The following is a 72089-nucleotide window of genomic DNA, read 5'->3' as shown; positions in this document are numbered from 1 at the left end:
TCAGAACATCAGCAATTTGAGCATGCGAGGGGAGGTAACGGACAACCAGCAAGCGACGATAAACCAGATCACGTACAAAATGAAAATCTACTTCCACGTGTTTGGTTCGGGCTTTAAACACAGGATTAGCAGCCAATTAGAGAGCACCAACATTGTCACACCATACAATTGGGGCTAAAGGAGAGACAATCTTCAGTTCTATGAGTAACTGCTGAACCCAGATAACTTTAGTGACTACTAAGGCAAGAGCACGGAGCTCTGCTTCTGTACTGGAGAGGGCAATTGTGTGTTGTTTCTTGGCACTCCAGGAGAGTAGGTTCGGGCCCAGAAAGAGCGCAAACCCACTGGTAGAACACTTGTCATCGGGGCAGCCAGCCCAATCAGCATCTGAGAATGCTTGAAGTTGACAGGAAGGAGAACAATGAATTTGCAGACCATGAGTTAGGGTCCCTTTCAAATACCTTAGGATCCTCTTCACTACTGCCCAATGGGCTGTGGTGGGGGAGGAGAGAAACTGGCATGTCTTATTAACCGCAAAAGCAATATCGGGGCGGGTGAGCCTCAAGTATTGAAGGAAACCCACTAGACTGTGACACATAGTTGGGTCAAGGAGGAGGTCTCCATCAGTCCTAGATAAGGAGCTGCCGGCGACAAGTGGAGTCTTCATCGCCTTAGCATCGGCTAGTTCAGCCTTCTGTAGTAAATCAATGAGAGATTGTCGTTGAGAGTGGAACAAACACCTAGAAGAGCGAGTAACTTGAATGCCAAGGAAGAAATGCAAGTCACCAAGATCTTTCAACGCAAAGCACTGTGAGAGATTAAAGATAAGAGACTGAACTGCAGAGAGCTTGTTGCAGGTGACGATGATGTCACCTACGTAGACAAGAACATAGGTGACGGTATCCCCTGAATGGTAGAGGAATAAAGAAGGGTCACAAGTAGACCCCTGAAATCCCAGCTTCAAGAGGTGGGAATATAGTTGAAAGAACCAGGCCCGCGGGGCTTGTTTGAGCCCATATAAGTCTTTGCGCAATTTGCAGACAAAATTGGGCCGAGTAGAGTCCACAAACCTTCACAGGACTGAAGGTGTCGGTGTAGTCCAGCCCATACTGCTGAGTAAAGCCACAAGCAACCAAACAGGCCTTATACCGAGCCAGAGATCCATCAGAATTTCGTTTGAGCTTAAAAATCCACTCACACCCAACGATATTGGCAGTAGGAGGATAGGGACCACGTGTCGTTTCTGAGTAAAGCATCGTACTCAGACTTCATGGCAGCTCGCCACTTCGGAACTTGCAGCGGTATATGAAGTCGGCTCAATGGATGTGGTGGCAGTTAGGAGGGCACGAGGCAGAGCATGGCGGGAGCGATGGGACCGGTTAGGTTGAGCAACAATGGGAGTTTTGCGAAGCATATCCTCAAGAGGTAGAACCTTCCGTGGGAGTGTATCACAATGAACTTCAGGCCCATTAGCAGCAGCTGATTCGGCTGAAGGGGTAGGTGCAACAGTCAGTCGGGCCCATGGGTTGTGGCGGAGGTGGACTCAAGCTGAGGTAAGGTAGAGTCCAACGAATGTGGTAATGGGCCGAAGACTAATGGCAGCTGAGGTATTGGGCCAGAGGCTGACGTCGACAGAGGCAAAGGCCCTGTAGCGGATTGGGGCTGTGGTAATGGGCCTGAGGCTGTCGTCAGCTGGGGTGATGGGCCTGTGGCAGCTGGCGGCTGGAGCAAGAGGCCTGTGGCAGGAATCGGCTGAGATAATGGGCCTGAGACTGCTGGCGGCAGAAGCAATGGCCCTGAGGCTAGAGTTAGCTGGGGCAATGGGCCTGTAGCTGAAGTCGGCTGAAGCAGTGGGCCTGTGGGCCTAGGCGCAGGAGCTGTAGGAACTGAGATGAACACGCCTGTGGGAGAAGAGGAAGCAGGAGCTGGTGCAGACAATTCATTGAAAGGAAAACTCTTCTCATCAAAGGTGACATGGCGTGAAATGATAGTCTTGTCGGTGGAGAGAACATGGCAGCGATAGCCCTTGTGCCTGGAGCGGTAACCAATGAAAACACTGCGATCAGACCTATAATCAAATTTGTGTGAATTGTAGGGCCTCAATAGTGGGTAGCACGCACAGCCAAAAACGCGTAAGGTGCCATAGTCAGGTGGACGGTGAAAGAGTTTCTCAAATGGGGACATACCACCAAGGATGGGTGACGGAAGTCGGTTTATAAGAAAGAAAGAACAAGTAACGACATCATTCCAAAAGCGAAAAGGAGCGGCATGACTCAGCAGCCCTGTTTTGTTGATGGGAATGCGGGCAAGAAAGACTGTGTGAGATGCCACAGTCATTTAAATACGTGGAGAGACGTCTATACTCCCCTCCCCAGTCACTATGGAATTGCTTGATAGAACTGGAAAAGGTATTCTCAACATGTTGCTTAAAATGAACAAATATAGCAAAAACATCACTTTTGTGAGCAAGCCAAGTAAAGCGAGTGAAATGATCCATAAACAAAACATAATACCGGTACCCATTATTAGAAACAGAAGGGGAAGACCCCCAAACATCAGACATGATTAAATCCAAGGGTGCGTTGGATTTGAAATGAGAAGAAAAAGGTAACTGATGGGCTTTGGCTCGTTCACAAGCATTGCAAAGAGAGCCAAGATCATTATTAGGAGATAAACGTAAGGATGAAAGAACACGATGAACAATCTGAAGGGATGGATGACCCAACTGAGCATGCCATTGTGAAGTGCTAGCACGAGTGGTGAGAGTCTGAGAACTGCAGCAAGGGGTTGCGGCTTCCAGTACGTGCAAGATTAGCAGAAGGAGTAGTAGTGTCCAGAGGAGAGTGATGCTGTTGAAGCCAAATTTCGTGGCTGATGAGGAGCCCATGAAGATCCTCGAGAGTGAGGTAGTCAGCATCCATGCGAGTTGTGGGGAGAGTGATGCTATCTGCAAGTTGTTTAGCCTTCCGGAAATATTCATGGATGGATCTAGCCCCTTTCTTCATAGTCTGTAATGAAGACAAAGTTGCAGGATGCGGGCTCGTGAGGGAGAGCCATATGTGCGAGCAAGTGCTCGCCAAACTACAGCAGAAGTAGGGAGGCCAACTACCTGGGCAATGACTCCTTCAGTTAATGAGGAGATGATCCAGCTTAGAACTAGCTGATCAAATCTACGCCATGTCACGGCTAGAGGGTTTTCCACAAGTCATGAAGGGTTGTTCGGATCTGGGATCTTGGAGGGGGGGCAAGGTATTAAACCATCTACCAATCCTAGGAGGTCATGAGCATTGAAAATTGGAAAAAAATTGGGCTTTCCAGATATTGTAATTATCAGTCGAGAGTTTGATGGGTAGATAATGGGTTACGTTGGGCATGGCGGCAGTGGAGGTTGTGAGGAAGGCAGGAAGATCAAAGGTTGTAGAGCCCTCAGTGCTGGGTATAGTAGACTCAGAGTTGGAGGCGGAGTTTGCTTGGTCGGTTGAAGCTATTTGTGGCTCTGATACCATGAACGAACTAAAGAAAAGGATATGAAGTAAAGGGTTCCAATGCATTGCAGTTGGATACCCGTGGGGTCAATTATATATATTGGATGTACAGATTACAACAGAGAGATAAGCATGATACAGTGATAAGGATAACAGAGAGATAGGAAGGGTGGTTACACAGATTTAACCCTGATCTCCAGATGATGCTAATTTCTTGATCCCAAGCTTCGGATAACTACGTTATCCGTTACAATGAGAAATGAGAGGAAGATTCCAAAGAACCCGATTTAAGCCATCCATCTGCAGAGCCTAATCGTCGCAGTAGAAACACCAACAACACGAACGTATCCTGGAAGGAGGTCTCGGAGGAGGTAGTGATTGGATGGTTTCTTTAAAATGACATTTTTATTGTATTCATTTTCAATGCTCATTCTTTGCTACTTATTATGATTCCTTTTATTCTCACCTTGTTAGGGACAGCTTGTTGAATAGTGCTTCAAACTTAGTGGGTGATTTACTTCCTAATTGTTAGGCATTATTTTTGAGTTAGTGGATCATGTTTATCCATTTTCTAGTTTAATTGCTTATTTTTAGTCAATGTTGGTTTTCCTGTAAGTCTTGTTTTTAAAATATGAATAGGATTGGTTGTGGCTTTGTTCTTTCAACATAAAATTTCAATTTCCCAACAATTTCTTTGGTATCAAAGCTGTGTTAGGTCTATATCTAGGCAAAGAAAGAGAAAAAAAAGAATGAGAGAATCCCAATTGAGTGAAACACAGTAGGCAAACTGAGAAGAGAGAAATTCTGCCATGGCAAGCAACATAGCCAATTCATCAGCTCTGCCCCTAATTCTAGTCTTTAAAGGGGAAAATTATCACTTATGGAGCCTCAAAATGAAGACCATGTTTAAGTCTCAAGAGCTGTGAGACTTGGTGGAGAAGGGATTTGAAGACACAAATCCGGCCGGGCCCGATCAACAGTTGCGAGAAACCAATAAGAAGGATGCAAAGGCTCTGTTCCTCATTCAACAGGCCCTTGACGAAGAAAAAATTCCAAGAATTGTAGCAGCTAGAACCTCTATTCAAGCATGGGAGATTCTAAAGAAAGAATTTTTGGGTGACAAGAAGGTAATTACTGTAAAACTACAGACCCTTCGTCGTGAATTTGAAACGTTGGCCATGAAAAGAAAAATAATTTGTGCAAGTATTTTTATCTAAGGTGTCTGGGATTGTTAATCATATGAAGTCATATGGTGAAAGTGTTAGTAATGAAACTGATGTGAGTAAGGTTTTGAGGAGCTTAACTTCAAAATTCGATCATGTAGTTGCTGCAATTGAAGAGTCTAAGGACTTGTCTACTTATACTTTTGATGAATTAATGAGTTCTCTGTTAGCCCATGAAGCTAGGTTGAGCAGATCCTATGAAAATGTTGAGGAGAAGGCTTTTCGTGTTAAGGGGGAGTCTTCTTACAAGGGAAAGTCAAAAAATTCAAGAGGCCGATGACAAAGCAGAGGTGGTCGAGGTTGCGGTGGTAGTAGAAGAAGAGGCCAATTTGATGATCAACGCCAACATAAAAACACCATCCAATGCCGATATTGCAAGAAATTTGGTCACAATGAAGTAGATTGTTGGACCAAGCAGAAAGATGAGCAGAAACAAGCTAATTTTATAGGGAAAATTGAAGAGGAGAGCAAGCTATTCATGGCTCGTTCTCCTATTGATAATGCTTCCAATGGAGTGTGGTTTCTAGACAATGGATGCTCTAACCATAGAACAAAGTCTCTTTTTAAAGAACTTGACGAGTCACAGAAAAGCGAAGTTCGATTCCGAGACAACAAGCAAATGCAAGTTGAAGGAAAATGTACAATTGCCATCAAAACCTCACAAGGTAATGTAAAACTCCTCCATGATGTGCAATATATTCATAATTTAACTCATAATTTGTTGAGTGCTGGGCAATTGATAGATTATGAATGCTCTATTTTGTTTGATGATGGTTGTTGTTCTGTTCAAAATAAGAAAACATGACATAATAGTTAGCATTCCTATGGGGAACAATATGGTTGTTGGATTATCGAAAATTTATGGTCTCGATTTTTGTGAAGGCTGTGTCTGTGAGGAACAAAGTAGAAATTCATTTCCTTGCTGCAATTTAAAGAAGTGTTGTGGTAGAGCTTTTCATCACCACATGATCTAAGCAGCAAGGAACCTCCAAATGCACCAATGAACATGGTTTCTTATTACAAACCTAAATTCAACTGAGGGAATTGAGGAAAAAATAACATTAGGTTTGTAAGAAGAAGAAGAAAAAGGGCTTGAGAACAGACGTCGAATGATATCCCTCTTGCTGCCAGTGAATTCCATGTTCACGGACGCCGGTGGATGCTGTTGGGCTAGGGTTCGATGGAGGAGAATAAAAAAATGTGAGGGTGTTCGAAATGGAGAAGAGGATAGGCATACACATTTGGGTTTTTGTCCTATTGCCCGATTTAACGTTACCTTCTACTCGCCCCATCGATGTGGTCATTTCTGGTTGGCGGGTTCACGCATCCCATTAACCCATGGGTTCACAGAATGCAGACTCTCGAAGATGAAGTTTCATCCATGAGAATGAATATCGCAAAGACACTACACATACCGTTGACGTTGTTAATCTTACCGGTTCCTGCCTTTGCTGATGCACTGACCCGTCATCCTCTCTCTAGCTTTTTACTCTTTAACAACAGCTGAACTTTCTCAATCAAAGCTAAAACCTTCAATATCGCCATTAACCCAGACCTTGAAATTAAGTGTTGTAGCATAATACAAAGAGGAAGAGGGCTTTGGTCAAGACTGACCCTGAGAGAAGAGGAGACTCTTGAACTCTCCATCTTCTTTAAGAAACCCTCAATGGCTTCACCTCTTAGCCAGATTTAAAGCTGAACCTCAAGAACAAGAACTTATTGTATCTGCATACTTGAAGGAACTAGTGGCTTGGCTCTAGATGGAAAACCATTTTGGAGACGATTTCCCTTGTCGGAATCGAAGAAGTTGTGTCATCACAAGGTTTCTATTGGATTTGTATCTACTTCTAATCAAAAGTAGACCTGGTTAATAGCTCAAGTCATCGTATACAGAATTTAATCTAGAATGGAAGTCATCGTATACAGCAAAGAGCATTATGGAAAAAGATTCATCTGCGTTTTGGAGATGGAGATGTTAATAGCTTGTAAGGGTTTTTGTTGTCATTAAGGAAGCACCTAATAGCTGTGTGACACTTATTCCAGCTATTAGGTGCCTTACGTCCAAACCTTTTTGTTCCTTTATGTCTTTATCTATTATTTTATTATTTATGTAAAAAATTAAAAAGGAATACATATCCTATTTAATGCGCCTTTCCCTCCATCTCCAACCTTGTCGTTTAGGGTTCTCCCACTTTGGAACCTTCAGCCGTTGCAACTGGTTGGTTGGGACTGCAGTTCTTGAAATCATCATTTGTGATTTCATCTCAAGAAACCCATTCATCCAATCTCTACCCATCATATTCCTCATTCGTGGGTTCTGAACTTCTGCTACAGCATTGCTTTTTAGGGTGCAAAAGGGCAAGAGAACTATACAATTATCATAAATTTGTAAGTAGAAATAGAGGTGTAAAGTGGTCGGCATGGCCCGTGGCTATGCCATGCTGGCCCACGAGCCATCGTGGGCTGTGCCGCCTCCCCTGTGAAAATTTTGGGGGTTGGCTAGACACGGTCCACGGCTCGGGCCCGTGCCGTGCCATAAGCCGAGTTGACCCGTGGGTCGAGCCTTGGGCCAAGTCTGGCGGGCCGTGCATCGAGCCAAAGCTATTTATTTAAAAAAATTTGACAAAAAACTTAAAATTTTAATTTTATATGAATTTTGTGTATAAAATTGCTTATATATGCAATATGCCAATGATTAAATAAATTAATATAATAAAATTAAAGAAAAACATTGATTTTATTAATATATTATATACTATATATTATTATGTAATTATAATTTATACAATATATAACTATATATAAAATATATAAGCTGTGTCGGGCCGGGCTGGGTCGAGCTGTGGGTTGGGCTGTGCCGGCCTACGAGCCATGGGCGGCATGGCCCGCTTGGTTATGCCGTGCTAGGTCGGCCCGTGGACCTAAAACCCTAGGTCCATCACGACCCGCATGGTTGTGTTGGGCCTGGCATGACCCGCAGATCGTTGTGTCGGGTCGTGGGCAACAAGGCCCGATTTACACCTCTAAGTAGAAACACCTGTATTAACCCTATCAGTTCGTGAGAATTGTTTATGCATATTCCTAGAAAATTGATTAATATCTTTTTGTCAAAATTAATTGTCTTTTTTGGTCAAAACCATAATAGTTTATGTCTTTCTCAATAAACAAAACAAGACAAATACAATAAGCATTAAAAATTTACCTATGCTAGTATCATATAATAAACAATTTCTTCAAAAACTAGCAATTTACTTAAAAGCTTTTTATTTTTGGTGAATGCTCTAATTTTTTGTGAATGCTCTAAAATAAACAAATGCTGCCCCAACCAATCAATTGCAGCGGCTGAAGCTCCAAAGGTGGGAGAAATTCAAAACCCACGAATGAGGAATACGATGGCTAGAGATTGGATGAATGAGTTTCTTGAGATGAAACCACATGTGAGAGCTTCAAGAACTGCTGCCCCAACCAACCACCTGCAACGGCTAAAGGTCCAGAGGTGAGAGAACCCTAAATGGAAGAAGGTTGGAGTTGGAGAGAAAGGCGCATTAACTGGGACATGTTTTCCTTTCTTATTTTTTTATATAAATAATAAAATAACAGATAAGCACCTAACAGAACAAAAACGTTTGGACGTTAAGGCACCTAATAGCTGGGACAAGTGTCACACATCTATTAGGTGCTTACTTAATGTGCTTTCCTAACGTGCCTATTACATCTGGACCCCCAAAAAGGCCATTGCAGCTATACATGGGGAACATCTCCCATGAATGACAAGGGAGATGTTCCCAATGTGATGTTGCATATGGTTTGTTGGGATAGAGTTGGTAGTTTTTTGTTGGTAGCAGATCCCTACCCCTCCCAAGGTAGATATTCCTTATGAGGCTGTAGTGGCCTGTTGGGACAGAGTTGGTAGCATTTTTGTTGCTAGCATATCCTTACCTTAGGGGTTGTTTAGAGTAGGTAATTATATAATAAACGTTTTATACAATTTTTATCTTGAAAAACAAGAAAGTGGTTGATAAACATTTATTTGGTGTTGTTTGATAAACATTTATTGACTCCTACACAAATCAATAAAACTTTTATTTAATAAACAGTCATAAATAGCATTTTAGGATAAATGTAGTCTCATTCGTTTATTAATTTTTTTGTTATTTTTAATGTTTTTAGATTTCGGCTAAATTTTGGAAGTGCTTATCTCCTTTCTAGCTTGTTTTGACCCGCTGCATCATTTTAAAAACACCTTACTAACCCCTGTTTGAAATAAATGCTTTTTCACCAAACACTCCTGAGCACTTGTTAGAATAAACACTTGTCAATAAATACTTATTTTTCACACTTGCAAGCAATGTCCAACCAAGCAACTACTGACATGTCAAAATTTTAGTAGACTTGAAGAAAAAATCTCTTCAAGTCCAAATGCACTAAATTTGAATTGATCTTTTATACACCATTTAAGTCTACATCCATGCATAGTTAGGTGGCCCATCACCTTTGTTGCATTTCAAAATAGAGGACCCTTTATAGCCCTAATTATATCATGCCCAAGTTATTTAAGTTAAGGGGGTATACACATGTAGATACAAGTAATAAAATCTTGTTATTTATACCATTGTTTTGAAAATTGGACTGGACCCCAACCGTTTGACCTGAGAACCGGTCATATCTTTGTGTCCAGTTATAGACTGAGAAAAAAATGAGACGGAAAGATGGGGGAGGGACTGAGATTGAGATCTCATATTTGAGATCACTTTGAGAGAGAGATTGAGAGAACTGAGAGATATTTGAGATCTCAGATCCAAGATCGATGAGAGAGATCTAAAATCTATTATCGGCATTGTCGCTGTCTATCACCGCCGTCATCATTGTCGGTGAGTATTACCTCTTCCTCCTTCTTCTCCATTCTTTCATTCCTTCTCTTTTTTTTTCTTTCCTTGCCTTTCCTTTCTCAGCCAACAACCACCTCCCTTTCTTTTCTCACAAAAGACTAATGAAGTACATATACATATATAATATGTTTTACCCTAATATTCCAATCTAAGAGCTAAATTTACCAAACCATCTAAACCTTTCAACCCAAACGGTCAAACCACTGACCCGGAAACCAATAGCCAAAACGACTATATTTCTAGATCAGTTTTTAAAACCTTGATTTATATAAGAATATATAGAGAACAAAGGAAAAAAATAATGTCATCAGAATCCAACGATTGGCAATAAACAAGACCTCAACACATGGGTGCTCCACTGCCTAAACACAACTACACAAGCATCTACCTTGCCTACGTTGTGACTTCACCAACACCAAGTTCTACAACTACAACTACAACTTATAGCAACACCATCACTTTTGAAATTCCTCTTGCCATTATTGGACCCAAGGTGACACCCTTTGTAACATCCCCACCGGTGGTGGTAGCTATAAGAATGCTAAATGCTCTCACACCTCCTCTTCTTCCTCGTTCACTCTTGCACCCCATTCATGCCATCTATTTTGGTTTCCTTCGGTCCTTCTTTGTTGATCCTAAGCAATCCTTACCAACATATAGTGATCTAAGTATCAATGTTAACACCTTTAACACCTCTACTTCTTTGTTGAACACGTAGAGGGAGTAGAGGGTAGAAGCTCTCAGCTACTAGGTCATTAATGAAGAAGAGGGGTTATAGGGTAGGGCTTGAAAAGATGAGATATGAACATGTAGAGATTCACACATAGAAATGGGGGCTAAACGTGTAAAAGTTATGTGGTTGATAGTAATTGCTCTCATAGCCTGCTCAACAACATGGGCGTTTTGCTAATCTCTGAAGTCTTGTAATTGCTCCCATTCATTCAGAATTTGGATTTGGTCCTCACAGCCTTTTGCAGTTGTGCATTGGGAACATCTATGTACTTATATGTTTTTATTCATGAGGAAATATTCCCAATGTACAATTGCAAAAGGCTGTGAGGGTAGTTTTTTTGTGAGGACCAAATCCGATTTCATTCTTTCAACACTCCATCAACCTAAACCTCTCCGTTTCAACCTCTTCCTTCTCCCCTTAGAAATCACTCTTTTGCTTTTCTATTTATTTTACCTCTACTTACTGCAATTATCGGATCCACTCTATTCTTCATCAAAGAAATCAACTTATATTTTGGATTTTTTTTCTTTTATTTAGAATGCATGTTGGGTTATGTATCTTTCTTGAGATGTCTTTGGGTTGTTTGATATTGTGGTCTCACAAAATGTGGGGCATTTATATCCACTAAGCCCCACAATGGTGTGGTTGAAATCACAAGATTTAAATCAGACCACACTCTATACATGCTCTACATCGTTGGTGCGGATGCATTGTGAGCAAAATTGTCAATAAAATATCTTGATAATTTATTGCAATACTTTATAATAATGATTAAATCTATTATGGTGTAGACTAATCCATGAGATTTTGGTGTATAAGAGAAATTGACATTTTGTGTTTCAAAAGAATTAGGGTTTCTTGAACTCGGTTTGGTGCATGCAGGGGTGTACATCCAACCATATTGTTTCATGTCAGTTACATAGAGCACCCAAGTTTGTGTGTGTGGACCTTTCAAATGGAGATTATAAGAAATCGAGACAAGAACAATATTTTGTGTATTACAAGTTTGGCAAGTTATTCTTTTAGTTGTACAATAGAGGTAGGAACAATTTATGTCTACAATCATTTTTTCCTATTGCAAACCCAGTTTTTTCACTTGGTTTGGCGAAACAGGATCCGTCATTATTGGTGAGTTATTCTTTTAGTAGTACAAGAAGAGCAAAAAATAGGCAAAATTTAGTCTGCAATGGAATTCAAGATTAACCTTGTTGTAGCTTCAATTGGAATAAAGCAAGATTTTTCAAGTGAGTAGTAGTAATAGCATAAGAAGAAGAAGAAGAAGAAGGAGCAAAGAAAAAATGTTGCAAAGAACTCCTCTGCCCTTGGCTGAAGATTGAACAAGAAAGAGATTTCTTGTCAATGGTGTCCACCCCTAGCCGAGAAGAAAGGGCTCAGGTTTGTTTATTTTTTCAACCTCTTTATCTTTTTTTTTTATTTTGTAAAATGAAATGGAAGGAGTTTTGAAAGTTTCACATGTATGAACCTAGATGTCATGCATATCTAACATGGAGCAATGTGAATGGGAGTGCATCTCAGCGTATGCCCAACCGTGTAGGATATCCGGACTCGTTTCAAAACCATCCACACATGGTTTGAAAAGCTTCATAACCCTAAAAAATGCCTAATGGGTGTGGTACATTTCAAAACCAATAAATCCATTGAATATCCGATTACCGAACACCCTTTTGTACGTCATTGATCCGGACTAACTTGGTTTGACATTGACCCACTTGTCCAACCACCAATTAGCTCAATATCACCTATTAATGTTGTGACTATCAACTTGCATAAACTATCATGGCACATGGAATATCACATGGTTCACACACCAAATGTTGGCAAAGTTAAATGTTTGACTTGGGAAGAGCAATGTTGCATCTCTTTCTCATAGAATTGTCTCTCTTATAAAGTTAAAGAGCAAAGCTGCAAAAAATTGGTGCTCAAAATGCGAGATTACCAGGAACAAAGGATTACAATATTTATACTTGAAATTTTTAATTTTGCTTTTCATTAATTTTTTTATAAGTGTACTCATTTATTATTTCTCAAGATGTATTTTTTTGTATTATATATTATACACTATAGGAGATTAAGGGGTGGTGACATAACATGATACATGGGATTGATCTTGTGCCTTTATATTTAGAAGGAGGTCGATTAACCATCTTAACCAATGTTATAAAAACCAACCTTAAATTAGAATCACTTTGGTAACAGGTCTTCCAGTCAACAGTTTGATCATTTATTCTAAATGGATCAATTCATAACATTTAAAAAAATTAAAATAATTAAAATAAAAATTAGCCAAAAACCATTGTTTGGGCTGAACAAGCCAATGGCTCAATTGTCTAGGTTAGTGGTTTATTGACCAATTAAACGGTTTTTGGAAAAATAACGGTTCTGGGATGAAATAAAAATGATACATTGGCTGGTTTCTAGGTTGAACATTCTAAGTGTTTGGGAACGACCAATGACGCTTTTAAAACCTTGATCTTATCTATTGAGTCATTGGCAAGAGTTGGTTGAACCAAATAAAAAAGTCCATCTTTCTATCACCTGAAGCTATTGTGAATTTGTACATTATTCTCATTTGCAAATATATGTTGTGCTTTTAGCAATACTTAAACATAGCTCTATCTGATGCAAACATGGTCTCCATACTATTCCATAATGCCATCTTTCATGCTAAATTCCATCAGCCAAATAGGGAAATTCTTGGGCATGATTTCACTCAAATCTATATTATATATAAAAGTGTGGATACAGAGTGGAAGTTTTTTGGACTAAAATTATCCTCTATTTCTTTGTTTGAGAAATGTTATAAAAATCATTTTATTACAGCTTTAATGGCTACTAAAATGCCCATATTTGCCTATTTAGTCTATCTCTAATTATAAGGGTTGAAAATATAATTTTAAGTATTACTTTTCACCTCATTTAATCCTCTCTGATTAAGTCTTATACTTAAGTTATTAACTCCCATTTTATCTTATTAAATCCTATATTTAAGTTATTTTTCACTAATAAATGTTATTAATTAGATCTATGTCAATATTTTTAACAATATAAACCCATATAGTTTAAAACTAATTCAAAAACAAAATCATTATTTATCCAAGTGGTGGATAAGCAATTCAACAATATGAATCAAATTGATCAACATATGAAGTCGTAGTTAGGTAATAAAATTTTTAAAATATAAATAAATCTAGAAAATTACAAAAATGTAGAAAAAGTAATACACATTTATGATATTTTTATTAATCAAATTAAAAAATAAGTGTAATAAACAAGAATTATTTTCATTAATAATGAAATGAGGTACATAATTTAGAAGTAACAAAGTGAAATTATTTTATTATTTGGAAAAGATCAATAATTCTACTTTTTGAGTCAAATGTGTTAGTATTTAATGTCATAAATAAATAATAAAAATTAAAAAGGAAAATTTTGTTGCATAAGGTTTAGCTGAGTTCCACGTTGGTATTTAAATATATGGGGTTTGTATCTTTACAGTGAGGTTCATAAATTTATTACTGATGGGCTGTACCACATGGCCGATGTCATTCTTCAATTTGGTGAATTCAAATCCACACTGTGTATTTGAAACATCTCCCAATGATGACATTATCATTTTTAAGATCATCAGATGTTTTACGTTGGGAGGGACAATCTTGTGGGTGGCTGAATTTGTCCCCAATTTGGTTAGTATTAGAGAGAGAAAAGTAAACATCGTCAGTCGTCACGCTGTTAAAAAAAACTTCGACTGGGCGAAGGGAAAGTGGCGATGTTGTAGCTCATGTTCTGCTGCTGCACCACCTGCACCTCCATCATCCATCGACCATCGCATCTTGCAACTGTCGTCTTTATTTTTTTATTGGGTTATTATATTATATAGCTCTCGTTACCACTTACTTACCAACACGACAACACCAGTTCAAAGCCTCAAACGAAGATTCCTCCATCCAGTTTTCTACTACCACGTGTCACATTTTTGGCCTTGAAATATATCTGTGTCCACGTGGCGCAAAGTTGATGGGGCCTCCCTTGGAAAATATCCTCTACAGTTATCCCCAGCTTAACGAGCACGCGTCCATGAGGTGGGTCCAATGCCAAGCTCGGAAGGCGGGCGTATCACTCATCTCTATCATCCAGAGAAAATATCCAAACTGGTGACCCAGGGTGGGACACCTCAGCGTCTCAGCGTCAATCCTCAATCTCGCCCATCGCCAATCAAAACCAACTTTAAGATGTCATTACGCTCAGTAAAGAATGCTATAATTATTTTTGGACAAATTTATCCTCTCTCAATAAAAAGGCTGAAAAGATGATTGAATTTGAGAAGGAAAAAAAAAGAAAAAAAAAATAATAATAATAACAATAACCGACATATTTATAGCACATCATAAGAAAACTAATATTTGTATTGTGGCCGGTATATTTATAAATATAATAATTGTCCTCTGCGTTTTCTAAAGGAGAAAGAAAGGGGTAATTTTGGAATTATATTTAAAATAACCGACATTGTCAATTCATCCAGCCTTGCTTGTTCATTTATTTTGCGTAGGTCCCTTTGTTTTTTAATTTTTTATCTCAAGCCTGAAGGTTGACGCTTGACACAGAGGTATCAAGATATTTTTGCGGACTCCACGGCTCTGAATCAAAGTAATCGATCTTTGATTCTGAGGCGGTTTCTGCTGGAATCGGAACGAGCCATCGTTCTACCTTTTGATCTTGATCCTTAAATCTGTGCTAGTTCAGCGGTGTTTTTGATATTCTGCAAAGTGGTGGTGGTGAATTTTGCAGCACATGCAGCTCTAGGGGATGACGGCAGATTATTGTTTTGTTGTTATCCGGTTTGAGATTAGGGTTTAGGAAGAAATGGGTGAATTTACTGTAAGTAGTGAAGATGCAATGGAAGTGGTGTTGCAGGAGGAGGAAGGGGAGGGAGAGACACAGGAGGACAAGAAGAAGGACAGCTCTGCAACTATGGTTAAGTGGGAGGAAATTTTTCCTCGGATGTTTCTCAGAGTACTGTTGGTTGAAGCCGATGATTCGACTAGGCAGATTATCGCCGCACTTCTCCGAAAATGTAGTTACAGAGGTTAGTTTTCATTTGGTTTTACGTATTTTTCTTCTTTCCCTCCATACCTTTCAATTCTTATTTGGTTATTTCTTCTCCCCCTTTTGTTTGGCGATGGCTGGGTTCTAGTGGTTTGGAGACTAGAGCATGTGGTACAGGATTTCAGGCGGAAAGCTGAAATACTTTTTAATTATTCTTTATTTAATCCTTTTGGGGACTATATTTTTCGTTGAATTGCCCCTTTATTTTCCTTTTCATTTGGTTTCTAAAGCTTTGATCCATAGTTCTGGATGGAGGACCAAGAAGTGTATTCAATGGTCGTTGGATCTTTATATTTTCAAATCTATGTTCTTAGATATTATTTACAACACGGACGTGGTATGTAAACAAATTCATGGGAAGAGCCGTGCTTAGTGTGCAAGCTTGTAATACTTCTTCCATTTTCAACTCCTTTAACTTAATGGGCAAGTGGTCGTTTTTTTGAGATCGATGGTCTGTAGTGGTAAAGCTTTTCTCGTCCTATGCAGGGTTTAGCATTTGTGCTGAGTCACGTCTGACTTGGGTGAATCTGCTTGGTTTCGTGAGGTTCCAATATGAACTGCTTGTGTGAGCTACGTACCTTCATTGCAATCTTCATGTGTGGTAGCTACTCCGCTTAAAACTGGTAATGAAGTCGTCTTGGATATTGAGACTGGGCTTCACTCTTTGGTCCTAGTTGTTGATCTTAGACAATTAGATGTGGATGGGTTGTCGATACATTTTAGGTAGGAGTAGGTCGGATCATACCCACAAGCATTAAGGTTATAATCAATTTGTTAACCAGTTGACGTACAGGCTTTAACCCAGTGTACCTGTTCATCACCATTAATATGTCAAACGTTTTTCTGTTACTTAGGCGGAAGTAATAAGAAATGATTTAATCACACATAATTTAATGATGGGTTTATCACTCAAAATGGTGAAACAGGATCATGTAGCCAACCCCTTATAGTTGGGACAAGGCTTAGATGATTATGATAATGCCATTTGCAAGATTCTGTGATCTTCATTGTACAGGTCAATACCATGGTATTGACTGATGAAGAAAATTCCGTGGCAATAATGTTTTTGTTTTTGGTCTTGAGTCATACACTCATACATGCTACCTTTCTTTTTCTTTTTCCTCTTGAGATCTTGATGCTCCTTTCTGAGAGTTGTGATTAATATAGTTGGCTGTTAACTAGTCAATATGAGATTTGATCTCAGGAGCTGTTTGATAATGTCTGAAGTTGCTGAACTGAAAGACTCACTACTTTGTCTTTTAGCTGTTAAAATAATTAAGTAATAAATTTTTCAAGGAAATAGTGGTCTACCCAACTTCAGGTTCAGCCGTTAAGGAGTCCACAACCTCCTTAAAATCTAATTCACTGCAAGACAAAGTGATAAATTTTTCAGTTCAGCATATTCAGCTGTCATCAAACGGCCCTTCAGTCAATTAGAACCTGATAAGATAAAAGATCCCCTCAAAATAAACTCATTTCAATTCCAATGTTTGAATGAATGGGACTCAGGTCTGTCTGGACAAGTTGTTGGGTCTGCCTCCTCCATGCTTTCCTAGGTAGTTGGAAGACAGTTGCTTGTAGGTTGAACCTTGAAGCTGTTGAATTGATTCATTTAGGTGGCAGCCTATATAATGACAAGCCATCTAAAGATATAAGATTTGTGTTATTTTTCTTGGGGAACTACCAGGTACCAAGTCAACAACTATCTATGCAGTTAATTCTTTTTCCTTTTTTGTTAATCAACACTGCACTATTTTACCACAGGTTACTCAGGCATCAGTGAGGTTGATTGCAGACTGTTTTTTTTTTTTTTTCAGTAATTTGTCTTGATCCAATGGTCCTGTAATTTCTCCAGTTGCCAATTCAGGAGGTGAAGGTAGTAATTGGTCCAAGTCTGTCAAATCATGGGTGCATTGCAATGTTTTAAAAGGCATATGAAGCTTATGCCTTGAGGTTCACCTAGAGGTGAGGCTCAAGGTAAATGCCTCAAGGTTCAACCTTGAGGCTTGAAGCTTGAGCAGGTGTAAACAGCACAATTCCCAATCCCCATACAGTGGGATGCCCTATTAAGAAGATGCATTTCATAGTGTGTGTGTGTGTGTGTGTGTGTGTGTGTGTGTGTGACATTTAAAAAATTTTAATATTAATTCTAGGGTTTTTAGGAATGCATTTAGTTTCTTTAAAGCTCTTGATATTCTTACTGTCCTTGCCTATGTTATCATCCATTCTTTTACACTACTCTTCCTATATAAAGACGTACCCATCCTTACAATATTTATGTACTTTTAATCATATTAATTTCAGATTTTTTCTTAAAGAAATAGCAATTGTAGTAGTTTAAGTGTACAGATGCTTTATCAAGTGCTTCTTGTGGAACAATTTGACATTGCAATAACTGCAGGTTATAAAGCAGAGAAGTATTGATGTACCCATTCTTACAATACTTCTATACTTTTCATCATATTAATTTCATATTTTTTCTTAAAGAAATGGCAATTGTAGTAGTTTAAGTGTACAGATGCTTTATCATGTGCTTCTTGTGGAACAATTCGACATTGCAATAACTGTAGGTTATAGAGACAGAGAAGGATTGTTTCCTCATTCACTTTTGTCTTTTTATGTGGAAATTTCTGTCATAAATCTTATGGAGTTGTAACTTTTGTAACTTGATTCCTTTTCAGTATTGAATTTTCAAAGATGTGTTTATTTTTCCACATGTTACCTTCTCTGTCTCTCTTTCTCTCTTGATAATTCTGACTATCTGTTAAGATGCTTCTTAGTGTGTAAGATGGATCACACTCCTGGAACAGAAAATAATTCTTCTTCTTTATTATTGTGTTTTCACAGTTTCTGCAGTTCCAGATGGCTTAAAGGCATGGGAAGCACTGAAAGGGAGACCTCATAAGATAGATCTCATTTTGACAGAAGTTGAGCTGCCATTAATATCTGGATTTGCTCTTCTGACCTTAATAATGGAGCATGAGATCTGCAAAAATATTCCTGTTATAAGTATGATAAATTGAAGAGAAATCTTTTGGATAATATTCTTATTCAGTTTTAGTTTTGATCATTGTGAAACTCTTATTTAAATAACTTTGTATTTCTTTGTTGATTATGCAGTGATGTCCTCACATGATTCAATTAGCATGGTTTTTAAATGCATGTTGAGAGGTGCCGCTGACTTTCTCATCAAGCCTATCAGGAAGAACGAGCTAAGAAACTTGTGGCAGCATGTCTGGAGAAGACAGACTGTATGTCTTAAGCCTCGCATTTCTTGTTGGAAAATTTTCTGAAATTCCTGGTTGTTTCTAGGTTATTTTGGTGCCTAGAATTTCGGATTCAAACTGAATCTTGGCTTGTTTGTACTATCAGTCAACAGGTAGTGGACATGGTCATCAAGAAGGGAGACCTGTACAACAGAAAGTTGAAGCTATTTCTGAAAACAATGCTGCAAGTAATCATTCAAGCGATTATGTTGCTAGAACACAGAAAGATAAGCAGTGTAGTGAGAAAGAAAGTGATACTCAAGTAAGTGTTTTCCTGTATTCTAGTCATTGATAGTAAAGCATTTTTTCTGCTTCAATCAGTATCAGCCGACATCATATCTTTGGACGAAGGCATGTCTCTCTGCTCTGGCAGGGATGGGGAATAATTTGGATACCCAATTGAGTTCAGGGATGGGGGGTGAAATCCCCACCCAACCCAAACACGAATGTGTGTGTATTGAATTTTGAAAATAGTTCTGTATAATTATATTGCCACTCCATATATGTTCTTGACCCCACAAATTGGACCCTAGCCTCCTAAGTTCTGCCTCCCCCCATTTCCCACAACTGAAACTCTTCTTTCTGCTCCAGCTGTCCAGTGCACCCAAGTTGTAGTCTCCTTATCAGTTCAACCCAACTAGATGTTAGTTAAGTTCTAAACCAATTTAGATTTGTGATTTTTTTATTTCTTTTAAGTAAATTGGGGATTAAGGTTCATTTTTCTCCCAGATGGGGATTGCGAATGGGGATGGAGAGTATAGTCTCCACCCTGAACCTGCCCTGTTGCCATTCCTATGTAGTGGTGATTGTTCTGTAAACCTGTGGACACATCTGAGAGGTTATTTTAGGTTGTCCATCTGCTGTTGTAAATTGTAATTTGGTATTAATCATGAGAGGCACCAATTGATTGGGTATTTTGTTAGTAACAAGTATTATCTGAATTATTATGCTTGTGGATTGTTGGATTAATACCAAAGGATACAAGTGTTATAAAATAGTAAGTTCCAGGATATATGGTAATATGTTTGTTGTAAAAAAAGCTAAAGTATCCTTCCTTTTCAGTTATATCAGTTACATGAGGTTTTACATAGAGATTGCATGTTTTCCACGTGTTCTGCAGAGCTCTTGTACAAAGCCAGACAGACAAGCTGAGAATGCCTACATACAAAATATGCAGGATCGATTGCAGCCAAAACGTAGGAGTACTTCTCCTGTGAGTGACAGCCACATACAAAAACATGGAGGGTGCATTGATCAGAACTTGCTTGTTCATGAGAATAGAACAGAAGGTATGATGTGCTTTCTTGTTTTCATGGCCAAATATTGTTCTCCATTTGCTCAATCCTGTATCCTGTTGATTTTATTTGTAATTGGGCATTTGGGCATCTTGTAACTACTTATGTAGATAAATCAATTATATTGGGATCATGACTGCGACCTTAGAATGAAATTAATAAATTAAATATGTTATTTCCAGGAAAAGACCAGGATTATGTGAGAATGATTACCCATTCTGATGATGTTGCTCCAGAAACTCAAAATGAAGATGTTTATATCAATACCAAGACTCAGAGTGGCTACCATGAAAAGGTGCCTCTGAGAGAGGCAATTGACTTGATTGGAGCATTTGATAACCACCAAAGTTATGATAATACCTACAGGACAATTCAAGAAGTTGTTTCCTGTGATACAAAAATTAAATCTGGTTTAGATGATGATCAACTGGGCCCTACCCCACTATTGGAGCTTTCATTGAGAAGATCCTATACCATTGATCCTGAGAAACAAAGGACTGACATAAGGCATGCATTAAACCATTCAAATTTCTCAGCCTTTTCATGGTGAGTTTCTGTTTCATGTGTTTCATCCATTTTATTATGAAACATTACTTTTGAGCAATTGCAATGAAGCTAAATTGGCATTCTTCTTAGTGAATCATAGTTCTTCGTCAGTAGCCTTTTAGCCAAAGTTCTAAACTAAATTCTAATGCACGCACAGAGACAAGCTTTTTCTCCCAAAAGTCCAGATGGGCAAGTTTTTTTCCTATTATCTGTTATCCTGATAGACTTGTATTTTGTCTGTCATTTGCTTATGATGAATTACATACTTATTGGGAAATGCACATGGTAGTGCTGATTGCCTGATTGTGCCTGTTAGAAAAATGTGCAAACTGTAGTAGAATGCATTGGAGTAGGCGGCAAGGTAGTTCTGTCCACATACTCTAAAATTGCTTAAGGTGTAGTAGAATGCATTTAAGTTGTAACTCACTCTTAGTATAACTTTTTTTTTGGTAGTAAATATAAAAGAAAAATTATCAAGAGTAGAAAAAGATTATAATTAAAGGTGATAAGGAATCACCCATAAAAAAGAAAAAGAAAACCTGAACCTGATCTCCTCTTCTAAGCAACAGAGATAAGAATCCCAAGGCCCAAAAAGGAACAACAAAACACCCTATCCTGGCTACATCAGACCTCCAAAATACAGACGACAAAAGACTCAAACCCTTTAACTTCCAAAACCTTCTGCCTATCCACCTGACTCACCAAAACCAAACCTCCAAACCTGGATTAAGTACTAAACTCAAAGATCACGTCTTCAACTTAAAAATGTATCATTATCTCATACAATTACTGAACCTCTCCATGGGGCCTGTACAGAACATTCCAGTGTTCAGGTTTGGAGGTTTCCAATGTTCATTTCAGGCCTTATGAGTACATAACCAATCACAACTTAAAATTGTATCACTACAGTAGACAGGTCAAAATTGGTGGTATCTAGGGGAACTGGGTCAAGGATTTAAATTTCTCAATGTATCAGGGTATATTGGCCGATACGTATCGTATCGGGCCCCCTCCGATAGGCCCCTATACTTGGTGTTTTGGGGTCCCACCCATTTCAGGGGGTATACGGGTGGCCTTAAACCAATCCCCTGAACCAAGTTCGAAGAAAAAACTAAAAAAAAAAAAAAAAAGCTTCAATACAGTCTGATATGCCCCAGTCGGCGTATTGGACTGTAACGATATTTTGAACCTTGAACTGGGTAAATGTATGTGGTACTGGTTGTGGTGCTAAAGGAGGAACTGCTCCTTAAAATGTTGATTTTGGTGAGGTGGTGGTAGAGAAATAGGGGGAGGTCCACTATTGCTCAGACTCTCCTAAATGGACAATGTGTTGTGTTGAACATGCATCTGGGTCCAACAGTCCATGGCTTGAGGGCACTTAACATTTCCTTTCATCTCCTAGTTTATTTTACATAAATGAACAACTACTCTACAAGACGAATCCACATTTTGTATATAATGCTACTTATTAGTAACAAAAGAAACATTTTTTGGAGGTATATAATATTATAATTCTATAAAGAAATATTCGGGTAAAAGGAATATTCTATAAAACAGTTGTAAGGCCAACTATGTTGTATGGAGCAGATTGTTGGGCAGTTAAGAAACAACATCTCCAAAAAATGAGTGTCAGAAATGTGTATGCTTAGATGGATGAGTGATGAAGCTAGAAAGCATAGGGTAAAAAATAAAGTCATGTGAAGGAACCTAGAAGCGGCACCAATAGATAAAGTGAAAGGGAAAAAATGTGCAGAAGACCCTACAAAGCACCTGTTAGAAGAATGTGATCTGTTACAAGTTGACGGGCTTGGGTGGAAGTAGTAAAAAATGATTTGTGTGCACAGGGAAGGAAAATAGTATTCATCATTCGTAAAGAGTATGAAAATCCCTTTCATTGAGCCCCTCCATCTTGTAATAATGTGGCATTGGCGAAATCAGCTAAGAGAAATTTTGACCAGACTTGCATACCCTTCCACCTAAACAGTGAAACCAAAGTCCTGTTCTTGTAGAATATGATATTCAATATGAATAATATTTCTAAGGACATCTTGTCCTTTAACTTTTCTAATTGTAACTTAGATATTGGCCTAGATGAGAAACAGAAGCTGTTTTCTTGGAGTGCATGAATGCATGTGCATTCCTTCTCACATTTTCTTTTAATGTCTGTTAGCAATGCATACTTTAGAAGGAATAAATTTGAATTTCTGTTTAACTGCAAGCCTGACATCTACACAAGGCACATAGAACAATCCTCAAGGTGCATATTCAAAATTTGCTCAAGGAAAATAAAGCTAACGATGTTAATACTTAAACCTGGGTCATGCTAAATTTAGGGTTCTTTTCTGCAGGTATAATAACAGAGTTATGCAGCAATGTGTTCCATTATCGGCCAGTTGTGCTACTGAACAAAGTGAACGTTCAATTAACTCCGATAAACAGTTGTCAAGACAAGATAATGCAAAAACTTCTGATGCTTCTCAACAGAATGGTATCAGTTCGAATAATAATCATGAATCTATGACCTCTCTCGTTCGTCAGTCTGGCCCATCTGAAACAGTATTTCGATGCTCTCCACTAGGGGTTGTTCATATGCCAGTTTCAGTTAGGAGTATGACATTTGATGATTTACGTTCAAGCTATGGTGCTCTGATTCCACCTATATTTTATACACAATCAAGTCCAATTCCAGTATGGGGTCAAAGCAGCCCAGTCAACCAGCGGGAACTCACTGTGCCCCTGAACTCACCTCTGCATTCAAATCCTGAAACTTGCAATTCCAGACAAGGTTACCATCCACATAGTCAAAATGAAAATTATGCTAACAAACATAAAGTGCATGAGCTGGAGGAGCACAATATGGAATCTGCAGACCATCCAGGGGACGTTTCACCTGCAACTGGTAATGGTGCAAGTAGTAGTTTATGTAATGGTGCTGTTAGCCATCTTAACAGCAGTGGTTGTGGAAGCATTTGCAATGGAAGCAATGGGAATGTCACTCCAGCTGCTGCTGGTAGGACTACTACAGAGAGTGAGACTGATGAGTGCATCTTCATTCATGATGGGATTAGGGGAATAAATTCCCATCGCTCTACTGAAAGAGAAGCTGCTCTCACTAAGTTTCGGTTGAAGCGGAAAGAGAGATGCTATGAGAAAAAGGTATTCTGATCTATATTCTAATTATTGTTGCTGTTTATGTTATTCTTCCTATTTTTACTATTATTGCTGTTCCCTAATTAACTTACAAATGAGTCTAGTGCCATTAGTCTTTGTGTGTGAGACTGTGAGGCTAGAGCTTTAACACGTGGGAGGATAGCTTTTGATTACTGCTTGAATGCACTGCAAAGTATAGAATTGATCCAAACATATTGTTTTTGTTGTTGTCATCATCTTAGTAATAGTAATTGCAATAAGGAGATGAATCCTTAAACCTCCCCTTATTTTTACCTTAATCAATTCAACCATTAGCCTTGATGGAATGTGGGCAATGTTTGAAATACCCTTAAAACCAAGTTCAATTTAAGGAAGAATACCACCTCCCACATTCTGAACAGTAAAAACTGGTGAAGACTACACTATCTCCTTTGCTATTTTAGTAAGAGAATCTCCAGCAGAGTGTTCTCCTCTGGAAACTTTGTTTCTGGTAGTGGTATCACCACCTCCTCATGGAGTACATCTGTCTCTCTTTCTGCTCCTCAATTGGCTTATCGTAGTATTAAATGCCTTCCATGTTATGAGTTTGATTGTAGTTGGATAATTGGTCATTATAGAGAGTAATATCACATTGCTAACATTTTCTTTGCTGAAAATCAAAAGGAAAAGTCTTATCTAGAGAATTTTATATGTAGATTAAGATCATGGCTTTTCTTTTTAAAGTTACTTCTAGAAAGATTATGCCATTGTAGATGATTTGTAACAAGAGTCTTGTGCTGGATTTCCTGTTTTTGGAGAAAACAAGGATCTATTGGAGCTAGGGTTGAAAGTTGAATTGCAAGAGTTGAAGCTTCCAATCACATTTGGCTTGGGCCTATCCAAAATTTAACAAATGCTCAACCCAACCTAACCCAAGTTACACCCCTAATTAGAGTAGGCCCATCTAAGATGGTTTGTAATATTTAGGCCTATGGAAATAAAATTTATAGAATGTTAGATTCTTGTTTGTCATTCCTCCATCAAGAGGCCGAAAATCCAATGCAATTATATTTTGTTGGGAGGTGCTGTTATGGCTGTTCCAAAATGACATTTAGGTTACTGATTTGCTTCTTGGAAGTAATAACTTGTTAAGCCAATAGTCTGCGGTACACAAAGAAACATCATTGCCTGTACACCCACCAGATCAAGAATGTGGTTTTCTGGGACATTTCATCTTGTCATTTCCCACTTTCTTGAAATTGAAGTCAATATACATTCAGAGAGAGATTTCCCAGCATCTATGGCCTGTCTTTGAATAAAAACAAAACCATTTCTCAATGTTTAAAGCCTGAAACCTTGGGACTAGGATGAGATTTGGGTTATGAAGAGGGCTTAGGGATTATAAATCAAGCAAGGTTTTGCAACTCATCTCCCTCCTAGAAGGCATTTATTTGGATCTGTCCAAACCTGATGGTAGAATTTGGGTTACTTGGTCATCTGGTATATTCCTTTGTGCTTCTTTCTTCCATTCTTTGCTTCCTACAGCCTCTCTCCCTAGGGCTTTCTTGGTTAGAGCCATTTGGCTTGGTTCTACTCCACAAAAGTTCAGGATGTTCTGTTGGGAGGTTTACCATCAGAACATACATACATGTGATCCTACGGAAGAGAATACCAATTGATGTTTGTTTCCTGATATTTGTTTCTTATGCATGGCAAGTGGTAAAACTACTTTCGACCTACTGATCTCCTACCCTTTCACTTTTGGCATTTAGGAGGAATTTTTTTCTTGACCTTTTTGGACATAGGTGGTCTTCTCCAAGGGATACAGAGAGTCTGTTCAAACACAGTTTCTACTTTCTACGATCACAAGGTGGACTAGAGTGGCTGTACTATGGTCATTTTGGGAAGAAAAAGGAAATCTCAAATTCTCAAGGTGGAAAATCACTAAAAAAGAAGCATTGGTGGAAAACATAACGATTCAAGTGACAAAAAATAAATCGAAGTAACTACCCTGTTGAAGCATTTCTCTATGATGACATAACTAGAGGATGGAAACAGATTGCAGACTCATCTTCAAGCAACAGTGCACTATGTTGTTTGTCTCCACTGCCATTAGATTTAGATTGGTTAAAACTTAATTTTGATGGATATAGCATGGGTGATGCAGGGCAATCAGGTGTAGGGGAATTTTCAGGAATTATGAGGGGAGCACTTTTGATCATTTACTCAGGCTCTATATATGCCAAGGAAACTCAATAAAGGCAGAGTTAATGGCATTATTATATGGACTGAAATTAGGGAGAACTTGTAACTACACTGATCTGATTGTGGAAGGAGATTCGAAAACTGTTGGATGGCTAACATATCACAATCCTGGTTCATGGTGTTACATAGGCAGAATATAGGCGGTGATGACCTTGAGCTTCCCATTCTCCATGGGTTCAGTTTGCCATGCTTTGTCGAGGTTCACTTTAATGTGGATTAAAGTTTTCATCAAAATCACAGTTTTGAGCTGTGTTGGTCATCTTTGGGGAGATTGGGGAGACCGGAACTGTCCACCACTTAATATCCTTCTGTTTCCATTACTATTGTTGTGCAAGTTGACAGCAGTGTTTTAAAGGCATGCCTGCGCCTCACCTGAACCAAGCAATGTTTTAAAAGGTGTGCTTACTTCTTAGGTGTAAAGGCATGAACATTGCCTGAACCCAGGCACAGCCCCTTTCAAAAGCTATGTGCCTGATGCACCTAGGTGTGCAGTTGGTGTGCCTTGTGCCTTAGCCTAGGTGCTTGCTTTTTTTAACTTTTAAAACAAACGAAAGTAAATATCTTTTAAATACCTAAAGCCTTAATTCTTGCAAATAGGATCTCAAATGGCAAAAGTTCCACTAAAGAAGCAACAATAATACAACTAATGTATAATCCCTAAGCTGAAAATAGAATGAGCTGTGACTAAAACCCAAAACCTCTACATGGACATTTTTGAGCTTACCTCGAAGGGGTATTTACAGAGGGAGGTTCGATCCCTAGGATTAGGAATGCAAGATGTTTAATGTTACACCTAGCAACTTGAACTAATGTAACTAGGAGATAAATAAACATATTGAAAGTTTACTTGTCTGAATTGTTGAGTGCTTGAATCCTTTTGGTCTGATCAATGTATTTGCTTTCACTTTCATTTTTCATATCAAATATGTTTTATATGTTATCCTTGTATATTTTACTTTGAGTCAATAGGTCTTTCAGAATATTTAATTTATTTGAAAATTTTAGGTTTATTTGTTTATGAATTATTGTTATTTGTTATATTTCCTTTATATTTTTTTTCAAAAATCTGCACCTTGCTTCAAAAAGGTGCTAACCTTTCCTTGAGAGGTATTAGAAGGCTCTCGTGCTTTGTGCTTTTAAAATACTGTGATGGGGATTTTGGCATTTTCTTTGTCATTTTTGTAGGCCTGGAAGCCTGGGTCCATGCCCGGCCAGGCATGGCTCATGATCACTCATACTTCCCATGCTCAAGTCGAGAAAGGGAACTTTTGGTTCTTTAATTATTAAGGTCACGTGTGATTGAATGCAGTTTATGATTTTGTCCTGCCACATCAACCGACAGTGAAGGTCATGGCCAACCTTTGGTGATGGTGTAATGATCATCATCATTGTTATCAACAACAATAATTGATATTTGTTGCATGATCCTCCATCAATGATATACCATTGTTCATGTGGTTTGACTATTGGTAAATTTAGTCTCCAGCCTACAATGGATGGGGATATCTCAAAGGGCGTTGGAATCACTGCATATTCTGTATTCACCTTTTCTCTATCTTGTTAACTTGTACAATGGATTGCATCAATCAAATGGTCCTGTTTATATTGGCTGTGCTGTAGCACTGTATGCAATAAACTAACTATATAAGAGCTGGTTGCTTAGTTTTCTTATTTGGAACATCAGCTCATCTAGGTCTAATTTGTTTGCATAATTTTTGTATCATGGATTTTTCTACACAGGTTCGGTATCAGAGCAGGAAGAAACTTGCGGAGCAGCGTCCCCGAGTGAAGGGACAATTTGTTCGCCAAATGCCCATGCAACCTTCCATCTGCTGATTTTGTTCCTTTAGTTGATTCGTTTTTGAGAGTGGACGAGATCTTTCCACCCCGTCGGGTGGGGGGGGGGGTGTTTGGAGCCATCCCTGAATGTGATGTGGATGGACCACTGTTGCGGAATTTCTCAGATTATGTAGTTTAGATTATATGCACCTTTTGTTTTGTTGACAGTTGTGCAAGTAGAAAGATGGTGAGGATAGGAGTAGTGAAGATGCCTGTGAGTATCTTGTTTGGAATGCAGTCTTTTATTTTATAGACTGTAAATAGTATTGTAACTAGTCACAGCTCACGGGTGCTTTTCTCTGTCTCTAGTGTTTTTTTTCCCATATTTTTTCTTGTAGGTCAGTTCTTGTAGTATTATGTGTATATCGGTGGATAATTCGACTCCTAAGCTTGCAACTTGCTTTCTTGTAAATGCATTGATGCTTGGATAGGGATTGTTGTTCTCATGAATTCATGCTTCCACATTACAGCTTGGTGCTAGAAAGAGGCTTTATGTTTTTTCAAGAACAACTATTCAACTGATTTCAGAGCTCTGCAAGTGGGCATTAGTTTGTTTGGATTTTGAGAGGGTGGATGTTGGTCAATGGGATTTTGGTTTCCATCTATCAAGATACCCGTGTTCATTTTTCAGATTTATGTGGGGTCTATGGATTCCTGAGAATCATTTATCTGGGTAAGTGAGTGAATAATTAATGAATAGTTTTATTTACTTGAAATATAAAAGAAATGGGTAAGAGTCATGGGCAAGTGAAGTAACTTCTGGAAAAGCAAATGGGGCTTAAAAGGGTTCTTTGAAGGGTGCAAGTATTGAGAATGAACTTCAGATGGATGTTGACAATTTGCAGTCCAAGTGAAGCAAAGGAAATTCCAAAGCTTTCCACATGATAAAAGTCAAAGTGCTTGTCAGTCCCTTGAGTTCCTGTTATGAGTAAACATCCAACGGGGTGATTGCGTGGATTTACTCAATTACAACCCACCATGTGTAAAAGGCGTGGAAAGTCGACTATAAATCTTTCATGCCAACTCTGACGGTCAACCTCATTTATCCATATGTCGGTGAAAGGTGTTGCTTTTTCCATTCTCTTTTCCTTTCCTTATCCCTCCGATAAAAAAAAAAAAGCCCAGCCCAGCCCAGCCCAGTCCAACCTTCCATTCTTTTCATTATTTTTTTTTTTTTTTGAAGTTTTATGGCTTTCTGGTTTTTATTTTTCTTCTCATCAAGTCCAAGATCCATCGACCATCAATCATAAACCGTGTTTATTGAAAAATAGGGGGCGGCCCGGTAGTCTTTCCATGTAGACACGAACGAGAGTCGAGTGGCCTACTCAACTCAAGTTCGTTTCACTTGGCTTGATTGGGCAGACACGATTTCGTTGATCATTCCAACAAAGATGCTGTCATATATTTATTTTATTTTCAATTGGACTTGCTTTTGGTTAAAATGATATCCAAAAATCCGAGAAAGGAATTTAACCGTGACAGATCGGATTTTACTTCATCGCTGGTTTTGGTAGAATATTTTACGTGGATGCAAATAAGAATGATTTTAAGCTCAGATTGCATAGTTTAAGCTCAATCCATTTGTACTTTTGTAGCCTTACCCTTAGCAATCAGAAGCAAGATATAAAAGGTCCCAAGTCCCAACTCTACGTCTTTAATTTTAGAGTTGAAGATGTTTGAGACCCACCTCCGCTCCACCCCCGCACCTCTCGAATTTCGATGTGTAATTTTGCTCCAACGTCCCGCAATCGTTTACTCTAATTTTGTTATTTAATTAATGTAGTAGGATTTATTATATGTACTAATCAGCATCTTAATGACTTGTTGAAACTTGAAAGACCAATTATTTTTCCGATTTTTTTTAAGCCACTGGGGGCCCACTTGGATTCTAGATCAATATTGTTTATTCCACTTTCCTAAATTCCAAGTTTTGAACGCTCATGTACCGAAGACTGTGAGTCTCTTAATAAATGCCACACAGACAGCCCCCAGGCGCACAGCAAAGCCTCGGAGTCGGAGATCCACCTAGGTGCTGGGCCTCCCGCCTCTGACTTGAGTCCATATGTGATACGTGGTGGTAGTTCATCATCTCCATGCACCACGATCTGTAGTAAGTTAAAAAAAAAGTCTGATCTCTCTGTGTCAGCGTCAATGGTGACAACCTCAAATTCGTTGATTAGATAGACTCGTGGACTATTTCATCGTTCACTTCTACTCCTGCTAAGTAAGTTGTAGCACTACATCTACATGATACACGTGCTGCCGTGCAGTGCAATAATAAGATTTGAAAGGAGAGGAAAAGCTATTTGTAATTGTGTAGTGGTGAGCGAATCGAGTCTTCACACCCCCCACCCGTCCGGTTCCATGCTTCCATTGGTGAGGAACCAATCCATCAGTGCCGAGTGCGTGAGAATATAGCATCTTTAATAAGGGTTTTATTAGGTTAATAAAAAAGGCTAAACAAACACAGACACACAATGGGAATCCAACGTACGCCACTGGTTTGGAATTCTTCATGGACCCACCTACAACTACATGTACTGACAGCAATTTGGGGCCCACCCATATGAAATGACACAATTGTAATATATACGGTGTATCTGTAGTAATAAATGCATGGAAGGTCGCTTCAATACCTAAATCTAATAGGATATGGGGCGCACCAAAAACTCAAAAAGAAAGGCAACAAATCAGAGTATCAGACAAGACATATAAGAAAAAGAAAAAAAGAAAACACAAAAGATAAAAAAAAAAAGAAGGTCCATCGTCCACTGATTCAATATTTCGTACAAAATAATTATATTATACGAATTCACAAAAAGAAAAGCACTTTAGTGGTAGAAGATTTGAAGCAGCAGCAGCAGTGGGCGGCAGCTAGCATCCGCAGAAGAAGACGACCCAATTCTCCCACTCCACTTTTATTCCAACTGTCACTGAGATTCCTTTTAAGGCTTCAACTTTTCCTCGCTCATTCGCCACGATCACCACAGATCCACTCTTCTAAGTTTTCTTTTTCCCACGAACCACCTTTTTACTCCCCTGTCGATCTCTGGCAGGTGGCAGGTGCGCGCTAGCTATATAAACCTTTGGAGTCTCCCAACGTAGCCGAAGAGAAGAAACCGGAAAAAGAGACCCCGGCCGGTAAGATGACCGAAGGTGGGTCTAAAGGCGGGGGAATGGTTTCTCGTTACGCACCCAGCGACGCCCGTCGCTTTGCCTGCACGTTCATAGTGGTATTATTAATTTTAGCCGGTGTAACCGCTCTTATAGTATGGCTTGTATATCGTCCTCACGAGCCTCATTTCACGGTCGTAGGCGCCGCAATATACGATCTTAACATGACGTCCTCGACGATCATGTCCACCACCATGCAGTTCACGATCGTGACTCGGAATCCAAACAAGCGAGTTTCCATATACTATGACCGGCTCTCGGCGTACGTGTCGTACAGGAACCAGGCAATAACACCGCCGGCCATGTTGCCACCGCTGTTCCAAGAGACGCGCAGCACGGTGGCCTTGTCGCCGATGATGGGAGGTCCAGTGGTGCCGGTATCAATGGAGGTTGCGAATGGGTTGGTGATGGACGAGGCATACGGGGTGGTTCCCTTAAGGCTGGTGGTGTTGGGGAGGTTGAGATGGAAAGCTGGAGCATTTAAGAGTGGTCAGTATGGGATATACGTTAAATGTGACATGTTGGTGGGCTTGAAGAAGGGTTTTGTAGGTCAGGTGCCTTTGCTTGGATCCCCAGATTGTAATGTTGATATATAACTAACTAGACACTTCTTCTTCATCTTTCCTTTTCTTCTTTTTTTTTTAATTGGTTAATTAGCTTTTTTTTTTTTTTCTCTCTGTTTGTCTGTTTTCTACTTTGCATGTACAATGGTGTATCATCACTTGCCACACCGGCGACGGCGACGGTGACGGTGGTCTTCTGCTTAGAGAGTAGGAGATGAGTTATTGTGTGGTTGAGCTATCCTCGTTCCTCGAGTAAGGAGGATATAATGAATAAAGGAAATAATCTATATACTTGTTATTTTGAGTTGTAAATTACCAGCAAGAAAAAGAAGATATATATATATATATATTCTGAGTGGCAACACCACCACTAGCACCGACACTCTTGATAGTGAGTGGTCATTGCTAACTCTGGTCCGTCTCGATTCTAGCTTTTTTTTTTATCTTCCGTTTCATTTAGGAGTGATTAAATTCGTGGAACAAGTTAACAGTATTTTGTTGTGGTTACTTCGCCAACAAGTACTGATTTTTGGGTTTTTCTCTTAATTTACTATACCTCGTCACTTAATGAGTATTCGCCATTCAGTAGACTGTAGAGGCTTGGCTCGGATCGGATCTTATTACGACGAAATTTGCCCCCACGGCCCTATCCCTCTCCGGTGTATTGGATACGCTTGGCTCGGTAGCGTCGTTTGCCTGAAATGAAATCTATTACACTTTTTATTTTTTGTCCTTGTTCTTGTAGTTATCCAACACTTCCCATTTAGGTGTGGCACTGGGCCACTGGCAGGTGTCTCACTACGTGTGCGGTCTCGATGTCTCATACATATATAATCGTACACACGTGAGTGCAGGAAAGTTCAACTGATCTGAGTCGTACACGTGTCAAGGTCTCAATATAAGACAAAGTCGAGATGCTGAGTGCAATGCCAACTTGCCTTCTTCACCTTGACCTTGAGGTTCACGACGATGGAAGTAACCAATCCCAAATTAATTACCAACTTCCCTAATTGAAATTGAAAGTTAGTAAGTTACAATACCGACCTTATTCCTTCATATATAAAGAACTAGAAAAGGAAAAGGAGGATGCTTCATGCTTGATTTCTCACCGGCAAATTTGAAACTTGGCTTCAATTGCATGGTTAGTGAATTAATTAAATAATATTTATAAAGGCAATGAATGAAGAAGATTGAAGACCCGACCGTAGAATCAAATCTCATCGAATCGAAACTTGAGGTTCTGGAATGTGATTGACGGGGGGTTGGGTTGGGTATCTGATTCGACTCGGTATTTTTTGGTAGTTGCTTTCCTAGCTACCTCCTATCGGTATCGGTATATGATGCAGTCATGCAGATGCCTCAGAAGTCAGAATATTATATTAGGCGCTCTACTACTCTGCTCTACACTCAAATTAAAGTTCTCTCTTTCTCGCTCGCTGAAGTCCTTATCTTGTATGTAGTGGATGCTTATTCTAATTTATCTTGTCAAGGACAGGGAAAGTGTGGAACGAATTAAGTAAAGAAAGAAGATCTAAAGTACATAAGTCACTGCCCCACTCCTTGTTTCCTTTGGCTTTGGCGAAATAATTACACATTATTTCGCTTCGCTCCATTGAGGCATTGATCAGTGCCGCGCCCTAATAAAGCTAGAAGATAGACATTAATTATTATAGGGTAAACGAATTTGACATGGTGTACGTATCCACCCCATTCATTAATATTCACTTCCTGATCATCTAGCTACTTTCTCCTTTGACCTCACCCTCTGCCAAACAATTATCCTGGGTCCCTGAGGGAAAAAGAGAACTAGATAGGTTTTCACATCTTCTGGCTGTCTCCGTTTTTATAAGAAACCGGCTCAATGAGGCTGAGCTTGCTTGATTCATCTTGATGAGGCTGTCTCCATTTTTTATAAGAAACTGACTCAATGAGGCTGTCTCCATTTTGCTTTTATGTTCTTGAAGATAGGGATGCAAGTTGGACCCATTTTGATCGGGTTGAAGTCAACCTTGACCCAACCCGAGGTTCCAAACCCCCCCAATCCTAACCTTAACCCACCCTAATCAACCGAGCCCAAATTCCCACCACCTTAACTCAATCCAACCGCACCCAACCTCTCATAGAATCTCTCAAATTGTTTGTCTTTGGTTAGCTAGAAGATTTAAACTAAACTTCTATGACCATATATTGATAACATTTTTATTGTATTTGCTTGTTTGATGTTTTTAATTTTTTTTATCAGTTATTTTAGTACAAAAATGAAATAAAGAATGTTTCCAATTATCAGAATTGATAAATCTTCTACTGAAAATCTAAAATCATAAAATCAGCAATAATAGAACATAAAATTATGAAATAAAAATCACTAATAACAAATTGCCATTAGGTTTAGGGCTAAAGAGTAAAGACAAATGGACTATCTAACTTAATTTGTAAAAGTCAACCCTAACTCTAACTTAATCATAAAATCAGCAATAATAGAACATAAAACCCGAAGTGATCAAGTCAGGTTTGTAAAAGTCAACCCTAACTCTAACTTAATCATCAACCCAATTCAAAACAGTCCAACCAAACCAAACCAAACCGACCTAATGTATTTGGTTTGGATTAACCAGGCCCAATTGTAGTACACTACTTGACATGGTAGAGGTTAAAAGATACTTTGTCGAGATGTAATAAGAAGAATAAGTACTCACTTTTGGATGAATTTTGTCTTTGTTCAGGAATTTTTTTCTAGTGGGGCCTACAATCTAAAGACTCCATAAATGTCAATTTTTATTTTTTATTTTTTTTATCATAACTATCCTAATTGTGGTTCGAAGAGGCCTTTGTGGCTTTGTGTTCATTTAGGAGGGCTTTCATGCAATGACTTCTAAAACCCACAAAGTCAAGACTCCCTATTCAATAAAATCCAAAAAGTCGAAAATGGGTTTACATGGGCCCAAAAATCAATTTACCAATGAAGCTATGTAGTTCATAACTTATCGGAAGCAGCTCTATGCAGTTCAATCACTGCAGAAACCCTCTCCAACGAATTTTTTATATATGCAGTGTAAGAGTCAATTAAATTAGCCTAAAGATAAAATGCCTAAATTGACACCACACTCATATTTTCATTTAACTTTACTAGGATTAGGGAAAGTAGGCTGAAAAGCCTGAAATAATACTAGCTCCCCACCTCTTGCTTTGTTTTATTATACTTGAGCTTATATGCATGCAGTTTACAATAAAGTTCAAAGTATCAACACATATCGACCCGTATTGGCTGATACTTATTGTACCGATGGCTTCTCGATACACCCCTACAGGGGTTTTATTGGGTCAGACCATGATTCAGAGGGTAGCTAGGACTTAAACCGACCCCTCTGAATCGGTTTAAAAAAAAATAAAACATAAAAAAAGTATCGATACAGGCTGACCGACGTATCAGCCTGTATTGATACTTTGAACCTTGGTTTACAACAAGAACTCTAAGATCTTAGAATAAAACAAAGTATATCCAAGGTGACAATTAATTTTGATGGTGTTAACATCATTTGGATTGGCATGGATTGTTTTAGAATTTTTTGTGCATTATTTAAATTTTCAAGATCAATTGAAATCTTGGTTGGGCTTGGATTTTTGTCTTCGGGTTGGGCTTGATTATTCTAATTTTTTGAGCTAGGCCTAACTTAGAATAGCTCAAACCTAGACCTAATCTAACTAGTTTTTTGTCTAACCATGGCCCAACCCAAATTGGCCTGACTTTAAATATAAAGATCAAAATTTCGATATGATACACTCTGTATCAAATATATCATATCATATCTTTTAGGTTCCAAAATACCTATTTACAAGTGTTTTGAGAATCCTTTTTTTAATATATATAAACTTACAAAAATATTTAAAAAAAAACTAAAAAATATATAAAAGTGCATGGTTTTTAGTACCCATACACCTCTGCTGATACACATAGGTGTATCGATACTTTGAATCTTGTTTACATATATACACATATTGAAAATAAACAATGAAATCATGGAAGGTTTTGAATACCTTGGGCTCAATAAGCCTGCCTGAGGGGCTCGGATGTGCTACCCACAAGTTGTTCCCAATCTTTACCCACGTAACATTACAGTTGCATATTCGGAATATCTCCCTTGTCATTCATGAAAAGATGTTCTGAATCCATGGTGGTGGTGCTCTGTGGGTAAGTATGTGGGAACAATTTGTGGATAGCAGTTCCTGAGTACTGCCTGAGCCCAACTGACCAATCTAAGACCAGCCTGAGTGTAAAATTTTAATTTAGAGTGGATTGGATTGGATAGATTGGGATTGACCCTTGGGCTTGTCTCCAGCTCTGGTCGGGCTTGGGCCTGGTTTAACCTTAAACTTTGTTGTTGTTTTATTTTTATTTTTGGTAATCAAACGAAACAGAAGTTTGATGTGAATTACGCTCATTTCAGGATTTTGGGTAGCCCCAAGTTCTGATCTTTGTAGCAGTAGGACCCATATATAGATTTGATGGTTGTCTGTGATTGAATTTGATCGTCTTGCAAGTGCAACTGGCTTCAGAACATATGGGTGCAATTTGCGGTTGGAACGTACTCGTCACTTGTGTTGGCATAGGTAGGTTTTGCTGCGTAGCAGGAGTTGAATTAACCGGTCAAACCTTTCATTGAACGGTGGTTTTCAAATCAAACGTTTGAGTTGGTACTTGGTAAATCGTAGCCAGTTTTGAATTCTGTTTTCGTTACTTGTTTGCAAGTCTGGATATATGAGCAAAGCTGAGAGATGAAATTCGAACCCTAAATTTCTATAGCCTGAAATAAAGACTAAAGATTGATATTCGAATGGTGGTCATATGGTATTTGCAACTTAGGATCCGTTCGGCTTGGCAGAATTAAAATCCCATTCTCATTTCTAGTAAAATGGCATTCCCCCATTCAAGGGAATGGGCATTTCCTTCCCCTCTCTTGGAAATGAAATTCTATTCCATTTGATTTCAATTCCTATCTGAACTAAACAGAATGAAAATATACCATTTCAATTCCGGCTATGAACCAAAACAGACCCTCAATTCTGGTAATGCAAGATATCTTGGTGGATAATAATGGCTTTTCTTTTGAACAGTTCCTCAAAAGGCGAGATTAGTGTAACTCCAATTGTCTGTTGGTATGAACTTGTTATTAACCCAACTAACCTGGACTCGTATGTATCAGCATGAGAGGCTTTGCGAACTTTATAGGAACTAGCCTGTAGCAATTTCATGTTATTGGTTTGCTTATTCTTTTTTTTTTTTTTTTTTGGAAATTTGTCTAAAACTCGCCATGAGTTTTCAATATTTCTCTTAAACTCACCATATCAGTAAGTTTTTATTTTTCAAAACTCACCTTCCATTATTGCACCGTTAATGCTTCTTAAGAGAGGTGTCCATGTCAACATAAATAACAATTTTCATGACCAAATTATCCTTGAATGGTGAGTTAGAGGAAAAATAGTATTTCTTCAGTTTTCAATTTTCTTTTTTTTTTTGCATTTTTAGTGTTTTGTTATAATTTCCAATGTTTTATTTTACATTTTTCTATTTTCTATAATCTATAAATTTTCCTGTATTTTTGTTATTTGTTTACAATTTCTGTGTTTTTCTATAATTTTTTGTGTTTTTTCTACAATTTTTATTTTTTGATTTTGTTTATCAATTTCTATAGTTTCTATAATTTGAAAAAAAAATTATCTTATTTTAAATTCCTATGATTTTTTGTATATATTTTTGTAATTTCTATATTTTTATATATTTTATATTTGAAAATATTTTTTTGAACTTTTTTCTCTTTTCATGTCTAAATATTAAAATGGTAATATATTAACACCGGTTAGTCTGTTTGACATCAAATTAGTGACATGGTGAGTTTTAGACATTTTGAAAAGTTGTGGTAAATTTAAGAGAAATGCTAAAAACTCATGGTAAGTTTAAAATAATTTCCCTTTTTTTTTATAGAATTTGGCTTCTTTACTCTTAACAAGATTGGTGTAATAGCTCTAAATCAAGTTCCGATAATTTTAGATAATTAATTCCAGCAAGCCAAGCAATTAGTCCGTACTCCTTGGGCCACAAGTAAGAGTGATGGACTTAGCCCACTTGGCTTTCTTTTTTTGACTTGGATCAACCCATTTGAGGTTATAGTGTCTTATAAGTAGACTTGTGGATAGCATTGTGGGTAATGAGTTAAAGGATTAATTGAATGCAATAACTGTTTAGCTGTCTATTGAACCAGCAGTTCTAACTGACTACATAAGTCATAAAACATATGAGCCCACATAACATTGGTTATCCACAGCCCACTATACAGCAGTCAAAACTCTTGTTAACTTATCTGATTATTTGGTTGAACCGTCTGAATAAACATTATTTAAAAAAAAAAGAAAACACTATAAAGCTCACTGTAGTAGTACAATTAATTGGATGATCCATTTGTATAAATTATCGGATGATTCCTGCCTTCTTTCATGGGACTTAATCTCCAACAACAGTCAGGGGAATTAGTCGGTAATAGTATTCATGGCCTAAGGCCATTAAGATCCAGGTTTCATAAACCAGTAAATCAAGAGATGATCGTCTATACTGTACGTGGGTTGCAGTGTAATTCAATATGCTCCACCGACCCAACCCTACTTTCAAATTAGGATATCAACCGGTTGTGTTTGACATGGTTTTAGATCAACCCCCAAAACAATTTTGATTCAAACCCGATAGGATGGTATTACATTTACTTTGATGAAGTGGTCTAATGTTCTATTTTCATTGCCTCCATTATAATTAATTAAGTTTCAGTATAAGATATTGGTGAACCTATATTTTTTCATGCTTTAAGTTTAATGAACTTTCATGTGAGAAGGCGTGTTAAAAACTAAAAAACTATTCAAAGACCTCATGTAACAGTTTAAGCTTTAAGGTTGAAAAGGGTTTACTTATTAGTTTGAACCATAATTTTGAAAATCAGATTAGATCAGATGATCAGACGGTTTGATCCAGGAATTAATCATGGTTTTAAATCCAGTTTTGGATCTAAAAAACTGTTTGATCGGGATTTGAACCAAATGATGGAACCATTTGACCCAGGACCCGGTGGTCAATACAGTTTTGTTACTGAATCGATTTTAAAACCATGATTTGAACCCGATTAACAATAACCGGTCGGGTCAAAAGCATCTTTTTTTCATGTTTACATGACGTACCACTGTACCAGTAGGGAGGGACTAGGGAGTTGGACCAAAGCAATTGAATGGAAGAGAGAAAAGGCAATAATGAGATGATTCCCTCCGGCCCCAGGGATTGATAGTAATTGTATCAGGGTCGGGGCTTGGTCATTGATGAGGACAAACGCTGTCATGATTGAAGGTGAGAAGCCACTCATCAATAATTAAAAAAAAAAAAGAAAGGAAAGAAAAGGCAATATAAAGTAGAGTCCCCTCGCTCCCGATGTCAAACATGGGTAGAGCTCCACAAAACCCACTTTCTTCAGTGAGCCCTCCCTTTTCTTTCCTTAACCTAAAAGCAACTGCTGCGGCCAGAGATTATCTCTATCACCTCAAGTAGTAAGCTGATTTCAATGGGCTTCCACAAACTCAGCTTCTCTTCTTTACATGTTTTGCTTCGGCAATCAATGGATACAGCTGAAAGAAGGGACAAAAATATCAGGAACTTCTATTGATCAAATTGTCCTTCATTTGCACTTTTGTAGATGCATTTTCCACATAAATTAAATAAATAAAGCAAAGCTCTGAAGTCTGAGGATCAAGATCAACCATTGATTCTTGCTTGGAGAAGGTAACTAACTCTCATGGTATGGAACTATGGAAATGGAGACCCCATTAAGTAGATATATATGTGTTATGTAGTGGTGGTGGGGATTATGAAGTCCTCTAAAATCTAAATATGCTACCTGTGAGGTTCTAGCTAGAGTCTATACTGCAACTGTATATTAATTAAAACCATGTTAGACCAAAGAGGGCTAGAACAAACCCACTTTCCAATATTAATAAAAAATCTTTGGTGCATGGTACTTTTATCAAGCATGAACCGTCGCTTTTTTTTATATTTAATCACATATGTAGGGCGGGTGAGATGAGCAGAGCTGCAGCTGCAGAGAAAGTGAATACATTACTCGATTGTGTGCCTTCAATCTATGAAAAAGGCTATTTACTTTGTTCCTTATTGGCTATTCTCTCTCTATGACTCTATCTCTTGCTCCTTTAAATTAATCATTTTGATGGGCACTTGCTCCTTTAATCTAGTGCTTCACTTTCTTCCCAATTATTCTAAAGTGACTCTATCTGACTCTGGTTGGTTCCAAGTATATACATACATGGTGAGTAAAAGCATCATATCGTGTTGGATTCCTCTAACGAATACAACATTGGATTGAAACCTTTAAATTCTGGATCAGACCATCAGAGATTCCAATCCTAGAGCTTTTAGCCAAGGGGGACTCTCTCTCTCTCTCTCTCTCCCTCTCTCTAGGGCGCATGTATATTCGGCAGATAAGATGCTATTGGGACTTTGGGACCCGTCATGTATGGATATCCCTCATGTGCATGGTGCGTGCCATGTGCCCATGTCGTATCGTATGTGCACCATCAAGTGGGTTATATATCCATCCATTTCTACCCGTCAAAGCTAGAGATGCACAGAATATACGAGGTATGATGATTCCGATGGATACAATACAAATACTTATAAGCTTTATGTTATGTCTTATGTGTCACGTACGTCCCTTAATCACGTAAGGCGGCCAACTTAGTGAACGGATGAGATGCATGTATGGCGGGTCCGTCCATTATCCATCTATAGAGTATAGATGGTATTTTAAGCTTAATTACTTTAATTCAATATATGTTTCAGAATTTTAGGAGCTTCCAGAGAGGCCAGAGGACGTAATATCTCTCTCTCTCACACACACATGATACATGAATGAAGAGAAGAAGAAGAGGTGGAGGAAAAGCGGCGATCACTAAGTTGCTATCTACCAGTCAAAAGCTACCGGTAGAACGAAATGATTGCCGCTTTCTGTTGTGCTTGTGCACTACTCTCTATTATTAACACCTCCCCACTTCACCCTACTTCGTCTCTTGGCATTCTAAGCTTTGCTTCTCTGGCTTCTAGCCTTGTAATTCCTTTTAGCTTCGATCTCTTGCAAATGTCTCAACTCCCAATAAAATCTCCTAAACACTGCGCCAAGCACGGACTGAACGTAGACAAGCTCTACAAGAGACTCTTTTACGCCTTCTCCACCTTTCTCATCTCTGTTCTCTCCGTAGTCTTCCTTGTCTGGCTCATCCTTCGCCCTTCCAAGCCTGAATTCCACCTCAAAGAGGCTGATATTTACCAGCTCAATCTCTCAGGTCCTCACCTTCTCAACACTTCCATACAGATCACTTTAGTCTCCAAGAACCCAAATCAGAAGGTCGGCGTTTACTACGACCAGCTCCAAGTTTATGCGTCTTACAAGGGCCAACAAATTACTCTCGACACTTCTCTCCCTCCTTTTTACCAGGGACACGAGGATAGAAACCTCTTAACTGCGTCTTTAGTCGGAATCGGGCTTCCAGTGGCTCCGTCCTTCGGTTATGAAGTGGGTCGTGACCAGACGACGGGTAAACTGATACTAAGTCTGAAAGTGAACGGACGGCTCCGGTGGAAGGTAGGGACGTGGGTCTCCGGGCGGTATCGTTTCAATGTTGAGTGTGTTGCCATCATGGCCTTTGAACCAAACGCTGTGTCCAGTCCACTGAGTTCCAAACAAGGGACTCAGTGTTCTACCAGTGTTTGAATAACAACCACCGACAAGCTTCAGATTGATTTTCGAAGTAAGTTCTATGAAGTTTTCGTTGATTTGCATTCTGCAGCAGGTATAGTTTGTTATTTGTTAATGCTAACAAAGCCTTGTATAATAATAATATTAATATTAATGAAACATAAGATTGAAACTTGGAAGCGTGCATAGTGGTATCTGGACTGCTACTTTTTTCTTGTTGTTTTAACTTGTGTAGTTTATGGGGCTGGCCGGTTGGGGCTATATGAGAAACAAGGGGCAGACTGAACTCTATTCAACTCAGCCTTAATCCCAGTTAGTTGGGTAAAGATAACTTTTACCAAACTCTAATGAAGAATCAGACTGAAGATATTGTTACATTCTACCTTGGTAATTGGCATCCTATGTGTAAAAGGAGATAGGATAATAACTGGCCTTTGTGATGATGAGATTCCAAGAAAGAATAAAGAAAATATATAAAGGACTGGAAATCGGTCACTTTTCTTGGCCAAAGAATCTTTAATTTCCATGTCACTTCTCCTCTTTAATGGTACCGATCTGACCAGGTAGACACAAAAAATTGGCCATTGGGTTCATTTCGGCTTTGGAATTTCGTACGTAATTTTCTTTCTGCCTTGTTTTGTTTTCAGATGATCATATATTAATGTATATATTAGGGTCTAACTCGTCTAAAAAGAAAGGTTAAGCTCATGATGAATTTCGTTTGGATAGTGTTCACAATTAATTTTTACTTGAAAACTTTTTTCATGCATTATACAATATTTTAAGTTCTTCAGTCTGATTGGAAGGAGAGCAACTGGATGGATAAACCCACCTAGAATTCGACTTCTCAATTTTCATTGTTCTGAAAATGACCACTTTACAAGCTTAGAATGGTCATTTCATTACAAGTTGAATGAATACACAGCTTTAAGCAATTTGGATTAACATTACGAATTAGCACCCTTGGGATTTGTTTCTGCTTGGCATCGCTATTTCTAAATCACCGAGTTGATACTTGTTAGTGGTCGATTGGGCCCTTGGGCTCTCAACAAGTCTCTACCAAAACATGGGTTACAGACCTAGAAGGAAATTTGGCCGAACAGTACAGTTCGGACTTCGGAAAACTAGGCCCAGTTTTATGCGCATGGGTACCAGCAACAAGCGGTTTCAGACTAGTAGTAGTGTAAATCAAACTATATAGTCAAGGCTTTAGTACTTGAAACCGTGGGCGAGAAGATCAGATCAGTGCGTCAGCACCTCCCACCCGTGTATTGGAAACAAGCGGTTGCAGATTAATAGTAGTGTAAAGCAAACTATAGGTTTTAGTACTTGAAACCGTGGGCAAGGAAATCAGATTAGTGCCCCCACAGAGGGCGCTCCACAAGCACCTCCCACGCATGTACCGGGAACATCTCCCCATGACAAGTGAGAATATATCAGCGCCTCATGCACATCTCTGCATTCATTGAGAACATCTCCCGTACTTGTCATTGGGAGATGTTCCCAATACACGGTTAGGATGGGCTGTAGAGCTGGTTCTGTGGACATACTCTTTGAGGTGCCAATGTGAATTCATGACAAGCACAGGAGATGTTCCCAATGCATGCATGATGAGATGTACATGTGGGAGAGGGCACGAATGTGATCTCGTGGGCGAGAGGGTCTTAGATCCACTTATCTGAAATGGTGCCAACTGAGCGTCAAATGGGCATTTCCCTCGAGGGGGCTTGAAACATTGTTATATTAAACGACTTATTAAAGAAACATTTGTCTCGGTTTGTATGAAAACCATCTGGTGGGGTTATTTTTTATGTTTTCCTCAACACTTTTTTTTTTCACTATTCAGCTTATGTGATGTCTAATGCCATTTACTTGTCAAAAACCATTTAACTGTCATACAAAACATTTTTTAAATAAACGGCAATGGCACTAAACAACCCTTAATAAATGATCAAAAAATAATAAAAAAAAAAAATAGATTTCATCATTAAAACTTAAAACTCGTCCGATTAGGCTGACTTTTTAAATAGCTATCGGCCTTGTTAGGACCTGGTTAATGGTGGCAATCCTTCAATTTTTTACATGTTTTATTATATGTAAAATGTAATTGAATTTATTCAATGTGCTATTGTTTTAAAACCCTTGTTAGAATAAAGATTATATTTATATTTCTAAACGTGTCTAAATACTTTTGAAGTTAATCTTCTGTCATATGTAGTTAAAGAGCCGATGACATATAATGATTGACTGAAACGAAAAGCATCTGACTAGGTACCCCACTACCCCTGACAAACACTCAAACAGCTTCCTTGCCATCAAAGAATACAATGGCCAACCAAAGAATATAAGAATATCCACAAGCATGGACATGGTGAACCATGACAAACATTTTCAAGATACATCTATTATTAGCATGGAGCAGATTACATGTCAGCACTCAGAATAGTTTGGGGCCGAGGAGACATGTTCAGATGGTAGTCTCTACAAAATAAGGCAGCAAAATATGATTTAAAAATGAAGGTTTTCATCATGTTACATACTACCCAAAAAAAAATGTCTGCAACTGAGGAACCACCTTTACAGAAAGAGGTGAGAAGACAGTATTGTCCCAAAGCTACCCATAACTGACTGACACAAGTAACCACAATATCTCACATAGGGCTGCAAGTCGGAGTCGGGTTGCCCGATTTGAAAATTATCAATTATATGGGGCTTGGGTTAGGGTTTGATCCCTTTGAAAATTTAACAATTTCCCAACCCAACCTGATCCAAGTTGCACCCCTAATTTCACACCCTGCAATAAGATCAGTTTTCAGTCAGGTAAGATCTAAGTTAGATATCTACATCTCATTGATGGTAGTGTATATATATTGACACATCCTGGCATTTATACAGGAATAATAAGAGCTGATGGAATTACAAATCAGCAAATTGGCAAAGATACTCAAAAGAAGAAAATGTGGACTTTAGCACTAAAGACATGTCCTTTTTGTTTCCTTCTATGTGAGAACCAAATACATGTTGAGCATGGGATTTGTCTTGTTCAACCTTCTCACATTATCCCCAGAAACCAATTCATAGTGATAATATCCCCATATCATCTGCTTTCCATCCTGTTTATACCTTCAAGGCTTCAACCTGTAGGAGGTGAATGATTCCTTCTGGCTGACACTGTTTCTCTACCATTACTCTGCTAATACATCAATGGTGTTGTCAATAGCGACCCTGAGTAATCCAGGAGAACGGTATTGCAGCTGGTAACTTTGTGGGTAAGATAACACTACCTTACATGCCCTCAACAACCCCATCTCTCCATCCATGTTCTACCATTCAATCTTTAGACAAGCAGGATATTCAGAGCTATAAGTAATCTTATCAGGTTCAATTACATTTGGCCACCATTTTGACTTCTGAGGCAATCCTTCAACCTGTTCTACTACCAAGCTCCTTGAATATCTTCAATGCCTAATCAGCACCGACTATTATAAAGAGCTGTCAATTGTCATTCATGTTAAAATTGACAATATGGGAGACACCAACCAAATCAGAACATTGAAGACTGATAATTGGGACAATTGGTTTTTACCAAACCGGCTAAAATTTCTCAAAAATCAGACCAACGATAACATCTGTTATGGATTTTCATCCAAAAAAACTGACACTGGTTAATGTGTTCAGTTATTTCCTTCCAAGGAGTCTCTTTAATGTGGCAGGTGCTCTGATCGCTGATTCAACATTGAGAGACACTTCAGCCTTTGGCTCCCTCCCTCTCTCCCCTTCAAATCTATCATACCATAGTTGCCCTTCCTTAAAATCCCGTATAACCAAGCTGCTCTTAATTCCTAATACATCCCTCACTTTCTCTTTCTCTATCCCAAAACTTCTTTCCTTTCACAGAATTGCTCTCCCCTATCAATAAAATCTTTTTAGGGGTTAGCCCCACCATTTATTATTGGACGTTTTTTTTCTACTCATGCACATGCACAGGTCTGTCAGTCTGTACCTCAGGCTCAGTTTGAAAACAGTACAAATACAAATATGTACAGCACAAATACATACAAAATAATGCAAAAATACAAGGTTTTGTACTCTACATATTTGTATTTGTACTCCTTCCAAACTGAGACTTAAAAATTCATTAAAAGTGACCAAAGCTGGGTCAGTTGGTAAAATCTGAGACATGGAACAAACCATTAGCCAATATATTACCCAGCTATCCTGTCCAACACAAATAAACAAATGCTTCTCTATATAAAAGGTGAGATGTCAAAATTTTATCAGTAAGTTTTCAACATGAAAACCCTCTTTCTAATACTAGAAGCAGGAGTTCTGAGTCCAGAACAAAATTTCATTCAGAAACCTTTCTGCCTCAATTAAACATTCTAAATATTCACCACATACTCCATACTATTCTTGCCAGATAAATTCTAGCAACTTCCACCTAAACATATTCAACTAAATAGAGGAGACTAGTCATGATCTTGTGCACCATCTTATTAAGATAACACTATCTTCTGAAGATTGCTCGGCTTCTTTCTCCTTTCTAAACAATTGATAACAAGATAACAAGATGATGAAGGCAACCTTTCTCACTGTTTTCTTTTTTGAAAAAGGTAACTATTATATTCAAAAATTTCAGCTTCATAGGCATCGCATAAGAACCACCCAAATTACAAAGGCAAAGTGTTTGCACTATATAAAAAAATTCTATCCACCCCAGATTTGGCCAAAAGATCAGAGAAGAGGAAATCTCACCAATCTCATTGAGGAAACGACCCAGCTTCTATGAGCCCTAACCAAATGGGTAGCGGGTAGTCCAACCAATAACATTCCTAGAGTCCCCCTCAATGAAAACAGAGTTAAGCTGAAGTGATTTAACAATTCTCAGGCCAGTCACCAACACCCTAACTTCAGCTTCATAGGCATCAATGGATCCAACCGGTCCACTGAAAGCCCAAATCACATTGCCCTCTCTATTTAGAATAAGACCCCCAATGCCAGCCACAAGAGGCAAACTTGAGATTGATCTACAATTGCCATCAAACATCATGAAGAAACCTAGCTCCGGTCTGGCAGTGAGAGAATGACTGGGCAGACTGTCGACATGGGAGGAATGTCAGCATAACTGAAGCCTTTTTTAAACTGATCGGAGGAGAGCAACTAGTATCCACTTACTGCTTGTGTGAGTTTCTCTATTATTATATTTACTTTTTTTAAGAGAACTACAAATTAACCCCAAGTTCAGGGTTAAGGTGCCAAACAACCAGTTAAAAATCATGGAACTAAATGTTCAATATACACTTAAAAATATTATAGGGGAGGAAGGGGGAGAGAGAGAGAGAGCAGATGTATTATTGTGTCTTTAAAGTTTCAGGGAGAATTGTCTCTTCATTCATCTTTCAGGGAGTATTTCTCTCTTAAAGAAAACCAGATTTGTAAGAATTGCAAGTTCAAGCATGTCAAGATGATACGGGTATGGGAGCTGTACTCATAATTATTTAAACTGATTCAAATGCTTCGTTTGTTACTAGCACGGGATGGAATCAAAGAGTGATATTACAAGGATTCTTAACCATGCAGGAAAGAGTATTAAACTGACGGTAGATGAGAGGATTTTATTTTATTTTATTTTTAGTAGAGCCATAGTTTTCAGGGCGCCAAGGTGAGGCTAGGTGACAGGGGCGCCTTGTCACTTAGTTGCCTAGGTGTCTAGGCGATGGATTATTTTCCAAGTAAAAATGTGTATCATAGGGTAGATCCCTAGGTTCCATAATCATATTTCCTTTATAATTATCCATAATTTTCATAAGAAAAGTATAAACTTCATGTTAAAGTATAGAAAATCAACATATTCATGAGAAAAAAAGAAGAAAGAAATGAAATTTCAAAAAATATAGGGGCTGAACCCCCATTTCTGTTATAGGAAAAGAACTAAAGAAAAGAAAAAGTGGAAGAAGAAAATTGGCATATAGACACACAAAATTAGTAAAGAAAAAGAAGTAAATGTGTTGATTAGACAACATTTTAAGTTCTCCCTTATTGATTCAGGTTTTGAAGTCTTTCAGGGTTCAATACAGCATTTAGCAATGTTTATGTTGATTAAACCCTAACAAATAAGAAAATAATAAAAAGAAATTAGTATATAAACACAAAATGAATATTTTAGTTTAAAATGTCTGTTTTAAAATTATAACCTCAAAAAATTAAGAAAGTTTTTTCTAACACACTATAGAAAACTGCTTGGTGATTAGGCGAGGCAAGCCTCCAAGGGTGCCTTGTCACCTAGGCATCGCCTTGACAACTATGAGTGGAGCTTAGCAGATGCCTCAGTGAGATGTCAAACAACATATACTTCTAGAGGCATTCCCATACTCCATCTTTATGCACAAAAGGTAAGGCACTAAGGCATTATATTACATAACATGCTTCTAGAGGCATTCCCATACTCTGTTATTTTTTTATGAATATTCCCATACTCTGTTATTCCAATGGATTATATCCTAAAAGGATGATAGTGCAACCAAGGTTGCTTATTCTATTGTTAGCTCCGGTTGTTTGAATTAATTGAAGTACCGGTATTGGTTGACAATGAAGAGGAAAAAGATTTTCTTTTTGCCAACGGACTAGCAAACCGCATCCCCATGCATACACAAATTCTAAATAGATAAGTTTTTCACCACCAGCTCAAATATGAGGAGGGACAGAAAAGATTGATAAAGAACGTACATGTATTGTTTCATTCGATAAGCTTTATGTTTCAATTGTAACAGAGATTATTGGAGAGATAAAACAGATGTGATAGTTGTAAGTATCATTGCACTTGTACAAACTCAGAAAATGAATAATAGTAGATGAAACATTGGCAAACAAAAAAGAAAAGAAAAGAAAAGAAAAGAAAAGGCAAACAAAAATGATGAGAAGATAAGCTCAAACTCACCAGACAACAACTAACCTTCTACGGTAACATCAACAAACAGAAGAATCAGGGCCAATCCATTTCCAAAAATGCTTCTTTACAAAGACGGCCTTCTCTGCAATCTTAATGTCACAAGAATCCCCGTACTCCTCCTCCTCCTTTGTACAGAAATCCCCTTTGGGCAACCCCTCGACCCACGCATCCACCAAATGCAAAACATATCGAGCAGGCAAACCCGGATACGACGCCGAAACCCGCTCCTCCACCTTTGTCTGGTATGAACCAGGCACGATCCTGACGAGGCCACTGACATCGACGTTGCCAGAGGAAGCCCGAATTATGGAACCAAGCTCCTCGCTTACGGCCCTCGCGACCGCATCTTCAATGCTCTCACCAGGCTTCATCTTTTCAGATAAGGGTCGGCATCGTTCTCGGACGGTGCCGTCCGACAGTTCTTGGTGGGATTCAAGGAGAACCCTACCATGGGAGTCGAGAATTCGGACTGTGGCGACGTGAACGGTGCGGAGGGGAGGGGTGGAATCGAGAAGAGAGGTCTCGCCCTGGGAGAGTTCGAGCCAGAGATTGTGGACGTTCTTGGTACCGGGCTTGACCCCCCAAGAGGAGAAAGAGTCGGAAGGCAAACGCGGCTTGAGCCAATCGGAGAGGGATTGTGGGGTGGAGAAGTGGTTGAGGTTGGGGTCCTTTGGCTTGGTTTGAGACATAATGGTAATAGGGCTTTTGAGGAAGAGGCGACGTGGGACGGGAGGTAGAGAGAAAGGAGGGATTTTAAGGATGAGATGATGAAGTTTAGGGGAAGTGGAAGAGAAGAGGAAGAGAAGGGAGAGAGCCGTTAAGAAGAGATCAGGGAGTAAGGCGGGTCTGTGATGATGATGGGGTTTATTAGGGATGCTGTTGTTGTTGCTGCTGCTCCTGATTGGAGGAGACATCAATCCAGTGGTGCTGCTGCTGCTGTTTCTGTTGTTATCGTTGTTTCTCTCCTCCTCTTGACGATGTACTCTGACGGCTCCATTGGATTTAGATCGAACCACGAAGGAGAGGAAGAAAAAAAGATTGGCCTGGCCTATGATTTTTCCTTTTTATTCTCTTCTTTCGGTTCGATGATAAAATTGATAATACTATTACGCGATTTGCTTGTTTCTCAATCCTCCGTAGTCCATTATTAGCCGTAGCCACTCTACAATAAGGTCCTGTTTGGCAATGTTATCACTTTGGTCCTGTTATTTTAGAGGGTAAATTATAAAGACCCCTTGTACTATGGGTTACTGACAAAGTCTCTCATGTACTTTTTTTTTTTTTTTGCAACAAAGACCTCCCTGAACTTTAGTCATTAGACAAAGACCCCCTTGGCCGTTAAATCAGATGACGAAAAGCATTAAATACCAAAAATACCCTATTAAAATTTTTCTATTTTCTTTTTCTTGCCCTAAATACCCCATTAAACATTTTCTATTTTTTTTCTTACCCTTCTAATTCATCCTTTTTCCCATCTTCACCATAAAAGGGGTCCCCTTTATTTTGTTAATGGTCTCCATTGAATGTTTCAAAACCTTTGTTTTTATTGTAGCCATTTCACCAACTTTAATGGAGAAGACAATGAATAGTATAAAAAGGGTAGTTTGGACATTTAAAAAACTTTAAGCAATCGGATGAAAATTTTTTCGGAACATTAATAGAAGGGGGTCCTTGTCTAACGACTAAAGTTCAGGGGACTTTGTCACAAAAAAAAAAAGTACAAGGGGGATTGTGTCATTGACCCCATAGTACAAGGGGGTCTTTGTAATTTACCCAAAATCTTATTTCTTGGTCCTCGGGAACAATAGAGGCTTTTGGAAAATTATTTTTTGAGAATGGATTTTTTGTTATATAAAAACAGAAATAAAGTTAGTATAACCAAATTATTCCTTAACACCAATTTTGCAAATCCATTTACATTAAACATAAAATTAATCATACAAAACATGTGTCATGTGATAACGATGTTTCCATGTTATCACCATTTAATCCTTGATTGCTTGAGAATCTAAACAAAACATACAACGAATAAAACAAAAGTCTAACATGTCATGATGCAACAACACCTCCAAGTAGTAATGGCTACAAATTGGTCCCTATTTCATGCAATTGGTTGTTCTTGTACTTCAACATGTTTACCACCATTACAAGGTATGAATTGGTTTCCCCATGTGAAATCATTTTCAGGTGGTTGCTTAAAAAAAAATAAACTCTATTATTAAAATCCAAAATATTTCATAACAAAAAACATATAACTGATAAGAGATGTACCACTTCAATAGGGCATCAATAGAACCATTGTCCATAATTTCTCTCTATTTTTTAAATAAACAGATGCATTCAGCTATGTCCACAAGCATAAATTGGACGTTGATTCTTGACTTGCATACTTCATTAAAAAAGTAAAATAAAAGACAGGCACATTACATGTAAAGGTTATCAAATGTATTTAGCAAACTATCATCTTACACAACCCATTCATAACCAAAGTGTGAAATTCTACTAGTCATTGTCTTACACTACCCATTTAACAAACCATGCAAAACAAGGAAAACAAGCTATATCATAGGCCATCCTATTGAATCAGCTATTTGATTTGCAATTTCCCATTCTCATATTCATTAAAAAGATCATCATCAACCTTATCTCTCTTAATTTCATCTCGAACAAAGTTGTGAATACATATGCAGCTACTACTATCTTGCACTGTGTTCTCAAAGAAAATGATGGCATGAGTTTTAAGATTGTAAATCTTGATTTTAACACACCAAAACACCGCTCTATGCAGTTATACAAGCTTGAATGCCTGTAATTAAACTCCTCTTTTGCACCCCTTGGTCGTCGTTGTCTTCGAAAGTCGGACAAATGGTATCTCTCTTCTAGAAATGGCACAAGAAAACCAATTTGGCTAAGGAACCCCAAATCATCACGTAGTATTTTGCTATTATACCAAAATACACAGCTAAATATTTATCACATTTGTCGGAAATTCAAGAAATGGTAAGAATTTACATTGCGGTGGGAGGGGAAAATTGACACCGAGTCTAGTTAGTGCTTCCCAAAAAAACACGTGAATTATTTATAGTCTTCCCATCAGACATACACAAATGTAAAGCAAATATCAAAACCACATACGCATAATACATACACATATTAAACCAGTTTGGAAAATGCATACTCAACACTTGAATTGATTATCAATTTTGAGTAGATGCTTTTAAGAATGGTGGGTAAAATCAAATCAGTGCTCTAATTGTAAAAACAAATCTTGAATCTATGTTTTTGAACAATGCGAACTCATGCCTTAAAAAATGAGGGGCAAATAGTGGCTGCATGGCATGTTGCGCTGATTGCTAAAACCCTTAACATTTTATTTATATAACTATTATATCCACTAAAAACACAACAATAAGCCATTCAGCCTTTATGAAACTGCTTACCTAGCTAATCTGGTGTACATAACTTGGATGGTTTTATGACGAACCAAAAGGACTTTTCTGGACTGTTACAGATCAATCCTACTGGTGCTCATTTTGTTTCGTGCTGTTTTGTCAAGCTTTCAAGGCCAAACAATTCTTAGGCACTTGATGTAATCAGGTCTGTTTCTTTTTTGTTGTTACCGTTTTATCTTGTTTTGTTAAACGGGACATCTGGTTGTTTCCCTATCGTGTGTAGGATGTAAATACCTAAACCACTTGATGGTCCTATTTTTCACATAATACTTGTGAAATTGGACTTGAGCAAATCGTCATGGTTAGAAAATCAACCTGATTAATCGACAGCCATTGAAGACCTATAATCATACATCCGTTAGCATTTGTTTAATTTCTTTTCTTATTATTTAGAGGACCGGGGGCGGGCTGAATGCCCGGGGATCTAAATCGGCACTCCAATTATCATCCTCACATCTGTGCAGTAGTAGGCTCTCTAATCTGGCTTTGAGCGACTTCGGAGGTTGTAGTTACTACAATAAACTAGGACTTAGTGATGATGGGAACCTAGGTTTTTTATCAATAGCTTGAGTTTGTGAAGATAACAATAAAGGAGGAGATGCATTTAGGAAGAAAATTTTGATTATGGAAAAAGTTTTAGGATAAAAAAACAAAGCATACAAAATTAGAAACGCCAACAATGAAGAAAACCTTACATGTGTATGAGATTATGACTAGAAAATGGTCATGAGAGATGATAAACTCGTCATTTGTTGTTGGTCCTTGATGCAACTCACCAGGTTTGTAGCGGGAGCATCAGGAACAACTCGATGACTAGGGCTTGGAGGGGTGGAGTTTATGTCATCAATGCAAAATGACAGTGTTGCCCCTTCTCTCGAGTGGGAACACGACATTCGTGTTCATAAATAAATTGGGATGATGTGGGAACCGCACGTTCCTTGAGAATGTGTTCTCCGGGAGTGTCGATTTATCACTCCCAAAGAACACATTTTTTTGGCACTATTGTCACTTGGGAACGACTTGTTTCTCGCATTTGTTTTTGAACAAAAAAAAAACACTCTTGCAGAATGTTGCCAAACAAGGCCTAATATTCTATTCAATCATTTTCTAATTTTGACCCTATCTTCACTTCACCGATCACCACTCAGTAGTCTAGATCATTTGCCAACAAAACAGATTCCAACTCTCTACCAACATGGTCTCACATCACATATCTCATACATAGCGGGTCCCATTTTTGTGGTGGGTTCCAGTCTGGTGGTGAGATATGCGGTGTTAGATAAAATTGGTAAAGGGATGGAACACGTTTTATTGGCAGAAGATCTCAACTCGTCACTACCACCTCAATGAGGGATTTTCTTGCGTGTCAAAAAAAGGGAGAGAGATCCACTAGATCTCTAAATGTTGAACTTGTCGCATGTCTCGAAAGTTGTACCCCTCTAGAAAACTTTAGTATATGTTTGGCATCAATGGTGCATATACAACACCGTTTTCTAAGAAAACATTATCTTTTTTTTGGAAATGTTGTTGCCAAGTAGGATGATTCTTGGGGCAACAACAGCACCTTCTGTTTGATACTAGTGCTCCATATCTGTTTTCAGCACTAATACCCAATATAGGAAGTCTACATCACTATCACATCATGTCCTCGTTGAAAACAATGAGCTCCAAATTGAGAAAACATCAAATTCGACATTTCCCCAGACCACGCCTTCTCGATTTCCAAGGGGTGGTTTGGAACACCATATGTTATGAAAAAATGGTTCCAAACATGTTATTGTTTTCTACAGCACCAATTTTTCCAACATGGTGCTGATGTGTCACCATTTTTTGGAGCAACAGTCAATGCCAAACATCGCCTTAGTTTACAACTTACCTCTCTTCCTTCCCCAGCTCCCCTCTAGAAAACCTCTTTTAATAAATTATTTATTAGGCATGGAAATTTCTACTTTAGCACCCTAAACTTTGGGGGTAGTGTTAAGTTAGTACCCAAACTTTTAAACATGTCACTGCAATACCTAAACTTTCAAAAAGTGTCAAGTTGGCTCCTATCGTTAACCGATCGCCAATTATCTGTTGAAAATGTCAAAACTACTCTTCAAAAAGCATTATTCATTGTTTTCTACCTTGAGACTTAACCAATTATCTTCAAAGAAAAAGAGAGAAAAAAAACATGAAATATGATAGAGGGAAACAATAACTGAAAGCAAAGAAATAACTAGATAAGAATGTATTTCAGATCTAAAGGTAAAAGACAATGACTTCATTAGTTTAGAATCTCAAACACCTTAACCGGTTCAGTCTAAGGTAGAAGACAATGAACAATGTCTTCTTTTGAAGGGTGGTTTTGACATTTTTAATAGATAACTAACGGTCGGTTAATGGTAGGAAGTATGAACCAACTTGACACTTTTTTTAAAGTTTAGGTATTGCAGTGACATGCTTGAAAGTTCAATTACTAACTTGAATCGACCCTTAAAGCTAGGATAATAAAGTGAAATTTTTTCATTTGTTTATTGTTTTGTAGGGATGCAAACAGATTAGATTGGATTCGAATCAAAGTATATTTGAATCCGATCTTAAGATCCAATCGGATCTAATAAGACTTGATTTGAACTCGAATCCTATCGGTAAGTCGGATCTTCGGATCTGATCCGACCCGATATGTTATCTTTAAAAAATAATAAATTATTAAAAGAAAATTAAAGTAAAAGAAAAAATACAAGTATTTTTTAACTATTTTCATCACATATATATATATATATATATATATATATATATATATATATTAAGTAAATAAATAACATATATATTATATGTATATTTATATTTATAAATATATAATATATCGAATCGAATCTTCTCAGATCGGATATGAGCGATCCGAATCCAATCCAAAGATCCGAATATGGTGATCCAAATTCGACCAAATGGATCGGATGATCCGGTCCATTTTGCACCCCTAAATGTTTTGTTAAGAAGATAAAACGACTTCGGGGGATTAGTTTAGCGTGCCTGTGAGTGTTCACTGTAATAGTTGTAGTAGTATGTTAAAACGTGACACCACCCAATCACGCGGGGCCACATATCCAGTTATTCACTTCCCCGTTTCCCAAGCAAAGAAGAACCCCCACCGCACCGACTGGAATGAAGAGGCGGTTCCGGCTGAGAGAGCTGCGAGCACCGACCGGAGGAGCAGATGGTGAGGGTCTGACTTCTGAGAGAGGGAGAGCAGGAAAAAAAAAAAAGAAACCCAATCGGTCAAGGCTTGAACTTGTTGGAAGGGACGGGTTCCTCCCCCTTTCAACAGAAACAAAGTTCGACTGCTTGAGTTGAGCACTACATGCATACATGGAATCGTTTTATCAGACCAGATCGGAACCAGTTCTGGAGGCGGAGGAATTGCTTACTCTTTCTGTTGAATTAATTATTGATCAATTAAACAACACCCCATAACTGAAAAATCACATTTCTAAGATGATAACTAACAGGAGCAAGATATATAGTTGTTAATTAAATGGCAAGGCAGAGATAGATAAAGAGAGAGATCAGTATTCATTACTTCACACAAAATGTAATTAATGAATGCCCTCCTCCTGCTTTAATATTTCAAACTCGACAAATCCATCATATTACATCAAAAGATTTCCTCACCGAAGAGGTAAGAAAACCTTTCCAACATCCATGGATCTCCTCCTGCTGCTGCCTTTGAATGATCCCCTCCACCACGACAGGGCAACAGCTTGGACCTACACAAAGGGCATGTCAGTTGGCTCCCATCCACCCACTTATCCAGGCACTCCCTATGAAACACATGACAACAATTCGGTAGTTCTCTGATCTCATGCCTCTTCTCCAGGCTGCACAAGCATATCATGCATACTGACTGATGCTCCATTTCTTCTCTATTGCCTCCCGATCTCTCAAGAAAATCCCCGAATTCAACCGCTGGAAGCCTCTTCTTGATTGCCTCTAACCATGTGGGACTCAAGACTGTGGCCGGGACAACTGGGGAAGTCAGGGATGGGAGATACCCTCCAGACTCCTGAACATGATCGGCACCATGAGCATCCCTCAGGTGTGAGGGACGGAACAGAGTCAACAGACCCAGATGGAAGAGGGCCGCCACCATCAGCAATTTGACATACTCCACCAGGCTTAGTAGGTCTGATACGAGCTTTGGCATCTTAATGCCAATACAACAAGAGAAGCCCATCATTAACACCGACCGACAGACCGGAATCTAGAAGATAAAAAAAAAATAAGGATAGCAGAAGCTCAACTCAATAAAGGAGAAACAAGATTTTCTTTGAGAAAAGAGAAGAAAAGAGTAGATGGGAAAGGAGAAGAAATGGTGAGAGAAGGGAGAAGGGGGAGAGGAGAAAAGAGCATCACAAAGGGGTCCATATATATTTATGAAGAAGGAAGAGAATTTGGAGACAGACAGGGGTCTTCACTTTTTCTTTAATTTCTTTCTAGCTTACGTATACAATCGCTAAATTGCTAACTTCACTGCCATAAGACTTAAAAAATTTACAGCCTAATTAGAAGTTGGAACATGACATGTGGTTCCCTCTCTCTCCATTCGACTTTTCTATCAAAGTTTTTCTTTACAGCTTAGACCAGAGATACCATAAAACATAATTTGGGAGAGTATAGTAACAGGATAGATGACCTACTCAGTACTTACTACTCGGTGACAAGACATATGGATTAGACTCTTTTTCTCATCTCATCATTTTCATTCATTCAAGGCACTTCTCAAGAAACAAGACTGGGTCGAATAGAAGGAGACAACTAATAAATTGGTGAAATTTGCTTACAACATACCATCAATACGAATATATAATTTCACTTGCATGGATGCATCCGCTTGCTTTTTGCCGTCTATTATGCGATTTTGAATAAAAGAATGACAATTGACAGCAGAAGAGTTTATATATTTCTTTTTTTCTGCTTAGGTTAGGTACTTAGTTTCTATCTTTATATAAATTATTGTATAATGTGGAAGACTTGTATCCACATGTGGAGATATATAAAAGAAAATATATAAGGGTAAATTGTAAATCAATACCTTGTATCTTAAGGAGTAATGGCAATTACTCTTAAACTTTCATTTGAAATAAAGACCTATAAACTTTTAGATTTCAACAAAGACCCTCCTTAAGTTGAGTGATGGACCAACTTAATTTATGGAAATATTAACTTCACAAGCTTCTATAAATTAAAAATGGAAATTATAACAACAACAACAATAAACTTTTATGAAAACCTGGAATTGCAACAACCACAACATGCAATTAATATCAACTAAACTAGTAACAAATAGAAATCGAAAAATGTTAAAATTGTTAGAAAAAAGATAATTTAAAGATTTAGAAAAATTTTTAAACAGTCACATTAGAATGAGAAGCTTTTTTCTAAAATGAATTCACGGAATGCTAATAAAAAGGGGGTTTTGTTGAAATCTAAAAGTTTAAAAGAATAATTTCCACTCATCCAAAGTACAAGTATAGAATAATAATAATAATAATAATATGTAATTTACTCAAATATATATATATATATATCAATTCATTTCATCTCTGTAACCTAGGGTGCTGTAGATTCCTTTTATTATATTATTCTTAATAACTTTTATTATATTATTCGTAATAAATCCTCTTGTATTATCAGGAGGATCATAATCATAATATAATAACTTTTATTCGATTAGGGACATAATATCTTTTGACAGAGTAAAAAAAGGGTACTTGGAAGTCGTGGGATTTCTTTATCAACCAAAGACAAAAGAGCAATATAATAGTTTATTACATTTATTTTTTTAATTTATCTCTGCACCATGCATCTAACCTAATACATGCATCATCAATCAAAGTAATTGTTCCAATTATCCTACCTTCTACAACGTATACAATGAGGGAGAAAGAGAGAGTGGATGTTTTGAATAAAGCCTAAGGAAGAAAACAAAAGACTATAAACAGGAGAACACATTGCCATGTCGTCACTTCTAGAAGCAAAAGTAATAGGCCACAATTGCCATAAATCCCTGGGTTTTCTGAAAAGGACTTAAACCTCCCTGATAAGTAATAACTTAATTTACAGATCCCTTAAGCAAAAGTAAATGATTATTATTATTTTCTTTTTTTGACAAAATAGAAAAGAAGCACAAAAGATATCAGGGGCACATGATTAACCCCCTCTCCCACAAGCCTACAAGGCAAACAGATTTAATTCTTATATAGGGAGGGAGGAGAGAGGTGAAAAAGAAACAAAAGATTTCATAGTTTTGGTTTTCTGAGGCATAGTATGAGCAGTAATCGTATCATATCTATGCACATAGATTAAAGAGATAAAAAAAAGGATAGAAGATGCCAGACATGATGATAAAGAGGCTGTTCTCCCCAGCTGATGTTTCCTCAGGTTCCTTTCGTTTTTTTGGATAAAGCTTCCTTAGCATCTTAAAAGAGATAAGCTCTAAGGATTCCGTGGGATAGCAATTTCCTTAAGAATCGTATAATTGCCCAGAGCTCAGCTTCAATAGCCGAGAATGCCAAACAAAGTTGTCCTTTTGCAATGACATTAAGCATTGGTCAGATGAGACGCCAAAAAATGGCCAATGGAGGCGGTCTGTGCCGGTGTTCTAAGAACCATTAACCATGACAAAAGGTTGGGAGTCGTTATAAAACCAATGAAACACTGGCTCATCATCAATCAAACTTGAATTAATCCAGGAGATCTTGTACTTTGCAATCACAAGAGGGTAATAAAAATCTGGTCTTTTGCCAACATCCCGTGGGTCGGCTTCTTTTTTGAGAAAAGAACAGTGTTCCTAATTTCATCCTAGATACTTCTAAGTGTAGCTAGGATTCTTCCTTTATAAACCTGTTTAAGAAAACTACTGCCAGAATTATTTTGCTCCCACCATTCCAAAACGTTAATTGAATGTGAAGCACAATAGAGATTAGGATTGAATTCCACTTGAGGTTGAAACCAGACTGCTTTTGTGAAGCTGCAGTCAAAGAAAAAGGTGTTCTTGAGTTTCAATGGATGAAGTACAAAAGGTACAAAGAGCTTGCTTTATTTTTACCACGCCAAGGAAGTTGACATCTATAGAGAATCTTCAGGAACCAGAGTTTCAACCATTTAACTGGAGTGGAAGAAGAACTAGCAGCTGGTTGGTTAAAGATCCTATAAGCTGACCGGACAGAGTGGAGTCCATTTGCTGTATTCTTCCACATAATCTTGTCTTCACCAAGACGGTATGACAGAGGAATGTTGTTTATTAATTGCTTGTACTTTGTCTGCATCAAAAAATTTAGATAAAAGAACTTGGTTCCACCTTCTTTCTTCTGAAATAAGATCTTTCACCTGCAGCTTTGAGCCTTTGACATGTTTTCAGTTGATTGAATTCCAGCCTTCAGGTTTGGTTTGTTGTCAAAAATATATGGAATCTGATGAAGGAAGATTTGGCCCGACCTCATAGTTACGCAACATGTGGAAAAGGCAACAGCTTGGCACAAAAGCACGCCTAAGGTGCCAGCACCAAGGGGAGAAATCAGCGGACCGAACTCCCCTACCAGCAGTCTCTGAACTCCCTACTAGGAGCCCGAACTCTCCCTTCGGCCCCAAGCCAGACAGTAACCCGAACTGGCCTGCATGTAGCAGTTCGGGACACACCTCACCGAACTAGCCTACCTTGTAGCAGTTTGGAACACACCTCACCGAACTGGCCTACCTTATAGCAGTTCGAGACACACCTCACCGAACTGGCCTGCCCTATAGCAATACAGAACATACATCCAAACTCAAGACTTCACCTCGCTCACCACTCCAGCACATCGCCTCCAGGACGCCAAAACTGAACAAGCCGCACCATGCCTGGCACCGAGGAAGTTCGTACCCAGGGGCGGCGCACCTGACTGACTTGGGATCTGACGCTTGACAGTCGCACTCCAAACGGCCATCTGCCACCGCCTCCTGACACCGCCATCTCCAGTTACAGAGATGGCTCCGACAAAGAGTAGTGGCGGTTCTGTCCCAGCAGAAAAGACGACACCCGAACTGGCAGAAGCAAAGGTAATCATACCCGACCTGACAGGGGCTTCGGAGTGAGTGCGCGAAGTGGCTATAAAAGGCCCCCTACCCCCAACAACAAGGTGTGTGAACTTTGCGTCATCTGGTGTTTACTTTGCCTTTGAGAGAATACTAACTTGAGCTTCGGAGCTATCTCACCGGGTTCCCCCCGGAGTTCCCTCATCTTCTCCGTTTTAGGCTCCCCATCGCTCCAGTCAAAGGCAAAATCATTGACAGCTAAGACCGGCCAGATTGCGCTCCATCAATTGGCGTCGTTTGTGGGAACGCTTCTAAAAGCCTCCCTCTAAATCTCTCTTACCTACCCTTCTTTCAAAAACTCCAACACCCATGGCCTCCTCCAACAGTGTCGGACGTGGAACAGAAACAGCCACCACCGGAGAGCAACTCCATGTTCCCGTGGTGTGCATTGGGCAGTTCACCATCCCTCTTTCAGTGGATGGGATCCCCAGTTTGAATGTGCCACAAGCAGTGGCACCCCTGAACCCTCCTTCATTGAACATCCCTCTTCCACTCCCTATTGAAACAAACTTCGTTGAACCAACTGTTGTCCCACTGGCAACCCGCCAGAACCAGCTGGACGATCTAATGCAATGCATGCGGGCAATGCAAGCCCAAATGCAACAATTCCAGCAGCACCAACTCCAGCAACACCAGGTACTGCACCACCTCTCCCAGCACCATTACCAGCAGCAGTTCCCTCAGCTACACCTAAACCAGTTATTGCTCCCCCCTAGCACCCTGTTTCGAAGCCAGTTAAGGCATTCCCTCAAGGTGGACGACCTCACCGAGGAGAAGCTTCCTAACCCCAGAACCACCCTAATAGTCAGGCCTCATCCCCAGGCCGAAAGCAAAGAAAAATCAGCCCCGCCTCGCAACTCACAAGTGGGTCAAGAACCTCGCCCACAAAGTCACCTCGACGCTCCAAGCCCAAGTTCCCACTCACGGAGAACCGGTTCAGTGCCCTAGCAGCAGGCCAGCATTCCGGGCCCATCGAGCTCGGCAACATAGAGGCCAGCAGCGCCAGCACCAGGCCCACTCAAAGAAGGCACCGGCGAAGTCGCCGAACTGCTACCCGTGTCCTACCCGAGCTCAGAGGCAAGGAAGAGACGAGCTCGGACGAGGTAAAAACCATCCCAATTCTCTCAGTTCTTTCCCCCCTTTCATCAGAACTTTTGGCAGTCCCCTTGCCGAGAGACTTCAAACTTCCATCTCTGGACAAGTATGATGGGTCCTTTGACCCCAACGACCACGTCGACGCATTCCAGTCACAAATGCACCTCACTAGGGCCAGTGAGTCATGCATGTGCGTGGCCTTCACCACCACCTTCAGGGGGGTGGTCTGCACCTGGTACCGGAACCTAGCTTCCGGGTCAATAAAAAGTTGGGCCCAGTTCGTGCAGATCTTCACCGCACACATTGTTACCAGCAAGCGGTGCCCCAGAACCGAGGAAAGTATCTTCAAGGTAATCCAAAGAGAAGGAGAACCCATCCGGAGCTACATCAAGCGGTTCAATGAAGCATGCTTGCAGATCCCACGGTTAGACCCTGCAGTACATCTCGTAGGGGCCAAAAGAGGGGTAACGCACAAAGAATTCAAATGGCACATGGTGGCCAGCCAGCCAGCAACCGTGGCCAACTTCCTCAAGCTTGTAGACAAGTTCATGAGAACCGAGGAAGAGATCAACCAAAGAACCGAAGGCAGGGTTGAAAAAAGAAAAAGAGAAGGCGAGCCCTCCAACCCAGGCGACAAAAGAAGCCAAGCTCGAGAGGTGAAGCCAATCCAGCCATCCCGAGCTACCTTAGTAGTTCAGACGGATTACACGCCGTTGAACACAAGACGGACCAAGATCTTGATGACAATCAAGGACGCCCCCTACATAAAGTGGCCACCTCGCCTAAAGAGTAATCCAAACGAAAGGAACAAAAATTCATACTGTAGTTTTCATAAAGATCACGGTCATAGTACCGAGCAATGTAATAATCTCCGTTACGAGACGGAGGGACTCATCCGTCGCGGGTACTTGAGAAATTTTGTACATAATGACAATAATAATAAAGCGGGTCGGCAAGGGGAACACGGAAAGGATGCCCCCGAGTCGAGCAGCAGACCGGCCGAAGCCTTGCAGTGACCTCTCCCAGAAGAGAGGCCAATTCGGGGAACCATCCACGTAATAGTGGGTGGTTCGGTGGTAGTAGGTTGCACTTCGACAGCAGCACGGGCGTCAGTTCACGAGGCAGCCCGAGAGGAACAGAACCCTCCAAAGAGGCCGAAGATGGAAGAACCGATCTTTTTCACAGAAGATGACGCGCGAGGTGTTCACTATCCCCATGACAACACGCTCGTCATAAAACTATGGATCAGCGACTTCGAAGTCCGGCGCATACTTGTGGACTCAGGCAGTTCGGTAGACATCCTCTTCAAATCGGCGTTTGACCAATTACAGTTGCAGAAAAGCGAGTTGAAGCCCCGCACACTCCTCTAGTGGGATTCAGCAGAGAGGAAGTCAGGCCCCTGGGGAAGATAACAGTACATGTGGAAGTCGGCACGTGGCCGTGCGCGGTAAGACTCAACCACGATTTCTTGGTGGTCTCGACCCCCTCCCCATACAATGCCATAATAGGGCAGCCAATTACGCATATTCTGCGTGCAGCTGTCTCCACCTATTATCTAGCAATGAAGTTCCCACGGACTTCGGTGTGGGGGTAGCGCGGGGCGACCAACATGAGTCCCGCAAATGCTATGTTGCCGCCCTAAAGGGAAAAACCAAGGCAGCCAACGACCTCAAACTGGAGCGGCCTACGGAGCAGGGCGAGGAACGAGCTTCGCCCACTGAGGAAACAGTCACAGTCACGACCTGGGCTACAGATCCGGTGCAAACGCTACAGATCGGTACTTTCGTTAAGGAGCCTCTACGAACCGAACTGGTGAGTTTCTTACTTCAAAATTTAGATATTTTTGCATGGTCCGTGGCGGATATGCCCGTATTGACCCTGGCCTTATAACTCACAAACTTAACACTGACCCTGTAGTCAGACCCATTAGACAGAAGAAACGCAACTTAGCCCCAGAGCGCTGGAGGGCGGTCAACAAAGAAGTCGAAAAGCTCCTCGCAACAGACTTCATAAGGGAAGTTCATTACCCAAGCTGGGTAGCCAACCAGTGCTAGTGAAAAAAGCCAACGGCAAGTGGCGCATGTGCGTCGACTACACCAACCTGAACCGAGCTTGCCCAAAAGACTGCTTCCCCCTGCCCCGAATTGACCGCCTAGTGGACGCGACCTCGGGACATGACCTACTAAGCTTTCTGGACGCCTACTCAGGCTACAATCAAATCAAGATGGACCAGTCCGACGAGGAAAAAACCAGCTTCATAACCGAGTTCGGCCTGTACTGTTACAAGGTCATGCCCTTCGGACTGAAGAATGCTGGGGCGACCTTCCAAAGACTTGTAAATAAGCTTCTTCGGCCCTTAATTGGCATGAAAATAGAATGTTATGTAGACAACATGGTCGCCAAAACACAGTTCTCACAGGAATTAATAAAAGACTTAAATTCTGTCTTCCAAATTCTGCGTCAATATAGAATGAGGCTGAACCCAAACAAGTGTGTCTTCGGTATCACCTCGGGTAAGTTCCTAGGGTACATTGTCAACCGGCACGGTATTGAGGCCAACACGGACAAAATAAAGGCCATCCTTGATATGAGACCACCCCAGAAAGTAAAAGAGGTTCAGATGCTAAACAGCCGCATAGCCGCTCTGAGCCGCTTCATGTCCAAATCGGTAGACCACTGCCTGCCTTTCTTTAAGGCAATCAAAGGCAAAGGGTTCGAATGGACCCGAGATTACCAGCTCGCGTTCGACGCTCTAAAAACCTACCTCGCCATTGTGCCAACCTTAGCCAGACCCGAGGAGGGCGAGGTCTTAGAACTGTACCTCCCTGCGAGCGACGAGGTGGACAGTTTGGTATTAATAAAGGAAGTAGATCGGGTCCAGCGGCCCGTCTATTACTTTAGTAAAATTCTGCAGGGAGCAGAGATGAGATACCCGCATATAGAAAAAATAGCGTACACACTAGTGATTTCAGCTCGAAAACTCCGCCCGTGCTTCCAAGCTCACACCATCGTCGTCTTAACTAACAAACCCCTGAGACAAGTCCTGCTCAAGCCCGAGGTCTCCGGTCGACTGACGAAGTGGGCCATCGAACTCAGCGAGTATGATCTCTAGTACAAACCACGGACCGCAATTAAGGCTCAAGCCTTAGCAAATTTTATTGCCGAGTGCACTTTTAGCCTTGAAGCCCCTCAACAAGTTGAGCCCGAGGTCCCCAGTTCGGGCGAACCCGGAGCTCCCAAGCCAATAGAGTCTGAACCCCGTGAAGCAGCAGCCAGTGTGGCATCTCTCCTGGTTAAGCCAAGCGCGAACTAGGATGAGGAGCCATGGATCCTTCACGTAGATGGTTCCTCGAACCAGCAAGGCAGCAGGGCTGGAATAGTCTTATGCGGCCCGAGTGGCACAAAATTGGAATACGCACTATGCTTTGAGTTTGCGGCATCTAACAACGAGGCAGAATACAAAGCATTGATAGCCGGGCTGAACCTAGTGCAAAAGGTAAGAGCAAAGCACATAGTCGTCTGCAGCAATTCCCAGCTCGTGGTCAACCAGGTTACGTGCGAGTACAAAGCACGCGAGCTCTCCATGATTGCATACTTAGCGAAAGTTAAAGAGGCCCTGCTCAACTTCCAATCACACTTTATCAGGCAAATCCCGAGGTCAAAGAACACTGAGGCCGATGCTCTGTCCCGGTTAGCCAGCACAAGTCACAACAACATGAGAACCGTGTACATAGAGGACATACCTCGGCCTAGTATTCTCGGTGGGGTAGAGGAGGTCACTCCCGTCCTTGAAGCAGAGCCGAGCTGGATTGACCCACTCGCGAGCTTCTTGCTAGATGGAACCCTCCCTGCAGACCGCAATGCGGCCAAGAGGGTGCAGTGCCAAGTAGCCAAATACGTCATAATTGACGAAAGGTTGTACCGACGGTCCTACACGCTTCCCTACTTGCGTTGCCTGCGACCTACTGAAGCTGAGCTCGTACTCCGCGACACTCATGAAGGTATGTGCGACGGACACCTGGGGGGCAGAGCACTCGCCCAAAAAGCACTTCGACAAGGATATTATTGGCCAACGATGAAGGTAGAAGCTGTCGAGCTCATCAGAAAATGTGAAAAGTGTCAGAAGCATGCCAATATCTACCATCAGCCTGCTTCCGACCTCAAATACCTCGCCAGCCCATGGCCCTTCGCACAATGGGGCATCGACCTCCTGGAGCCATTTCCGCCAGCAACAGGTGGGAGAAAGTTCCTAGTGGTGGCAGTAGATTACTTCACAAAGTGGATAGAAGCCGAACCTCTGACAACAGTTACAGCCCGAAATATGCAGAACTTCTTTTGGAAGAACATAGTATGTCGCTTCGGGTTACCTCGGGTATTGATCTCCGAAAACAGCAAGCAATTTGAGGATATCAAGTTTCAAGAATGGTGTCAGAGTATGGGAATTTGGCAGAACTTCACATCGGTCGTGCACCCGCAGGCAAACGGTCAGACAGAAGTAATGAACAGAACCATCCTGTGCGGACTGAAAGCACGTCTAGACCGAGCTAAGGGGTTGTGGGCGGAAGAGCTACCAAGTGTTTTATGGGCTCACCAAACTACAGAAAAAACCGTCACGGGAGAGACCCCCTTCAACCTCACCTACGGCACTAAAGTAGTAATCCCCACGGAAATCGAAGTGCCTACACTACGACTAGAAACATATGACGATCAGACGAACGGAGATGAGTTACATACCAACCTTGACCTACTGGATGAGGTAAGAGACCTCGCGCACATCTGGACAGTGGCCTATTAGCAGCAGGTAGCTCGGTACTACAACGCCAGAGTAAAGAAGCGAAGCTTCTGAGTCGACGACCTGGTTCTCCGTAAGATTATGGTACCCGAACCCGGCGTGGGCAAACTTGGACCAAATTGAGAAGGGCCCTATAGAGTAAAGAGAGCGCTCGGGGGGGCATACGAGCTCGAAACTTAGAAGGCAAACAAGTACCCCGAGCGTGGAACATCGTTAACTTAAGGCGATACTACCTATAGACCGCCAAGAGAAGACGAAATCTCTACAAGAGCCTTAAGGGCCAGGATGTCGAGCTAACAAGAGGAACCTCGGCATGGCAAGCAAAGAAAAGTCGTGCATATTAGCAGCTCAGCAAAATATCAGTCAAAAGACTAAAGCAAAGCAGAGACTAAGTATTAAAACACCGAAACAGGTCGCGCGAGTGCAATAACCCGGGCAAGGAACAGATCGGGCATATTATCGGTTCGGCGAATTATCAGTTCGGAAAAAAGAACAACACTTAACAAAAAAGATTGTCTATTTCATTGCAAGAAAAGGAAGAGTACAAAAAAAAATTACAAGCCCGGAGCTACTTCTTCCCCATCAGAAGGCACTTCAACAACACCTGAAGGCCTTGCCTCGCCCTCAGAATCTGGCTCGCCATCAGCAACATTGGCCATCTCCTGAGTTATACGCGAAGTGGATATGGCACTAACATCGAGGTCGGGATATGTGTTCCGAATCATCCACCGACTCAGTTTGAATCCCCTTCTATAAGAATCCACCATCAGGTTGTCAAAACGCGACGAGGCAATGTAGTCCTCAACGGCCTTCTTCTTGGCATCTTCAATACCTTGGGAAAAGATCTATGTTTTCTCCCTGATGTCCTCTTGAAGATATTCGACCTGATGCTGCAGGTCCAACCTCAAGTCCACCATATGCTTCACGACAACCCCCATGGCCTCGGCATCCTGCTGAGACATCGCCTGCCTGGCCATAGCAACGCGAGCATCCTCTTCGGCAGCATGAGTGGCCGCGTCAGCAGCGCGGGTATTCGCCTCGGCGGCACGAAAAGCCTCTTCGGTAGCATGAGCGGCTGCCTCAAAAGCTCACGCCTATCGCGAGCTCCTCTCCACCTGGGCCGCTAAGGCGTGAATAGAAGAGTTCACCTACCAAAAGAAACAAGTGAGCAACAACAGCAAGAAGGATAGAAAATGAAGAAGGCAGACGAAATCTGACTTACCACCATAGCATGAGTTACGGCACGGCAGGCGACCTGATTCAAGGGAAAATTGGTCCATGTCGCGATCTCCTCGGGGAAAGTAGCCTCCCTACTCTTCTGAAGAGCGTAGTTCGGCAACAACACGCTCCTGAACTCCCCTTGAGCTCCCGAGCCCAAGGGCCCAACCCGCATATGAGCGGACCCTAAGTAAGCAGGAGCACTCAAGTAGGTGGGAGCACCGGTGTGAGTGGTCTCGGCGTAAGGGGCCCCTGCCGCTTCATGCATCGGAGCCACCTCGGGCTCCCTGGGCAAATCCTTCGGCGTGCGGCCTGGAACTTGAGGCTCCTCATCCTGGGGCAACTCGGTACAAGTTCGCTTGGCGACCCGCTTCCTCCTCTTCATGCCTTTGAACTAGCGCCCCCCACGAGTCCTCTCTGAGTCCATCACACCTGCAGAAAAGAGTTCGGCATTAGAAAAAATGAAGGAACAAAGCGAACAAGAAACCTCTGAGCAAGAAACCTACCCGAACTCAAACCGGCCACAATAAGCTTAGCCTTCATTAAGTACTGATGGCACTTTAACCATTGTCGTGCCCATTGCCGGAGGCCCTTCATCGTCTCTTTATCGAGAGTGACACCAGAATCAGGAGCGGCCTCCCCCCACCCGGTCTGAAAAGGCCACCCTTGTGCACTTCGCACCCCGAAGTAATCCCGCTTCCACACTGGGACCTTGTTGGGAAGTTTGTGCAGAAGCTTAGAACCCAGGCGAGGAGACAGGTAATACGCCCGTCTTCCCCCGGGAAGAGAACCCGCTTGTTTCTTGAGCATTAAAATAGAGGAGAATATCTCCAAGTCTAAAGGGAAGTTCTGTTCGCAAAAAAGGGAGACTGTCCCCACCAGGTTCCGAATAGAGTTCGGATGGAGCTTGTCAACGGTAACGCCGAAGTGGTTTATGACCTCGATGATAAGAGGGTGGAAAGGCAGTCGCAACCCCGCAATGAGTTGCTCTCGAAAAATCACGATCTCATCAGGACCATGTTCCCAAGGAAAGCTACCCGAAGGAATGAAATAGGTGTATCCCCCATGCAGATTGTAAGAGATAAGTAGAGACTGGAGCCCCTCGGGCGTCATGGTCGAAGAACCAAACCTGTCTAGCATCCGACCTCGACGAGAGGTAGACGTCAAACTGCCCGAAGCAGCTCGGCCTACGGGTTCGAGGTCATCCTCAAGTTCCACCTCAGGATCACTAAGGCAATCGGGGGATACGACTCGGTTCGTTGAACCTACATCAGTCATACTTGAAGAATCGTCTGAGCTATCAAAGATAAACATCAAGGAGAAAAGGTAGATTCAAGAAAGTACTCACCAGAAGAAAGTTTTGAAGGCTTCAGAAATTGGAACAAGCCAAAAAACCTTGAAGGCGAAATAACAAGCCTAGACGTGAACTGAAAGGTCTAGACGTGAGCTCAAGAAGCAAACCGCAGAAGTGACAAATCGACTGGGGTCCCCTACTATTTATAGCTACAGTTACCAAGAACCAATAGTGCAAATCAAAGCCAATCTGACGGCCCACATTCGCGCTAACCGCACGTCCCCTGAGACCGAGACGTGATTGGCACACGTCTCTCTGAAACTGATGAAACGTCAGTGCATGTCTTTCTTAAACCGGCGATGCATCGGTGCACGTCTTTCTGAAATTGACAACGCGTCACACACATCTTTTTGCAACTAACAACTGCCAGCGCACGTCTCTTCAAAGCGGCATGGCGCGCTTCTTCTAAAATTAAAAGACCCTCTGTCACGTCCCCAGTGGCGCGATTTTTTGAAATTTAAAATAGATGCACGCTACCACGTCTGTCAACATTTATAAGCATTTAGGCACGTCTCCCGCCTTTTCGGACACTCCAGAAAACCGAAGAACTGTGGCAAAGCACCTCGCGCAGTCAAGATTCGAAGAACGGGACAAATCCACCTACCGCCTTGCAAACCCTCCGCGCCAAGGCAAGACCCTTGACGCGAGGAGTGGAGGGCAATTGATGAAGGAAGATTTGGCCCGACCTCATAGTTACACAACACGTGGCAAAGGCAACAGCTCGGCACAAAAGCACGCCTAAGGCGCGAGCACCAAGGGGAGAAACCAGCGGACCGAACTCCCCTACCAGCAGTCCGAACTCCCTACTAGGAGCCCGAACTCTCTCTTCGGCCCCAAGCCAAATAGTAACCTGAACTGGCCTGCATGTAGCAATTCGAGACACACCTCACCGAACTGGCCTGCCTTGTAGCAGTTCGGAACACACTTCACCGACCTGGCCTACCTTATAGTAGTTCGAGACACACCTCGCCGAACTGGCCTGCCCTATAGCAATACAGGACATACCTCCGAACTCAAGACTTCACCTCGCTCACCACTCCAGCACATCGCCTCCAGGACGCCAAAACCGAACAAACCGCACCATGCCTAACACCGAGGAAGTTCGTACCCAGGGGCGGCGCACCTAACTGACTTGGGATCTAACGCTTGACGGCCGCACTCCAAATGGCCACCTGCCACCGCCTTCTGACACTGCCATCTCCAGTTACAGAGATGGCTCCGACAAAGAGCAGTGGCGGTTTTGTCCCAACAGAAAGGACGACACCCGAACTGGCAGAAGCAAAGGTAATCATACCAGACCTGACAGGGGTTTCGGAGTGAGTGCACGAAGTGGCTATAAAAGGCCCCCTACCCCCAACAACAAGGTGTGTGAACTTTGCGCCATTTGGTCTTTACTTTGCCTTTGAGAGAATACTAACTTGAGCTTCGAAGCTATCTCACCGGGTTCCCCCCGGAGTTCCCTCATCTTCTCCGTTTCAGGCTCCCCGTTGCTCCAATTAGAGGCGAAATCATTGATAGCTAAGATCGACTGGATTGCGCTCCATCAGAATCCAAGAATCATGCAATCCAAGAATATGATGATCTCCTACACCTATCTTCCAGCACAGAGAGCCTACGAGATCTTTTCTCAGTATTAAAACATTCTTCCACCACCAGGAATCCGAAGCTTTGGATTTGCAACTGAAAAAACTTGCATTTTTTAAATATTTGTTTCTTAGGCTCCATTTGGAAGGAGTACAAATACAAATATGTAGAGTGTAAAATCTTGTATTTGTATTGTACATATTTGCATTTGTACTCTTTCCAAATTGAGCCTTAGATTGTATTTGGTTGCAGTGCAATCTTATTTGCATCAGTACAAATGCATGGGAGTGCAAATGAAAATAATGCAAATTCGGGTTTAATTTTGTTCTGGGTTTTACTTCATTCTGTTTTCAGGTCTTATTTTACTTTATTTGTACAACAATTAAATAAAATAAGGTAAATTTTGAAACAACAATAAACCAAAATTTCCACCCAAATCATTTGCACTACCATAGTTTTGCATCATTGCAAATTTATTTACACTGCAACCAAACACAGCATTCTTACGCAGAGTTCATCTTTCCCATTTAACAGCTTCCAAATTTGTTAGAGAAAATAGCCTTTTCATTGCTTTAGTTCGCCCCAAGCCTAATCTTCCCAATTCCCAAATTGTTCATGTTACAATTTTTTTGCCAACCTAAGTTGCGCCCATATTCTTTCTTTCTATCCCCCTTCCACCAAAAGTTTCTCTCTAATTGTTCTAATCTGCTGGTGTCTTTCTTTGGTATCAAGCTAGTCAGCATGGTTTAAATGTTATTATGCCCACACTAATTCATCCTACCAAGTTAGTAGAGTTTTCCTAATTCGAACTTGACCCTCCAACTGTTAATACTAGTACATATGTTTTAGGCCATGTTTGTTTTTTGGATAGTTACTTACCCAGGTAAATACAGTTATTTGGGTAAGTTTTTCCTGTGAAACATTTACCTGGGTAAGTGCATTTACCAATGTTCTTTAATTTCTCATTTAAATAAAGTAATGACCATTTTAACCATAAAAATCCATTATTAAAAGGGACAATTTTGTCCCATATTCAAGTGTTGGCAATTTCCCCTGGGTGGGAAAGTTATTTACCCACCTAGGAAATGGGTATCACTTACCCAGTTAAGTGATGATGCCCAGGAAAATAAGCTTTCCCTGACCCCCACATAAAACTAAAAAAAAGAACATAGGATTCTTGGTCAATGGGAACCAAAATCCCATTGACCAATTTTCTCTCCTCTCAAAATCCAAAAAAAGAACACCCCGTTAGTATTTCATTTTTTTATGACATAAACAAATCTGTTTTGGGGTAAATCATCAAACATTTGATGATTTTCCATAAAGGCAAAATTGGTATTATATCTCTAACCATAAAGTAACTGAGCGGGTGTATAAGTCCCTTTATGCCCAAAGGTCAAGAGAGGTTTACGGGCTGATCAAAGTTGAGGAGAGGTTTAATACCTTTCAAGAAAACCCATGGGAAGTTTTAACTTTTAAGGGATTTACCCTAAAAAAATAATAATAATGGTGCCCTGTTTATGCTAAGGTAGCATTAAGACGAGAGCCCGAACTGGACCTCATGAAAGCAAAAGCCATGTGAATTCTCTGATAATACAGCATTAGGAATACTTCTCATATTTATATGTTAAATTCATGGAGAGATGTTCCTCATGCATGGTCAAATATTGTGTTTTCAAAGTGTTTGCACGGTTTTTTGCTTTTAGAAAATCTAGTCTCTTAAAGTAATGGGCCCTGATTGTGTAATGATCAATATTTTCGAATAGTGGCCAGATAGAAAATTATTTTGGGGGTTGGGTTATTTGGGGAACGGTTACTGTTTAGTTCAACCATTTGATTCATTTAAGAAAATTAAAAATATATATACAAGGGAATGAAAACACATTTTTCAAAGTTAGCTATAAGACGAGGATAACGACAATTCAAGATAGCACACTAGTGATTAAGCACTTAATAAATTTTCTAACACCTACCTCAAAATACCAATCAAAGCAAATTCCTAAGATGGCTGTTAGAACACATGTAATGGCACATGTAAATAGAGCAATTTAACCAGTCCTGATCAGGTAGCTACACCATTGTAAACACGTTCAATGAGTACCTTGAAAATTTTTTGACATGTCCTTTAAAATAACCCCAGCCTACCCTTGAAAAGATTAAAGACAGCATTTGACAATTGTCAGAATATTTATCAAATACTCA

General features: G+C 40.1%; 5 protein-coding genes across 7 annotated transcripts; 3 read left to right on the top strand and 2 right to left on the bottom strand.

Annotated features, from left to right (window-relative positions):
• The first annotated feature begins 14917 nt into the window (after positions 1-14917).
• Positions 14918-28244, top strand: PRR5 (two-component response regulator-like protein). Its single transcript, XM_088981116.1, has 8 exons — positions 14918-15434; positions 18302-18463; positions 18575-18705; positions 18827-18982; positions 19841-20009; positions 20198-20561; positions 22910-23717; positions 27696-28244. The coding sequence occupies exons 1-8, from the start codon at positions 15212-15214 to the stop codon at positions 27789-27791; spliced, it is 2109 nt and encodes a 702-aa protein (XP_088837242.1). The 5' UTR covers positions 14918-15211; the 3' UTR covers positions 27792-28244.
• A 2148-nt stretch (positions 28245-30392) lies between these two features.
• Positions 30393-31829, top strand: LOC148864292 (Late embryogenesis abundant (LEA) hydroxyproline-rich glycoprotein family). The gene has a single exon (XM_088981115.1). The coding sequence runs from the start codon at positions 30941-30943 to the stop codon at positions 31562-31564; it is 624 nt and encodes a 207-aa protein (XP_088837241.1). The 5' UTR covers positions 30393-30940; the 3' UTR covers positions 31565-31829.
• An 8642-nt stretch (positions 31830-40471) lies between these two features.
• Positions 40472-41514, top strand: LOC148864291 (Late embryogenesis abundant (LEA) hydroxyproline-rich glycoprotein family). The gene has a single exon (XM_088981345.1). It carries the CDS (start codon positions 40567-40569, stop codon positions 41341-41343), a length of 777 nt encoding a protein of 258 aa, XP_088837471.1. The 5' UTR covers positions 40472-40566; the 3' UTR covers positions 41344-41514.
• Positions 41515-43707: 2193 nt separating this feature from the next.
• Positions 43708-49402, bottom strand: LOC148864290 (RING-H2 zinc finger protein). Of its 3 annotated transcripts, none has more exons than XM_088981112.1 (2): positions 48266-49402; positions 43708-44122 (listed from the first exon to the last, which is right to left on the bottom strand). In XM_088981112.1, the coding sequence occupies exon 1, from the start codon at positions 49189-49191 to the stop codon at positions 48295-48297; it is 897 nt and encodes a 298-aa protein (XP_088837238.1). In that variant the 5' UTR covers positions 49192-49402; the 3' UTR covers positions 43708-44122; positions 48266-48294. The 3 variants fall into 3 exon arrangements, with proteins under 3 accessions (XP_088837238.1, XP_088837239.1, XP_088837240.1); XM_088981113.1 differs by having other exon boundaries at positions 48281-49402; XM_088981114.1 differs by lacking the exon at positions 43708-44122 and adding an exon at positions 44157-44820.
• A 5964-nt stretch (positions 49403-55366) lies between these two features.
• Positions 55367-55945, bottom strand: LOC148864289 (E3 ubiquitin-protein ligase ATL15-like). The gene has a single exon (XM_088976309.1). It carries the CDS (start codon positions 55943-55945, stop codon positions 55367-55369), a length of 579 nt encoding a protein of 192 aa, XP_088832435.1.
• Positions 55946-72089: the final 16144 nt, after the last annotated feature.

This window comes from Nelumbo lutea, chromosome 3 (assembly GCF_056320005.1).
Source record: "Nelumbo lutea isolate HS-2025 chromosome 3, American lotus-T2T, whole genome shotgun sequence".
In the NCBI taxonomy this organism is placed as follows: Eukaryota; Viridiplantae; Streptophyta; class Magnoliopsida; order Proteales; family Nelumbonaceae; genus Nelumbo; species Nelumbo lutea.
The sequence above is the reverse complement of the archived record's forward strand: the minus strand, read 5'-3'. Positions and strand labels throughout refer to the sequence as shown.

Bases quoted from the DNA above. Each gene is read 5' to 3' on its own strand.
- PRR5 (XM_088981116.1), top strand. From the start codon at position 15,212: ATGGGTGAATTTACTGTAAGTAGTGAAGATGCAATGGAAGTGGTGTTG. The intron at 15,435-18,301 runs GTTAGTTTTCAT...GTGTTTTCACAG, and splicing joins CCGAAAATGTAGTTACAGAG to TTTCTGCAGTTCCAGATGGC. The intron at 18,706-18,826 runs GTATGTCTTAAG...TTGTACTATCAG, and splicing joins ATGTCTGGAGAAGACAGACT to TCAACAGGTAGTGGACATGG.
- LOC148864292 (XM_088981115.1), top strand. From the start codon at position 30,941: ATGACCGAAGGTGGGTCTAAAGGCGGGGGAATGGTTTCTCGTTACGCA.
- LOC148864291 (XM_088981345.1), top strand. From the start codon at position 40,567: ATGATTGCCGCTTTCTGTTGTGCTTGTGCACTACTCTCTATTATTAAC.
- LOC148864290 (XM_088981112.1), bottom strand. From the start codon at position 49,191: ATGTCTCCTCCAATCAGGAGCAGCAGCAACAACAACAGCATCCCTAAT.
- LOC148864289 (XM_088976309.1), bottom strand. From the start codon at position 55,945: ATGGGCTTCTCTTGTTGTATTGGCATTAAGATGCCAAAGCTCGTATCA.